This window comes from Ammospiza nelsoni, chromosome 4 (genome assembly GCF_027579445.1).
Source record: "Ammospiza nelsoni isolate bAmmNel1 chromosome 4, bAmmNel1.pri, whole genome shotgun sequence".
NCBI classification, from domain to species: Eukaryota; Metazoa; Chordata; class Aves; order Passeriformes; family Passerellidae; genus Ammospiza; species Ammospiza nelsoni.
The window spans coordinates 64,365,417-64,437,505 of record NC_080636.1 but is presented as its reverse complement, the minus strand read 5'-3'; the positions used below and the strand labels follow the sequence as shown (position 1 = coordinate 64,437,505).

The following is a 72,089-nucleotide window of genomic DNA, read 5'->3' as shown; positions in this document are numbered from 1 at the left end:
ATATGCTGCTGTATAAACATGTATTTTAGAACCATAAAATATCCTGAATTAGAAGGTACCATTGACTTCCTGGAAATCTGGTGTCAGCCCTAGTTGCAGCTCACTTTAGTAGGTTGCATTTAAAGTGCTTCCCTTGTACTTGTAAAGGTTGTCTGAGTCCCCAGCTCTGAAAAGACCCTGAAATATCTTGAGAAGTTCTTGATTCCTCAGCCAGGCAGCTGAAATTCAGGCATTTGTAAATGAGTTTCCTGTGTTGTGCCATCCCTCCAGTCCCTGCAGGCTGTGATCTGGGGAGCTGGCAGGGGAGTGCAGCTGGCCGAGCTCCTGCTCCCCGAGCATGGGAGCGAGCAAGGCACCCACTGTCAGCTTCAACACCTGCTAACTGGGAACAGAGCTCGCTGCAGTGATGCAATATCCATCCTATCACTTGCAAAAATACCCACATCTATATCTGTGGTAAAGCTGAAGTCTTGGGTTTCTTGTAGTCAGTTTTCTGGTGACAGCTAATGCTGCTTATCATCCCTGTACACCTCATGCCCCAAAAGTTCTCTGAACAGCAGTGGATATGAACTGCAAATTCTCTTTTGCAAATGTACTGGGAATAACTTGCTGAAGATTCTATTAAAGAATATTACCTGTGGTGAGAGAGGTACCAATTTGGAGAAATCTGCTTTGCTGTAATAGGTTCTCAGAGCAGCTTTAAAGCAGAGTCTAAGATTATTGCTTTCAAACATATAGAGTTTATATATTACCTGTTTTTTATTTATGCTTTTGGCATAGAAGTGCTAATGCACAAATTGCAAGAAATCCTATTTTTGCCAAAAAAGAGTCTGAGCAACAGTTAACACTTCTCAGCAAATAGGCCCATACACAACTCCTGACTATAAAAACAGAGAGGAGCAGCAAGCAGTTGGCCTTAGTTTATTCTTCAAGAGATTATATCTGGGAACAAATGGCTTTTCAAAAAGCAGGAGTTTCAGGAAGCTTAAAAGTCTTAAAGTAGGCTTTTCTATTTTCCATCTTAAACACAGTGCTGCATTCCTGCTCAAAAACTTGTTAGCACAGCTGAGAAAACATGCTTGATAAAAAGGCATAACCCATCAACTCTAAAGATGGGATCAGGTCTTAGCATATGGAACTGAATTAAGGAAAAAAAGCTTCCAAAAATATTTGTGGGAGACACTGACTTTCTGTTCCTAATCTTCTTTCAAGGCTTATCTTGAATCTCTTCTTTCTTGCTTATTTGCATGTCTTTCAGTAATTACCTCTTTCCACCATTCATTTTACTGCTAAGCTCCATATTATTTGATATAATTTCCCCCTATTATTCGACATAATTTCCCCTTATTATTCACCTAGTTTTTATTTTTTTATTTCCACTTTGTGCTTGCATTTTTAAATGTCCTTATGACACGTTTATTCTTCCAGGCTGCTTACACCCTGAAATGTTAGACCTGACAATTCAACGTGCCTGTGATCATCCTTCTCTAAGACAAGATGTCTTTCCTTATCCTCCCACCTTCCCCACAGCTGCAGAACATTGTGGGTCTTTTCTTATTCCCCTTCAGAGAAGAAGCAAAACAGGTTGCCTCTTTTATGAAAGAGAGAGCGCAAGCTAACAGGTACTGCTTGTGTTTCTTCAGACACCTCTGCTTCTCCTGAAGTGATGAGCATCCCAGCAGGACCCAAGCCTTTGCCATTTCTTTTGTAGTCTCTACTGCTGGTAAATCTTCCCTTGTTTCAGCACTGAAGGAAGAAGCACTTCTGTTCACAGATGGTCAGAGGGGAAAAAAACCAAACCACAGTAGGATTAAATCTACTGCTTCTTACTTAATTATTTTAAGATTTGAGCAGTTGGTGCTGCAAGAAATCAGCCACATGACCTCTTGCCTCTGAAAGAGCCTTTTGCTTCCAAAAGGGTTTCCGCTTGAGTGCTGAGCTCTCAACTTCATCTTAAAGCAGGAGTCTGACTTGCCAGATGTCATAGAGGAATAAAATACTTTAAAAGTCTCTTTTCTACCTCCTAGACTGTCAGGTAACATCATTTTGCAGAGGTAGGTGCAGAAGCAAGCAAAACAAGCAGACATTGAGTGGCTTTACACTGAGCTGTTGTGAAAGAACTAACAGTTTTTTTTGAACAGACTTCCTAATCTATTAGTCTCTCTCGCCACACACAGACACACATGAGAAATACCTGTAGGCTGCCATCACTCCTGGTAACACAAGGCCAATTTATGCTTGGACTGTTGGACATTGTGTTATGCAATGTGACACCACACACATGCCTGGGAGAAGAGTTTAGAGCAAGGAACATTTTGGTATTGAAACTTGTTTCAGTTGAAGTGGCAGAGCAGAGAGGTCAGCAGAACAAAGCAGTTGGATGTAGCTGCAGAGATTACTGGTGACCCCTGTGACTGGCCAGTGAGGCAAATTCCTGCAGCACTCAGTGAGGGACAGCCACCACATCCCATGCAATTCACAGCAGGAAGCATTTTGTTAGCAACAATGCAACTCTTCTGGTATAACTTTCTCCCTCTCTGCTTCCATCCCATACATCACTGGCTGCTTTTACATAGATATACATGTTCTCTTCCACCTTGCATTCTACTTAATTTCCCCACTAATATCAACCTGGAGACTTCTGATTCACATGCACTTAAATTCCAAGCCCAGAAGAAGTCTTAAAGCTAAAACTTTGTTATGTCCAATATTAAACCACTGAGATGAAAGTAGCCAGTGCAAAAGTCCTAAGCAGCATCTCAAACCAAACTTTCAAGTCAGTAGGCAACTTCAAAAGACCAAGAGTTGGAAATATTCTTGTGCCAGGAAAGGGCAGGAAAAGTTAAAAGTGGAAGAAGAGCTCAGGGCACAGGGCAGAAAACACATATTCCCATTTTAAAGCATTCCCATCTTAGGCATACTGAGATACACGTTACTAGATATAGTGTCATGCAGATGGATGCACACCTAACTCCTTCCAAACTCTTTGCATCCTGTTCCTAGGTGGTTACAAACAAAACACATAAGCAATATTTACAGTGCAATGCAGTCATGATCTATTAAGTGAGATAAGTAAGGTTCTGGGATGTTCTGCTGTCTTTGAAGTTGTCACAGTACTACTCCTGATGCTTCACTGTACCTTTCCTAATGTCACAATTGTCTAATTGCATTCAGACAGCACTGAGGAAAAGGATCCATGACTTTGTCTCACATCAGTTCTTTTCTATCTAGCATGGTGTAGGCCTTCTCTTACTTGAGAACTCCTGCTATTACTGGAGAAGATTGAACCAAAAATATTTATAATTCTAAAAATCTCCAGACTTCAGGGCTGGTTTTGCTGAGTTCACAACACTGGGGTTTAGGCAGCCCTAGCAGGGGAATGAAACCATCAGCATACTTACTGGAGAGTGTGTTTTACATCATCCCTGAAACTGAGGATTATGAAACTGACAGGAGAGGGAAATCCATGGTGTTAAAAATAGGATATTCATGTACATTTGAAAAGCCAAAAAATAGCTGAGCTCATGATTTCCCCTCTTGATCCGTAATTCCCACTGTTTATGGACTATTTCAATTAATTTTTTTAAATCTTGAAACCTTATGAACATAGCTGAATCTAAAGTCAGTCTTTGGAAACTTTACATTTAAATGCTTCTAAATCTCAAGAGACTTCAAGATAAAACAATTCATCCATGTGCCCATATTTTTATTTTCCTGAAAGTGGGGCTTATATTTTCTCCCCGTGATAGATACCAAAAATTGTCCTTGAGAGAAAGCTTGTTCAATGGTTAAAAGTGTGGCTCAGACTCTGGAAACCTGCATTTGCATTTGTATTTGTATTCTGCTCTACTACAGGTGAGCCTTATGATGTTGGGCAATGCATTTATTGTTGCTTGGCCCATTTTCCCTTCTCTAAACTGAAGAAAAGAATATTTGCATGCTTCATAGAAGAGTTATGAGCATAAATTAATTATTATTTATGAGGTACTAAAGGGATTCCGATGAGTACCATAAAAAGGCTGACTTATAAACAAAACCCTCTCTGTGTTCTGAGTTTCCCCTGATATAGCTGTTTCCCTTTACTTTTTAAAGCAAGGACTTTTCTTTCCAGAGTAATATCTTTTAGTTGTGACATTTCTTGATTTTACTTGGGAACAATAAGTACTTGTACATTGCAGTTCCAGCAATTATTTTTATGCATGATATGCTATATATGAAACTTTCGGTGTCCTTTGTAGCCAAACAGAACAGAATAGTTTCTTTTAAGATTTATTTTTAAAGGCTGTGAAAAAGCACCAGACTTGCAGCTGACAAGGCAGAAGCATAGCACCTTTACACATAAAGCAGAGGGAGGATGGGAATCAGAGAGAAGAGCATCATTTATGATTATCATTCAGTCCTCAGGAGGGCTGACTCATGGCTGAGACTGCAGAATCAAACCCAGTATGTATAAACTCTGCTTTCTTACTCCATCTGCACAACAGAGGTTTGCAAGGTGTCACTGAAGCTATTTTCAAGTTTAGGTGACAACCAAAAATAAACAAATCAGGCTGATGTCTCTCAAAAGAAAGCAAAGGAGCCTATTTTTCTCTTCTTGATAGGTTAAGCTTGAACCACTTTATTGGCATAAAAACTCAGGAAACCTTTAGCAGAATTTATCCCTGCTGAGAATTTTAACACTAGCTTTGCAAAGGAAATCATGTACACACAAGTTAAGTTTGTCTGTTGACTGAATGTACTTAATTCTCTAGGTAATTTATGATGACACCCAAACATTATGTAGAAATGAGCCACACAGTGCTGTTCTAAAATTCACATAGGAAATATAAGCTTTCAAAACAGAAAAGGAAAGAAATCTTTTGACTACTGTAAAAAGCAGCCTTAAAAGCTTGAGAAAAGAAAGGAATTCAAAATCTTTTCCTATGCTTGAGCAGTATTAGGAATAATAGGAAGCAGTGTGACACCATTCAGACAAGCAGACTGTATAAGTAAGCTCCTAGTCAGGGGAATTCAGTCAGCTCTCCAATTATCCTTCCCTCTGAAAGTCACTGAGCTGGATGATAAAGAGCCATAGAAGAGGGAAGCATTTTAAGCCACATACTGCCCCTTGCAGGTCAAACAGAGTCCATGACAGCTGCATAAAGCAAGGATATGAGCTCACAAATCACTTGCCGTGTAATACAGAGCTTCAGTGAGAGATTTGGTAGAGGCACTCTGGAAGAATTTATTTGACATCCTTGAGAGAGAGCAAGTTTGAACGAAGTTAGCTTTGCAAACAAGGAGAAAGTTCTTAGCAGCAGGCATATCTCTGAGAGTAACCAGGATTGCATGTTCAGCTGACTGGCAGCACAGCAGGATGTCCTGGTTTTCCCACCACAGACATAAAGGTACAGAAACATCAGAATGTTGAGTAAATGCTCTTGGATGACAGAAACAACCAAGGACACAGCATGTGGTCAGCTTGGGACTGTACCAGGGTGATTCCTGGCCATGGGGAAAGACTAGTGCACTTTAAAGCCATCTTAATCACTCCTCAGGGTTTCTCTGGCTCCTGATGCCAGTCCATGCTGCCCTGGGACAGGTCTACACTGCACTGACAGCAGCATTCCCTGTGGAGTGGCTCTGCTGGCAAGGAGTTGTGCCCTGTTCTTCCCCTTTGCTGAGGGAGAAGTGTAGATTTGATCATTTAGGTTTCTGTGGCCATGAGTTACTTTTCTGTAAGAAAAAGACCTCTGTGAGGTTACTCATGCCAAGAACTTGACTCCTCACCTGGAGAAAAACAAAAAAGCAGCTCAGGCTGCAGAATTCCCCAGACACCATGTACAAATCAAGAGAGAACCAACAGCCAGGAAGGGAAGGAGGGCAGCAGATCTGCCATTCCCTGCACACCATGGCTCCTGGAGCCTTGGAAGCAGGCAAATAGGCACAGTCAGGGTGACACCAGTTCAGTGTGTTCCACTTGGCACGCTCCCCAGGCTGTGGTCCAGCAGAATTCCACCTCAGGGGGCACTTTAAAGCTGCTCTCTGCATTTGAGCAGCACACACCTCCAGGGCTCTTGTGCTCTGCAAGTTTTGGAAAATGAAATACGGGAATGCTGGCCTCTGGGTCTACATCTCAATTTGTATTTGAAGGGAAGGGGATTCACAGACTTTCTGTTGAGCTTGGAGAAGGCAGGGAGTGGAGAAAAATGAGTCCAACACATATGTAAGAGGGGGCCCTCATCTCACAGCAGAGATACATTCCTGCTGACATTTAAAATTAATGATTTGTCAAGGGTGCTGGAATTATATCCTAAATATCATATTCTGGCACATCCCTATTGTGCCTGCATGATATCATCACAATAACTTCCTACCCACAACCTGGGCTGATATAAAAAGCAAAAGTAGTAAGAAGTGAGAGATTATGAAAATAGTAATCACTTTCCAGTCAGTAGGGTGATGGAGGAGCACTTCAGCAAGAGAAGATCACCTGGGATTTGTGCTCTGGCTCACACGCTGCTGGACTCTGACCCGCTCAGACAAGTGGGCAAGAGATATTTTTTGCCTTGTTGAAAAGGTGACTGAACCATCTTGGTTTTAGTTTTTAGGTGCAAGGTCAGTTTATTGAACTGTTTCCATGAAGCATTAGGAATAGATGGGAAGCTTCTCTGAGAAGGGAAGATTAAATAATGGTATTCACTAAATTAAGTGGAAGTAAAAAAAATGGTGTGGAATTAATGGAACATACTCCTTGATGGGAAATTTAATTCCTCTGTTTTACTAGCAAATTATAAAATGTTTCATTGACAGACAGATAATTATCATAAAACTTAAAGTAATTATTTATTATTTTCAGTTCTTTACATTTTTGCAATATTTGTAATTAAGTATTTTGTTTTAAGCATTCTATAGCAGTTACAAATATACATATCCTATATATTTCTATAGGATTCTCCATGAAAAGTTTGGTAGAAATTTACTAATTTATAACATGAGTTAAAATACTACTGAAAGGTCTGAGATTATTTTAAAAAAAGAAAATATGCAACAAGTATACACATACGACATTAACTTGGGGACTCAAAACATTGTGTATCTCCAGATTTATTTTGTTTGCTAGTTATGACTGGAGTACAGAATTTAAATGTCAAGTTTTGGCAAATCTTTATTAGAACAAGTACAGCAGCATTCTAGGAAAATTAAAAGCATACTAATATTCTGTATTTGGGTACTTCATAATTTTCTACCTTTAGACTTCCCAGAACAAATACAAACTTGATGTCTAATTGGAACAAATTCAACTATTCTTAAAATTCAACTATTTCTTAAAAAGTCTTGCAAGAGTAGAGGAAGAGGATATTTGAATTCAAAAATCTGTATTTTCAAGCTGAACTCACTTCTACTTCCAGGTCAGTCAGCTCCTCAAAGCTACAGACACCTGTCACTTGGGCAGTTAAGGAGAGATAAGCCACACCCTCAGCATTTCTCTTGAAGTGCTGAATGTAACACTCTGGTTAAGCGGGACCCAGGAAACATAAGCACCCCACAAAGTCCCACTAATGAGCTTCAACTGCTCTCAGATGGCTCAGACCATGTCTGGTTTGATGTCACAGGCATTGGAGAACTTTGTCTGATTTTGGTGACCAAAAGGTATGGGAAAATCACAACAGTTAATTAAACCAAACCTGTTCTGTAACCTGACCGTAAATTTGCTTTCTCAGAGAATGGCTGAACCATTTAATTCTCTAGAACCTACATTTGATGAAATAGCTTTTCACTTGCTTCATCTTAGAAGTTAGCTGCTTCACATAATCTTCTGGTTTAGGGTCTACGTATTTGGTGGCTTTAATACTGACCCTGGAAATGAACCAAAAGAAAATCTTTCCAAGTTTATAAAAAAAAGGAAAATCAAGGATTTTGACCCCTACAATAAAAAGCTATTGAGGAAATTTTAGGATAACTAGAAAAGCTCTAAACACCTGGAATTCTTCTCTCAGGCCCTTTGGTTGCTAATACAAATAAAAGCACAACTGAATCATAGGAGACTTCCTTCTGGTTTTGGACAGCAGTTACCACACCTTTTTGAAAAGGGTGCTGTAGGCATCTGAGAGAATGCCCTGTCCCACTTCATGCATGCTCAGGTCACACTCTCAGTTGCACACCTCCACAAGGAGTCCATTTTTGACCTTCATGGGCACATCAGGGCCCACTGTGCACAGCTCATCCTCACACTTTCTTCTCCTTTCATGCCTTTCATTCTTCATCTTAGCTTAGCAGGCTGCATTATGGATGTTATAATTCTGCTTCGGTGGCCCAAACGCCAGATGGCCAGAGAAGCCAGAGGTTCTTTTTGTGAGTTTTAAGTTTCACAGAATTTTTGTGCCATGAGGTGAGAGCCTGCTACTGACTAAAGAATCTGAAGTAAATGTCCTCGGCACAAAGTAATCTATTTATGTGACAGGTTTTGGCAGAAGCCTTTCCTGAAGTCCTAAGGCACACTGCTGCAAAAATAAGTTGAACCCCCAGAAATATTGGTATTTCTTCATTCATGTTCAAGTCACAGCTATCACATAGCCTTCTTTGGACATCTATAGAAATACTGATCTATCCCAGCTGCTCAAGATGCTTGTCTGGGACATGAAAGAGATGAAAACTTGGACCCAGGAATCCTCTGTATCAGGAAAAGGCTGGAATTTGAGACTGAGTAACCTGGTTCTACTGAAACGTTATCTGCCCTGGCAGGGGGCTTGGAACTATATGATCTTTAACATCCCTTACAACCCAGACCCTATGATTCTAATTTTTATGAATGATAAGGAATTTTATAGGCACCATTTAAAGATAAAAATATAGTGGTGTAGTGTGCAAGTGACAAGAGCACTTAAAAGCCCTATTAGCCAAGAGAAAAAGAATGAAATTTTAGGATTTTTCACAGGTAACAGAAAGAACTTTCGAGTATATATCATGTATATTATATACAACTATAATTAGTTCTATCATATAGAACTAATGCTTCACTTGGACTTGGCTGGAATGGCTAGCATGATGTTGCTGCATTTAGTAAAACATAAGAGTCATGAAAGGAAGGAACTTCTTAAGTGTCTGGGGCCAAGAAGTAGCTTCATCCTTCCATGTATTTATTACAAGGACATAATAGTTTAGTTATCTACTTCTTGGACATTTTGAGTAATTTTTTACTTTGAAGACCACTAAGGAAAATAAGTAAGTTGTAAGTTTAAATGTTAGGAGAGCTAAGGTGAAATAATCAAACATCTCAGTGGAGCATAACTCTTAAACAATAATGATTTCTGAAGTAGTTTAATACCAAACAAGTATTTCTGATTATATCACACCTTTTTTATTAACTGAGTAGGGAATTTTGATAACTATCTTTGATCCATCCAGTTAAAGGCATCATATAAACATTTAAAAGCAACCAGCAGAGCATGAAGTCTGGGACTATGCAGGGCTATCAGTTCAGAAGGATGTGGTGTTGGCTTTATTTCAAGTCTCATAGATACTGATGCATTACTTAGCACACCAGTTCCTGATAACAGGAATGTCAAGTTCAGTTGTATGACAAGGAAACCTCTAGCCTTCCTTGTTTAAGGGGTGAGTCTGGAATTCAAGTACACCTGGAAGTTTCCAAAGACAAAGAGAACCTAACATATCCCAAAATACCAGTCTTTTCTAAGCCAGACCCATGTTGGTTGCAACTTGAACCCTGATATTTGGACATTTGCCTCTTCAGGATAATTCTTGTAATTCAGTTTTGTTTTGTAATTACAGAACGGATCGTCTTCGTTCTGCATCCAGCGGGACCGGAGGACTCATTTGCAGCCAGTGTCCCACTGCTTCTCTCTTTGGACTGACAGGGAACCAAGTCCTCTGATTTCTTCTCCTGTGCAGTTAGCACAAGAGCACAAGCCAAAGGCTGAATCTCTCTGCTGACAGCTGGTATGCCAGCTCCAACCTAGTCATACCAAATCTATCTGGACTTTTTCAGACTTCTGAAGAGCCCTTTGGGTACAGTTCTACCATGCTCCTCCAGGTTTGAGATTATGGTCCCTCAAAGCCAGCTTTGCACCAATGCTGCTTCATTTGATCTCTGTTGAGGCTCAGCTAATATGCCTGACAGGACCTGAGCTGCTCTGAGCAGGTTTGCATCTCATTTTTCAGTCACGGGTTTAACAACTGCAATGCAGAGCTGAGTGTCCCGGTACTAAATTCAGTCAGGTACTCGGCACCTCCTCTCTCAAACACTTCTTTTGAGGCCCCAGATGTTTAGCTCTTTAAAGAACAGGACAGTGTCCCATTTATTTTGTTCCTCTAGTTTTAAATCCTGTATTAATGCTGTACTTGTTACTTGGCCAGCCAAATAAGACCATGACTATTATAAGTCTATGGCTTGGAAGCCTGAGGTTTAATACTTCATATAAATTCTGGCACCACTCAATTTTCTCAACAACATGTTCTCAGAGTTAACTGAAATTCCAAGGGGGAAAAAAGTGTTCCCATACATTAATGGGACATGGAAAATTCTGGTACTGCCTTTGACAAAGTTTTAACCAGAAGTATAATTCTTCTCATTAGCAAACTGAAGAGGTAGGCATTTTCTGTTACAGATGCAAATGTAACATTTGTACGGATCAGTAAATACTTTTCCACTGCAATGTAAATAGGCTTAACAGTTTGAATCTGCCACAAATTTCAGTAATAATTATGCAAATGTCATACAATGCCAAAAGGAAAACAGTTTATTGAAATATTCATGTGGGAATATTTGTTATTATAGGAGATACATAATATTCAAAGTGTACTGACCAAAAAATGGCTATGGCAGCTCTATTCTGCATTAACAGTAAGGAATGGTCAGTGCCATTCCACATACTTGTGGTCACAATAATTCTTACAAATCATTCTTGTTAGTCTGCCTCCAAGGGTATGGCTGTGTAGTCCACCCACAAGAGATCCAACATCTAAGTAGGCACTGCTATGTAGACTGCCAGAATGTGCCACCATGTCCAGACCGCTGTGTGCCACAGAGGTTGCTATAGGGACATGCTTGCTGTCATAACCTGAAGGAAGAGGCATTATCTGTGACAAAAGCATTTTTCTTTTACTGGGCATTTCAGAGTTCACAGGGCAATTCTCACCTCATTTATATGTCTGCAGATTAGCAGCAAGGGAATTCCATATATAAGTTTCACTATGGAAGCTGATGAAATCTGCTCAGTCCAGTGTTAGAATTGTAACATTTTTGCTATTGTAACAGTTGCCTTTAGCCTCAGTCTTTTAGAAGGTCATATCTTACGTGACCACCAGGTCTAGAATGGCATGGGCATGGCCTCTGCACTATTGGGAAACCCAGTGTCTTCAACTGACAATATCTGGGGATACACAAGAACTCTGCTCAGTCCTTTGTGACAAGGAACCCTTGGCAGAATGAAAGATTTCTGGCATTTTGACAATTTTTAAAATTGCACCATCAGCTGTTGGCTCCTCTTCAGAACGAAAACTTGGACTCAGGAATCCTCCATATCAGGAAAAGGCTGGAACTTGAGACTGAGTAACCTGGTTCTGTTGAAATGCTATTTGCCCATGGCAGGGGGCTTGGAACTATATGATCTTTAACATCCCTTACAACCCAGACCCCATGATTCTAATTTTTATGAATGATATGCAATTTTATAGGCACCATTTAAAGAATCTGGATCTCTCCTAACAAGGTCACAGTGCTGCCTATTTCAGGGAGATACCACTATGAGTCCATCTCGAATACCTACTGAAGATGTGGAAGCCTAGGAGGTGCTAATAACCCCTCTGAACATAAAAAGAATAATTTTCATTGAGGTCTGTGGAAACAAAAGCAAAATATACCTGGAGTTCCTTTTCAGACACTTTCATACCACTGTGATCAGGATATCAGGTTTTAGATTAACCCACGATTGATGGTAAAAAGGCTGGCCTCTACACCAGGCCATGACCACAAAGAAAGTGGCTATAAAATGAGTGATGTGAATGAAACTTATGCAAGCCCTTAGTCTGCAAAATCAGAGATTGAAAAGAAGAAAGTGGATTGACAAAGAAATAGACCCTTGCCTCAGAAAGTTTTCTGCAATCCTCTTTTATCTTAATTGTTTTTCACCAGGGGAAATTGGTCAAAGGTTCTCATACTAGGGGAAGAGCAATAAAATATCATATAAATCATATAATCTTTACTGCATTCATCCTGTTAATGATTATCTCCCTGGCAGCTGATGCCAGCAGCAAATTACACTACAGATGAAATCTCTAATTTCTGATCTGGTCTCACCATTCCCTCTTTATTTCATAGTGTTACAATAGTACAGACTATTCCTAAGATGAACTTCCTGCACTTCTGTTAAAGTTGTTATAACTGCATTTAAATTTTGTAAGACTAATCTGTATTACCAATAATAATGATCTTTAACACAAGAATATCGAAGAAACAGGACAGATGCTGACTGAATCAAACATCACTGCATCCTTTCAACCTAGAATACATCTTGGTTTAGACAGTACAGAAAAATTCACATGATGCCGTGAGTACATATCTAACCTCCTACCGTCCAGAAAATACCCTTCTGCATCTGCAAATATCTCTGAATTCATTGTGCTATAAGTGTCTAAAGAATCTAACAATAAGCTTTAGTATGGCAACAACTGTACAAATTCAAAGTTCTGGCTCCTGAAGATTTTCTTGCTACCCATTTGGATTCAGGGTTAACATTTCCCTCAGCTGGTCTAATGTAAGAGAAAGGGTAGTGTTCAAGAGGAACACAACATAGAGACAAGGGCAATGGGTTATTCTGATCTCTTGAGGGAGCCCCTGTTTTACCTTTTCCAAAGGAGCACATTCAGTGCTACTCCACAGCCGCACTAAATAATCAGTGGCTGAGTTTTGTTGGCAGGAAGCAAAAAGGCCCTGTACCTCTGTGGCACTCACCTCTGTTCAGAGATCATCCTGCCCTTTGGATAGTGACCTGCACCAGCAAAGAGTCTCCTCAGCCCCTTCTCAGCCACACAAACAAACTCAGCACTCATCTTCTACTGCTCAGATTTTCAGTGAATTCAACTCTTAGGTGGGCAGCCGAGGTCAAATAAATACCCTTAGGATCATGCAGGATCGGTTTTCCTCTTCTTCCCCCAGCTACTGCCTTTCGGTGTCAGAATCACAGCCCCCAGAGAGCTCCTTTGAAAGAAATGATCTGTGTAGTCCTTTCATTCTGCACATACCAAGAGCTGAAAAATTCCATCTTCTCCAAGTCATGTTGCTAATACAGTGTGTGCAATGCAGTTCCCCCAAAGGTGTCCCCCACACATAGAATTCAACAGGTCCTACTGCACCTGTGCAGCTTTTCTTCCTGTGGCCCTGAGGTCTTAGCATACCCTAGAGATTAAAATGGGTTTTCCTCCCCAGAACAGATGTCTCTAGTTATGTGGTGTACTCACAGAAGCTCTGCAGTAGCTGTGTCTTCCACATGCTTTCAACATCCTTGCAACTTCCAAGGCTCCCTGATGAGCAGCTATTCCTGTAAGCCAATCCAGCCACTGCGGCAGCCCAGTAGAAACTGTGCTGTGAACTCATATACTCTTTCAGCTTCACTGATAGGAAAAGCAGAGCTGGGTACCAAAGCTGAGGAGTCAGTTTCTCAGCTGCTGTACTTTTTGCAACTCTTTGTACTTTCCTACAGAATCAAAGCCAAAGCACACTTCATGGTGATTTCTAGATTTACAAAGATCGCAAGGCTACAAAGAAGGAATTCTGAATTCTTATTCTCACTCTGACACTCTCAATCCTGGCTGCATTTTTATGCCATGATCAAGTAGTTAATTTGAACGATATTAATGTTTTAATGAATTCTGTAATAATAATATTAATAATAATAAAAATAAATAATATACAGCAGTGGTTAACTAGTACAGCATATTAGGTAGGTGACTCTTTTTGGCACTAGCAAATTATATACAAACTCGAACAGGACAGGACACCTGAAATCAGCGTCTAGAGCTTTTATTTTTCTGGCATCTGTCTTATTACATTGTTATGACAATGGAGAGGAAAGATGCGAACAGCTCACTGATTAAACAGAATGCTAAGGAAACTTAACATTACAGCATAACATAAGACAGTCTCAGTCTAAGTTTCATCTAATCATACAGAGCAAAAGCATATTGACAGTAGTTCTATCTAATCACCTGAAATACATGTAGCTGTGGTTAAAACAATGGCAGTTTTTTCTCTAATACAATGCCTCGTTTATAAAAGACAAAGCACAGAGACGTATTCTTATTTAACCTTCTAAATTATACACTAAATAAACTTGTTGCAACTTAGAAGGCTCATCTACATAGCTCTTTTGTTCTATTTCCTATGTCTTCGCTACAGCTTAGAAAACTTTTCTGCTGCCTTAGCACTGTTCACTAGTCTGCTGTCTGAAGCCTGTCTTTTTTGCCACTTTCTTAAAACTTTCTGATTTTTATAGATTCCTACAGACTCTGACCATCATATTATTCAGAACTGGTTTGAGTATCCCTATGCAGCTGTGTCCAACTCACCGCAAGTTATCACTGAAGTGGGAGTGCTGATTCCCAAGTCACAGTATCGGTAAGGAGTTGAATTCTTTTGCTATGCTGTTCCATATATGCAATAACCATGCTATGACTATCATATATCTTTCAAACAGTTATCTAAGTAAGTTTCATATCATGTCTTTTACTATCCTTGCTTTTTCTTATCTTTGGTCCGTGTCTCATCTGTAATTTAGATCTTCACAAGTGCTTCCAGGCTAAAGGTACTTTGAGTTTCTTAAGGGAATCTCTTGCTAAGCACATTTCTATTTGCAACTTCACTTTTACTGTCCTTGTTTTGAAATCATTCCTGCCGATCATAGTAATCAGCATTTTAGCAAAGCTTCTCTTTTTATTGCTCCTCAGATACAGTCCTCGTTCAAGACCATTCAGCAATATTAGAAAAGTTGAATCTCACCTGCATTGCCATGCCATGCTATAACACACACTAGCCATTTCAATACTGTGCAAGAAACAACAGCCCTTTTGTCACCTCTGTGTCAGGCCTCAGTGTACTACCTGGCTTTGAGGCCCTGACCAGCCTCACCTCAGATTCCCATCCCCACCCCTACCTATTGGGGCCCTATTTAGGGTCATGTTGGGCTTTTCCCTTATTCCCTTCAAGCTCTGTCATAGCCTGTGCCTGGCAAGGACTCTCAAACTCTGGACAGACTTCCCAGCTAGACCTTATCCCTGCCTCAGCACTGTTAGCACCCAGGTGGTATTCTGGTGCTCCCTCAGAAATCTCCCTCTTAAGGGTGGGGACTTTCCTCAAGGGATGACAAGTTTTTTGGTCCTGTAGCCAGGAAGTCTATGCTTTTCCCTTTGAGGAATGACAGCTTCTTCCTTGATATCAAAACCAGCCTCCTCTGAAGTCCAAAACTGTAGCAAAGAAAATAATTAGGGTTTGAGGAAAAACTGCTAGTCCTGAAGTGTGCTAAATATCTGTTCTGTGGCTACACAAAGTTTTGCAAACTTTCCATTAGAGATGGAGTAGGGACTGAGATTTCAATCTTAAATCTAAGATGCTTCCTGGATGAAGAAATATTTTCAGGAATACTTATCATGTAGTCAAACTCCAAGGCTATGCTCTGTTTTATTGTACAATATAACATTTTAATGCTTTGTCTTCAGCTGACACTAAATAATTTGGAGTTTTCATTGGTTTGCTTGTTTTTATGTGCCTTGGATAGAAGTACCTTACCTCAGCACAAGCTTTCATATTCTGAGCTGTAAAATGCCAGTAATAATGTGGTATCTCATGATGCTGCCACATACATACCATGGAAAGACACAGTAATTCAAAAGTCACATCGCTGCACCAATTTTGCAAATGGCTCAAAGGAAGTGGAGTCCTCTGTTTATAATATTAATGGGAGCTCTCATACCCTTCTTTTTGACAGAGAATTATCCAGTGAGGGATATTGGGATGAGGTTAAATACTAATCCAGTAACTTTCTGGTCACGGAAAATGAAGACTTGTAACATCTGTCTTCCACCCATGCATAGTAATAACAGGAGAATATTTTATGGGAGCACTGGATTTAATTTGTGCCATAAAGAAGGAAAGAGTGCCATAAATAATGGCACTCTTTCCTTCTGCTCATTGCTCAGGCTACACTCGCATTCAGAATCCTATTAGCTGGTCAGTTTGAACATGAATCTTGATTTGAAATCCTTCTTCTTCCAGTAGAAAATTAATCTACTTACAATATTTCTGATTTGCTAACCCAGAGGAACAGCATGCTTTGCCAGTTTGGAACCCAGCATTTCATGACAGGGCTGTACTACCTTATGTGTTGTCTGATAAAAAAAGTCTGCAGGCTCTTTCTATTAATGGCTCCCTAATGAATGAGAGTTTAATCATTGTACTGCCCACCAGTCAGAAACCACCACTAAAGACAATACTTTAGCTCTGGACATGGACAAATGCTTCTAAGCATCTCCACTAACAACTCGCTTCTGAAAGCTCATGCAAGAAGCATTAACACAGCCTGCTGGAAAACACACAAAATAAGACAAAATTAAGGTTTTGATAATAAGTACTGTAAAGGTGTATTGTTGACCAGGACTCAGAGATTGAACAAAGGCAGTCATGGCATAACAGAATTGAGGAAAACAGATGATGTAAGAAAGGAACTGCATAAGTGCATTTCTCACTGCAGTGAGAACAACGAGCAGAGTCAGCAAAGTGTGAAATGGAACCTCACAGTCCTGTGCTGGATAGTGCAGCACTTCTCTTAGATAGCACCAGAATAAGTACTGAGGCCCTGAACAGCTAAATTTGAGTGCCTATTTATAGTCTTGTAAATGATCCCTGTGTGCATGAGGTTTTTGACAATAATAGACTAAGGTCCTTTTTCATTACAGAGAAGTAACTTAGAGGTATCAGGCACAAAAAGTGGCACAGACCAAGTTATGTAGTAATGAAATGTTGGAGTCTGGCTCTAAAAACAGCTAGGTAAAAAGACGTACCATAGATCAATTAATACAAAAGTACATTTGGGAACCAGAAAGACTGAGTGCACCTCAAGTATTAGCACCCTTAAACACCTAAATTCAGAACGGGATGCCAGGGAAACATTATGATTGTGCTGTTCATATGAGAACACAAGTTACAGGAAAGGTCACATAGATGCATTAAGAGCCTGTCCTTTTAGCCTGTTGGGTTTTTTTTTTTAAAGAAAAAAAACACCACTGAAGGATGTACCTAAAACCACAGGAGTTATAAGGCACGTGCTGGGAAATGTCCCAAACAAAATAGCATTTGAAACTTGGGGCCTCATTCCTACAGCTTCCAGGTTATTTAGCTGAAAGCCACTTTTCAAAATCTTTTTGTGGCAATAAGCATTTATATCAGTCTATTTTTATAGTAGCTCCCTTTTCCATATGTGAGAACACTAATGTTCTTTCTGTGCAATTTAACAACCATTAAAGGCACTCCTGATGAAAGAATAAAGTCCAGCTAGATGTAATATGATAAAACCATTTCTAACATTTCAAAATGTACTGCTGAATCCTGAGTAAACTATTAACCTGTTTATCTGGAAGACTAATTGCAATATCATCGTACAGAAGCCCCCTGAAAATGAATACACAGTTTCCATTTAAGCAATGTCCTGTACTTAGAGCCAGCAAAATACTGCAAATCTATCAGTCCAAGTCTAAAACAGGACAGTACCTTGACATAATTTGCATAACCAGACACAATGATTAAGGTCCCCTCACTGCCACCTTCATACAGCTGCAAACTCATTTGTTCCATACTTCTGAGCAGAAGAAGAGAAAAGGAGAGTTAAATCCAGTGGTCCTCAGGACAGTATGGATGGGAGGAGCACAGCCTGGCTTTTCCACTCCAGTCTGAGTGACTGACCAACAGTGGAACAGATTATCTTCACAGTGAAGCTAGTGTGAAGAAAGAGAAATTATACTAAATCAAGAGGAAATAATTTTGTTCTCCACACCTGTTCTTCATTGGCATGAAAGTGAAACATCTGTTCCTATTTATAAATGAGTAGTGAAGCTGCCACAGAGTAAGACAATGGAAGCTTGTCCTCATGAGAATAGCAAAAGTACCTTTACAAGATAGGCAGCTCACAAAAGCAGCATGGAATTCCACATTCTGGAACAGGAAGGTAAATCATAATCTGATATAAAAATCCCTCAGAGCCATATTTCCAACACTGCTGGAGTTACTTGACTCACAACTTTTGGAATTCCATTATATAAGGTGTAGAAATAATCACACAGCTCTGGGGACAGGCACAAACACAGGTCTGGTCCTGGCTGCTCTTACATTGATGGGAGATGGACACAAGAGGCTGCATGTGGAAGAGGAATTTGAATCAGAAGTGTTACACATCTGTAATTGAGTCATGCAGGTGCCAAAAATAAACTAACCAAAACCAACCAGATCTCTTCATTAAATGCCCAACCAGGGAAATATTTTTACATATATCCACCCTCCACTGCATATATATAGAAATCTTAGTGATCAGAGATCACCTTAGAAAGCAAGTTCTTTTAGCCATCACCTCCTTTGACCACTCTCTTCCCAGCACTTTTATTCAGAGCAGTTGAGGCCATTTCCTCTGCTCCCTGGTCATTGCCTCACTTCACCTCTTTCTTTCTCTAAATCCTAGCAGATCAAGGGATTTAGAACTGTATTTAAGAGACTAGTTCATGCTGTTCCCAGGCAGAAGGGGGCTTTAGTGATTTGCAGAATAAAAGCACTTTCTTTCCCTTGCTACAGTGATTTCTGACACTATTAAAGCTGTGAACCTGTGCAGGAAAAAACCTGAGAGGGTGAATTTTATAAATTTTTCCCTAATAAAAGGCACTGATGTGTGAGGGGCTTTACTGACCACGAAACAGGAATGCGAATGCTTCAAGAAGACATTATATTTAGTGTTGCAGAAACAAATCACAGATAGTAGAAACAATGGTCTGTCTGAATTGAGCTAGCACTTGATTAGCAAAGAGTATGACCAGATAGGATACCTTACTGGGACAGACAGTATCCCACTTGGTTAATCAGAAGGCCTGAGATATAGGGCTGAATGTGGGATCAGCACTGCTTGGAAGAACTGCTCTAATCCCTGCTACACTGGATGATTTTGCGCTGGCTGAGGCTGTGGGATTAGTGCTAAATATTATTTTCTAGAGGAATGATGGAGCCCTGTATTCACAGTCAACAGATAAAAGGCACATGTGCATAGAGAGAGTTTGTTTGGACGCCACTGCTGGTCACATGAATGACCTGAAGCAAAATAACAACTCCCCTTTTCTTCAGGACATTTTCAGTATATCTCAGGAGACAAAAAGTCCTGAGCCTTACTATACTGCAGGAAAGGGCTGGCACAAGGTGAATGCAGGCACCTAGGTAAATGTGGCAATGGCAGTAATCCAAATCCTCAGAGAAGCATAACCAGAATATTTCTGTTAAAATGAGGCTGCAAGCCTGCAAAACTAGATCTAGTCAAGGGAGAAACACTGTGTTTCATAGGATATATACAGGCTTTCAGGATAACCCTGAAATGTATGTACTGAAATCAGCATGTACTGATTTTTCTTTCTACTACTTACATTTTCTTGTAAATTAAATTACAATTTCATTGTTTTGGTGGTTTGAGATTTTGGTTGGGTTTTTTTTTTTTGTTTTGCTTGGGGTTTTTTGTTTGTTTGTTGGGGGTTATTTTTTATTATTATTATTTTCTGGAGATTCAGTGCTGAATTGGATGCTTGAGTTCACTAGGAAACACTTGAAAACCAGGGCTGCTTGTTAAAATGGTTCCTGTGAATCTGGGAGTCTCAGATGAGTGTGTGCCAAAATAGTGCCACAGGACAATAGGGAACAGCTTGTGCAGCATATTAAACTCCCGTGAGTCTGCCTGAAGTCAAGGCTCTGAACTCTGCTTTCTCTGCCATACTAAATGTGCAGCTGTCTGTGAAAGAAAGATAAGAAAACCAAACTCCATCTTAGCAAAGCAGAAAAAGGCCTTTCTATTTCTCCATCTAGAACATTGAGACGTTTTTACCTGGTATAGATAAAACAGCACTATTAAAAGGTTCCACATAGTCAAAATCATTCCTTTGCAATCTAGGTGAAATATTCCCAGGATACCAGCAATTCAGATGCAATGGGACAATGGAAGATAGGAAAATTAAGAAGGAAGGACTAGAGAATGGAAATAAACTTCACTGTTCTTTTACATTAACACCTTTGTTACAAAGGCTAATTACAAAGTTGTAATTAGCTTTAGTTTCTTCTCCTATTTTTCTCTCCTATGGTCTATGTGTGAAGATTTGAACATCTTTGTCAGTAACAGATATTACAGACCAAAACACATGAAAGAAAGAGGGTGGCATAGCTTTAGGAAGAAAACAGTGGACTCTCCAGCTGGAGTAGAGAGACTCAGATCTTTTACAGAGATACCCTGATAGTACTGATTTGTACTTGATGTACAAATTTTTAAAAACAATTAAGAAAATCGTTCATTAAGTTTTGTCTCTGAGATAGGTTTTTGTTGACGTGTACCACTGTAGTAGTGTATCTTCCTCAAAAAACTGATTTCGATTCTAAAAGTCATGTTGAACTTACAGGTGTGAGAAAGATTTCAATAGATTGCACTTTGCTTTATTGTTATCCTAAGTAAATGCTTCAGAAACAATCTTCTAATCTTGGAAAAGTAAGATATGGTCATTGTAAAACTATGCTGAACAGTTTGTCCTTTGACTTTTTAATCTTTAGACTGATTCTTCAATATTGAAAAACATGGGTGACTGCATACATATGAGTTCTGATAATTCAGTTGGTGATTGCTTTGTCTGAGAGTCCAAGAAGTGCTCTTCTCAGCAGACATTTTAATGGAATTATTTAATTTAAAAGAACTTCATTTGAAGTTGTGTCATTATGAGGAGGAAGCCAACAGAATGACAGCCTATCAAGTAATATGAATTATGTGTAATCTAAATTACATTTATTGGATTACAAATAATCACAATGAATAGCACATGCCTACCTGCCCACATGGCTATGCTGGCATTAGTGACCTTACATTTCACTTCATACTCCCCCTTTCATTTTTTAGCACCCTACTTTTCTCTTGTATCTAAAACCAGCAGATACAGTCTCTGGGCAAGGACCAAGCCTCTGCTCTGTCTAAAACCACTAGGCTGCTCTTGAATGTATGTACATAAATAGAAATAAGTTCTCTGAGGAAGAAGCATCATATATTATATGTCTAAATGTTGCCCTTAGATCTAGTAATAAATGGAGGCCTGCAATTCTCTGCTCCACTTCTTGGTCTCTCTCCAGTGAATAGAAATGATATTATCAACTTCAGAAAGAACCAGAAACAGCCTAAAAACAGCATATACATACTGTGTTGTGTGTTTGTAAAAGACATTAGGACAGAGGCTGAAAATATGGTGTTTTTATTCATATATATCTGGATCTAAATTATGGACATGTATCCATAATTTCTACGATTTTGATGCATCATTTCTGTTTCTTGGTATTTTTTGTGGTTTGTATTGCCAGAAGATCTTGGAAGGAAGTAAAGTTAGGTTCCTGTTAAAGTCTATCTTTAGCATTTGAGGAAAAGGAAAATAAAAACATGAACTATAGTAAGAAAGGAAAGAAGGTTCTGCCAGAAATAACTGGCTGTACATCCTGTAATTTATCCTGTAAAACACCAGTATTTAAACTTCCCCATGGGCAGTAGAGGCAGCAATCCTACAAAATTAAGAGTGAATTGGTGCATATGATCCAATCTCATTTGGCATCTGATTATCAGTGGAGAAGAAGTTAAGAACAAGAAGTTGTAGAAGAAGTTAAAACCTCAAGTAGAATCCAGATAGCCCAAGACACTAACACGTTATTTCCTCTATGGTAAGCCTCCTTTGTTTCATTTGGTTTTGGATATAAAGGATGCAACTCCTTATTTGGTTTTAGAAAGAAGACTAAATATTCATCATCTGCAAGATCTCACATTGCTGTGTTTCTTTGATTTTGCTTGTGCCTCTTTCTTGAGTGCACTCTTTATCAAATGCTAAAGTTTGCTGGTCTGTTTATTTATGTCCTTGGCAACATTTTCTGCTGCACACAAGCTCAAAGTAATCAGTTATATACTGAAAAGTAAAGGTGTCCTTATCTTTGTGTGGGAACATCTATTATTTTGAATGCTGCTGGTCATAATAAAAATTAATTTAAATATGAGGACTTACTGTTGGCCAAAAAAATGTACTCCCAGATGAGCTTGGGTTTGCTAAAACAGAAAAGAATAATATTCTTTTTGTGTGAAAGCATTTGGCTGATTCTTCCTCTGAAGAACTGCTTTTTCTTTTAAAAGCAGGAGCAAGTTCAGGGGCAAAAAAATGAAAATGAAGAATTAGTCAGCCCAGTTGTGGTATCTGCTCAGTCTGCAGTGAAGGACATGACTTCCAAATGACATCAAATAAATATTCACTTCAGAGCCCTCTTCCTTATATGACACCTCTTTCAGGCAAACGTGCTCTCTGTCATTCCCAGTGTGTGCACCTCACCACCCCTCACATACACCCCTGTTTGTGAAAGTGTGTGTGAGGAGCGATTTAGGAACTTGCCTGGGAATCAGTCCACTGATCTCTATCTCCTGCTTTACCCAAGCACTGCAGCACCTGCTGCTGGTGGGTGTGGGGAGGTAAAGACTGATGAAAATAGAGCTAGTCCGAGACAGGGAGACATATCGTATGCAGGGCAAAACAGATGGAGCAAATGTGGTGGAAGTCCCAAGGACATAACTTGCTCTATTTCCATTTTGCATTCAAAGTTATGCAATTGGGAGGGAGGAAGGGAGGAGAGCCATATCTCTAACTGCCGACTTTCTTTAATCCTCCAATCTCTTAATTCAGTTTGAAATGCCTTAGTACAATGACAATCCTGTTTGAAAAGGGGCAAAAAAGAGGATTTTTTTAATATCATAGTAAATGAAGCAGTTTATGTAACTGCAATTGTTTTCTTTTTCATCAGCTTCATCTCCCTGGCCAAGAAAATGAAACAGGTAACAGACTTGGAAGTAACCTAAATACATGTCGGCAGGCAATTGCCCTGAGATTACATCTCCAAACAAGCAAAAATGTTACTGTTGTATCTTCTTTCAATAACTTGGTTTCATTTAAGAGACTTTCTTAGTGCTGGAAATCACATGAGCAATTATTTATCTGCAACGTAGAATCATTTCTGGTTACTTGGCCAGCCAAGGATCACATTAATTTATACAGCAAAAGAGATCAGAAATCTTCTCAGTCTGCTGTTCTGCTTCTCAGTGACTGGCATAAGATGCTTCGTAACAGCATCTACAGCCCTTCATTATGAATGCTACCATGAATGAGATATATATGAGATTAACATGAAAGGTTTCCTTCTAATTTGTGCCAAATTTGCTGCCTTTGAAAGTTCTATAAATTTCCTTGCTATTATATGATGGTAGAGTCAAGCTATCTTAACCTTAGCTACACATTATTTTTATACTGTTATCATATACTATTGCTCTTTTTCAGATTCTCAAATAGTTTGCTATTGACTGTTATGGAATTGTCCCCAGTGCAAACAGTTGTAAGAGTGCAAGTTTCAGTCTCTTAATCTCTTTTAATGATTAAAAGTATGATTGATTTTTCCATTCTGCCTTGCCAGTTAGTTTGATGATTTATTTTATTTCCACTGTATCTTTCCTAGTAAGATGAGAAACCCACAATTTACTGTAAGTGAAAACATGCGTCCAACTGAAACCACTGTTTTCCACAGCAATCTCCATTACCTGCTCAATGAAGCCAGTATCATACTTGAATTTAGCACTGACTGTTCCATGCTGAGCAGACACCACTACTGGGCTGACTGATGATTCATTTTCATTCCTCTGGCCTCTGAACTTCCCCTGACTTTCAAAGGAGAAAGCAAGTACAAATAAGCTTGCCCTGAAGGTTAACAGTTTCAGGCTGGGGCCAGTTGAGCTAGGAAGGAAATCTTACACGTCTCCTCCATCAAAATGCTTTCCTTCTTCTGCTCTGCTTTCCTGACACAGAAATGGATCAATACCAGTGCATACTGAGTGACTCTGCCATGCTTGAAGGCAGAGGTGGCACCTCAGGGAACTGCAGCTCATATCAGGTAGATTAAAAGTAGTGTCTTGAATTGCAAGTGGAGAGAGAAGGTCTTGTAAGACATCACCCTCCCTCACAAAACAAAGTGAAGAGAGTGGAAAGCAGGTTTTTCATTCTAGAGGATAAAATGCCACCAAAAGTTCATCAAGGAATTTCACACGGAATTTCTAAAATTCAGTGTTTAATTTTCCTCTGGATCTCCGGGTATGCCAACGTATCCTGGAAATTATGCCATAATAGCTTATTTCTCACTTTTGTTTAGGAATTTGTTAAACAAGATACATGTTGAGTGATTTGGAAAAAATGTCTGTATGAGTTAAATCATATTTTTTTGATACAGTCTCCTCAGAAATGTTTTAAAGACATTAGAAGGTGAAGAGTGCATAGCCATAACCTGCAACTGTTCTAATGGCCAATGTTGAGAGGAAAAAGGGTAAAAATTTGTAAAAATAATAAAATATGGTAGAATTGGAAAGTTGGAACTGTATTCACCACATCCAGACTATTCTGGTTTTGTATTAAAGGCTCCATTAGAATGGAGAACAAGGAATCTCATCTTGATAGCAATGCAGTGGAAGATGAAGTTATATGATAGACTATGATAAGATATCACATCAAACCATATCATCATGATTAAGTTGCAGAGGAACTTCTTAAAGGGCATGTAGGGATAGGATAAGAGGTAATGGCTTTAAACTGGCAGGGTAGGTTGAGATTATATATTAGGAATGCTTCACTGTGAGGTTGGTGAGACACACCCTGTCCCCAGGAGTGTTCAAGGCCAGGTTGGATGGGCCTTTGAGCAGCCTGATGTAGGGAAAATGTCCCTGGTCATGGCAAGAGGGTTGGGACTAATCCTTAAGGTCTCTTCTAACCCAAGCCATCCTATGATTTTATGGTAAGTGCTTATTTGGTAAGATACATGATATAATATATTATCATGAACATGATATGATAGAGCAAACCAAATGAATGCAGTTTGACTTGATCTATTTATGTAAATAGTATAAGACATGGCATTCACATTTCAAGGCACAGAATCTACATCCAGGAACTTGAAACATTAAAAAAATAGAGGAAGAAAACAAAGCCTCTGCTAATGATAACTTACAGTACTTCACTGAGAACAGGCTTTGAGGTAACTCCCCCAGCCTCAACCCTAGTGATAAATACTTCTAGCACTGACCTGCTGGGGGAATACTGCAGAACCCAGAAAAAGTTGTGGGGCTGCACTGCACTTCAGCTGGTGTGTTACAGTCAGAATTTGTCAGTCTGCAGTGGGAAATAATGCAGTCCTCCCAGGGCACTGCATCTAACAGCATCCCACAAACTGTGTCCAGATTTTAAAGATCTGGATGGGAAAACAATTATGGCTAAACAGATCCTGACTTTCTCAAGTCAGTTCAAAACATTTGCACTTTGAAACAACAGCAAACCAAAATAACTTGCTTTGGAGTTAAAAACTGTCATAGAAAAGATTGTGAGTGGAACAAGTATCACTGCAAGCCAGTAATTACAAAGACTTGTGAACTCTAGGGGATTAATGATTGCTAGAGGATTCAAAGCCAAAAGATAGAGACAAAATCAGTCATTACAGACACAGGAAAACACTGGACAAGAGAATAATTTCTGACAATATTTGTTTCTGACCTGGTGGAACAACACTCTAACCAGTTTCATATTTCTGAAATTAATTTCCTAAAGATTTTTTTGGTGGGGGGCCACAGGGGAGAAATCTACAAATGCAGCTGTGCCAGAAAGCAGTCACAACAGCAGATTGCTTCATGTCTTCTTATTTTGCAATGAAAAATCGAAGGAGTGTTATTTTAGCATAAAGAGAGACAAATTCCTCCTGCTGGAGGCAGAAAGGATCCATTTATTATTCCAAAATCTTGCAGTAAGGGCACCTCAGAGAGCAGATGGGAATCAGAGGTCCTTAGACTCTGCTGCCCTCCTGTTGCCTTTAAGTCCCTAGACACAGGGAGAAAAAGAGCTCCTTGGCATTGGCCCACTAAGTGTTTGATATTATTCCAAGGATGACTTGGCTCAGAGGAGTTTCATTTGTTGTGAGTTGCAGCGGAGTTTTTCCCTTTTTTTTTTTTTTAATATATTTCATTTATTTTCATGTCTTTGATGCTTTCCAGAACAGCTCTTTTCTCATTGTCAGCTTCAATTAAGGATATCCTGGGAGTGTCTGACATCTCCCTGAGGGCCTGGAGCAGCCCTTTCCTAGTGTTGATCCTGGCTGTCACTTGCAGCAATTTTGTTCTATTTTCCACACTTAAAATTGGAAATTGCATTGGAAATGAATGGCTGACAATTTGTGGATAAAAATTAGGATTCATTACATTCCTGGTAGTTGTCTGAAAAGTTATCTGGGTATTGTTCCTACAAGAATCTACATGTTCACACAGCAATGTCATGGCAGAGCATTGTGATTCTGTACCCCCTACATTTTAGATATCCAAAGGGGCAGCATTAAGCTAGTTGTGGTAATTCTGGTATAAACTGGGAACTAAATCCTAGCTTGAAGTGAAATTGATTGGATAAAAAAATCAAGACCAAACAAATTATAACAGGTGTTAGCACTGCTCAGGTGGCTGCAAAGATTGTTTAAATCTCATTTCTAGAAGTTAAACTAAAGCAATCTAAGCAATCCAGGCTTGGCCAACACGTGTCTAGAGTCGTGCTTGTAGCTTGTGTTGGAGCAGTTTGGAGGAAGCCTTCCTTGACTTTTCAGATGGATATCCACCATTTTATGCAGGTGGGGAGAGGGTAAACAAAGTATGTAACCTTGTCCATGATGGCCACTGTGATCTCCTCTTTGGGGAGGTAGATCCTGTTCCCTTCCCCCTTCGGCCTGGAGACAGCCAAACAGGGGGAATGCTTAGCAGCGCTTTTGGGAGCCCTGCCCTCCTGCATTGGAGGAGGAGGAATTCCTCCACTGTGCAGAGGAATTAACACTTTGGGCCCTGTTTGTCCTTGGCCATGTGTATTGGGTCACTGGCAGCAGGGAGCTTGTAGCACTGCTGGCTGGCTGCAGGAGCATCAGTAACACAGCACATTTCGGATGTGGGAGGAGTTAGCCTGCTCATAGCCACCCATCCCAGAAATATATCTAGTTTTGGCTGCAACCAGGTTGGAATCTCAGTTATTACAATGAGAAGATCAATGCTACAACTTGTGTATAACTACACTACTGCTCCTGACTGACAGCTTGTAATGAACTTTAGTACTAGTGTTATCTTCAAGGCTTAGGATAAGAAATACATATATAGTTGCTGTTTTGGACTATCTCATCCACATTTGCTTTCTAGCTCTTCCTGAAAGAGGTAATTGTTACCAGTGAAGAAATCTTCAAGTGTCTTCAAAACTACAGTAAATAACTTGTTCTGCAGTCTGTAAGCTCGAACAGCATTTTTCATCTTCAGGTTAAAAATGTAACAGGAAAGCTCATGACTTAGGAAAATAAAAACGGGAGTGATGTAAAAGCCATGCTGAAATTATGACAATTTGTTTTCTTATCTCATATGGCCTGCTCTGTCTAAAGATGTCTTCTTTAAAATCTGTTGTAACTCTTTTTCCTTGCCCTGCCCAATCAGAACAAAAGAAAAGATGAAATGGTTTTAAATGTTAAGACTATGATCTTCAGTGCTGGCCCTGCTGCTAAAAGCTGAATTCTTACTCAATCCATTAAAGGGCATTGGTTTCCCATGTCATATCTAGTTTTGATCACAGCAAAGAAATGGGAAACAATAAAAACAGGCATAATGTGAAACAGATTTTAGCTTTCTGCTTCATTTTTTTTTGCATCAGTCTCTCACTTTTGAAAATACATAAGAGTTAATGTGATGATCTGAAAAAAACCCCAAAAAAACAAAAAAACCCAACCAAACAAAAAAACCCCCAAACCATTTTATTCCTCTGCTTCTGTAGGAAACCCTTGCCTTTAAAACAAGATGATATATAAATAGCAGTGTGCTGATGCAAAGTGGGGGGCTAAAGTTCCCTGTGGTGATGGTCAGTATTTAGAAGTGTGGCTTATGAACAGATCAATTTCTGAACAGACTGGGTGAAATTCCCCAGCTTAGTGCACCTCACTTGAAGCATGTGTTAACTGATTCTAAAACCTAAGTCAATCCAGTCAGGTGGAAATCCATCTGGAAAAAAAAGGGAAGGGAAGGGAAGGGAAGGGAAGGGAAGGGAAGGGAAGGGAAGGGAAGGGAAGGGAAGGGAAGGGAAGGGAAGGGAAGGGAAGGGAAGGGAAGGGAAGGGAAGGGAAGGGAAGGGAAGGGAAGGGAAGGGAAGGGAAGGGAAGGGAAGGGAAGGGAAGGGAAGGGAAGGGAAGTCTAAGTAGTCAGAGAGTTGTAACTGATGTAAAAAGTGATAATAATCCTAATATTAATAAAATCATATTAGAATAATCCTAATATTAATAAAAGAATCCTAATATTAATAAAAATTATAATAATCCTAATATTATGTCTCCTAATAAACTAAATCAGGAGGCATAAAGCCAAACTGATGTGCCTGATTAAAAAATCTACTCAACTGGACTACATAAGTGGAGAAATAGGGCTAAGAGATGCAGAGACTGGCATTTTTATTCTACACTATTTTCCTTTAGTCCAGTTTTAAACAAGGTCAAGACTACCACTGTGCTCAGTTTCATACTGCATTAGCAACATCTTGCTTACAGGCTTACCCAGGCCTTACAAAAAGTTCCCTCAAGCAGAATCAGGCTCTATTCAATTAATTTGCTTCAATGAAGTGTCACATTGTGATGACAAGCAATAAATGGTAAATTAGATCTTTAGTGCATAAATCATGCTTAGAAGTGTCCCTCACAGCAAGGGTTCACAGGCAGCACTGTAATTGTACTGACTGACAAAGCAATGCTGTCCCAGGCTACCAGCTTGCATGCATGGTTATGGTCAATCTCCTGGAAAAGTGGCCCTGTGAGGGGGAGAGGAGTTAGACAACTTTTAAAGTTTGATGCAGTGATCAAAATTTATTGTTCCACTGTGCCTGTGGAACTATAAATTCATCTGTCTGTGACTGCCTTGAGTTACTCGGCAAAGGTAAATGAGCCCAGAAAAGAGGGGAAACAGCTGAAAGATATATGTGATTTTTGCAAGTTTTGAGATGTCATTTCACAAACTATAGGGTGGAAATTCAAGGAAATCTTTGTTAGTAAGAGGAAGAAAAATAAGCCAGCCCAAACCTCAAAAACCTAAACAAGACACAGCAGAGGAAAAAAAGGAAGAGGTAGTGGTGAAGGTTGAGGGTTTGCCTCCATCTGCAAACTCTTTCTGAAAGCTGCTGACAGAGCTTTGGCATCTGATCATCTCCTGACTGCTGATTAACATAGCACTGTTTTATATTTAACTCAGGCCAGAACAGGAGGGGCTGGGGGTGGGGTTGCACTGCTCATAAGGGGAGCACGGCAGAAACAGTGTTCTTCTGTGTCAGTTCCCTCCATGTCCCAGCCCAGCTGCGCTTTGATCATTCACTTTTCCTCCAAATGCATGTTGTCTTTAATTAATTGAGTGTCTTGCGGAGAGCGAGGTGAGGGAGACAGGCAGAGAACAGCTATAGCTACACAATTAAAATACGAACCAAGACTGCTGAGTTTACTGAATGCTGAAGTGACTAATAAGCTTTTTTGTGGTTAATATTTTGCTCTGAGAACAGATCTAGGAGCAGAGATGGAGGGCATGGATTTTGAGGATGAGAAGTCCAAGAGGTACTGCATGAAGAAAAAGCATGTGGCTATCATCTGTGGAGTCGTGGTTGTTGTAGGACTTGCTGTGGGGCTTGGTGTGGGATTGAGCAGACCTAAAGCTTCACAGGCAACAGAGCAACAACCAACACCAGATCAGACGACAACAACAACAACAACAACGACAACAACGGCAACTACAACAACTACAACAACGGAACAGCCTCCTCCCCCAGTGGATTTGGGTCCCTGTCCTTCCAAGAATGATGACACTGGAGACTGGAGAGAGTTTAGGCTGCCCACTTATGTCAAGCCTGTCCACTATGATCTGGAAATCAAGCCTGAAATGGAGCAAGACACTTACAGTGGGACAGTCAGTATATCTATATTTTTGGAAAAACCAACCAGCTCCCTGTGGCTTCACCTGCGAGATACCAAGGTTACAGAAATACCCACACTCCGGAAATCCTCAGGACAGCAGATTGCTCTGAATGACTGCTTTGAGTACAAGCCACAAGAATACATTGTGATGAAGGCAGCAGCAGAGCTCCCTGTCACTGGTGAAAATGATCCCTATGTGCTCACCCTGAAGTTTCAAGGCTGGCTGAATGGTTCGCTGGTTGGGTTTTATAGGACCACCTATACTGAGAATGGACAGATCAAGTAAAGCAGTTTTATTTATTAAGCTTTCTTCTCTATTTTTACTGGCTCAGGCCTGCTGTATTCCTGTTTCAGCTTTTCAGTCTTGTCTCTCACCAACTTACTGACATTTCTGGATTGTTCTTTAGTTTTCTCATTCCCCTAAGGAGGATGCTGTATTCAAAGCCCTTTGGCTTCTGACTAGTGAATGTGGGCTGGAGAGATGAGAGGTTTGTTATAATTAATATTCTGAAAAACCTTTTCAAACTCTACTGGTCCAAGCTTACCTTTGAACTGAATGGCTCCCTCAAGGAGCTGGAGGGATCAAGGCCTGTTTTTATCTCCCTAGTACAATAAATAGCATACAACTATCACCACTCTCTCCTGTTATCCCCAAGGTAACAGTTTTGGTATAAAATGTTCTTCTGATAGTTTTCCTGATAGCATATCTCCTTGATGCTGTAAGCCTGAGGAATATTCAAACCCGAACTTCCCTGTCTCTCTTGCAGCTGGTTTAAATTATACGTAGGAAAGCCTAAACAATTAGGATCACCTTTTACTGGTTTTTTTGTGCTCCATCTCTTTCTTGTGAATATATCAACAGTTATTGAATGACTACAAAGTCTCTACCAGTTCAGCTAACCCATTCCACTTACCAGGTTTGTACTGCTTCAACGCAGAAGCTTGAAAAAGCCATTGCCCTCTGCTCAAAGGCTGCTCTTCACAGTTAATGTATGGAGAGGACAGTCACCCATTTTCTGATATTTACATTTCTGAAGTGATTTATCCCAGCCTTTACAGCTGGTAGATAAACTTGGCTAGACATTTACGAGGCCCTGTAGCAGGAACATGGAGACAAACACTGATGTGTTCATGGCATTTCTTTGCCCTCCTGGGACAATGGTGTCGTGAGTGAGAGTCTCGTCAGCTCCATTCAGCCACTGACAGGAGTACCAGCAGTGACAGGCACCAGCAGCAGCGGATCCAAGAGGCAGAGAATAAAGCAAGCATTGATTTTTCCTGTGGAGAAGTCATGCAGGGAACAGCTTGAACACCAGACAGCTCTTTTCCTCCATATATGACCTTAGCATTGCTCTGACTTAAAAGGTGCTTTGGTTTCATACTTTGAGCATCTGACATCTCCACAGCAGTTTTAAAGTGCAAAGTCCTAGAATCCTTCTACGTTGAGGTGTGTTACTTTTCTCTGGTGAAGTATATCTAGATATTAAATGTATAGCCCCAGGTCTGTCACAACCCCAGAACAGGAGGATCAGAACACAGGTCTTCTGAGTTGCAGAGCAGGAGAGGTGAGTGCCTGTCCCTCAAATCCAGACAGTACAGGTAGACAAGGGCCAAGCATCTGATACCAGGAAGAAAGGAGAACTCTAAAACTAAAGAAAGTATAAAATGTGAGCTCACTTTGACTGTTCCTACTTCTTGAATTGAATGCTGGAAACTACAATTGCAAGGATGATCCTAGCCAGCAGTCTGAAAACTCAATGCAGAAAGGAGCTTGTGGTTGTGAGTGTGTTAGGTTTGAGAAGGGCTTTAGTAAGAACAAGTGAAAAGTAAATTCTGAAATATTTTTCATGTGACAGACTTTGGGCAGATTGCAGAGGTGATGTACGTGATAGTGGTAAGTACAGCTTTGAAAGTAAGGCAACCAACAGCCAAGTTGTTGCTATGCAGCAGAGGGTAGGGGATAGGATGGGGTAAGGAAGGACAGCGAGGGAAGGGTTTTATTACTTATTAAAAATGCATTTTCCCCCAGCTTTCTACTTAAAAACAATGCTGACTGGAATGAGCATTTTTATTTTGCCTTTGCCTGAGGTACATACCACTCTTGGAAAATTTCAACCCAAGTAGTTCTGTTGTTGTCATGTTGCAAGTAAATACAAATCAGATCAGGTAACAGCAATGATCAAACAAGTCTGTTAATAGTGGATGTTAAAGAGAAGAGGGCTGAGGCAAGAAGGAGATCCAATATATAATTAACCAACTCTATTATCCCTTCTGTGCAGTGTTAGAAGCAGCAGCACCTTTTGAGAGACTTAATAACACTGAAAGTAAGCTTCTAGGGCAGACCTGCTCCCCAGATGTTTATCTGTGAATGCAAAGGTTTGCCAAAGCATTGCTATAAGGCCTTTGGTTTACAAACTGGGCACATGTCCAGGCTCTGCTGTTGCTTAGATTCAAATACCCAAATAGATTCAATAATCTATGTTGCTTAGATTCCTTGAGAGGCTTAGGGAGAAGAGCACCTCATTTGGGGATCCTGTTCAGACAGATCATACAATCCCCATCAGGAAAAAGGTGCTTTTGGATATGCCCTGAAGCAGATTGTGAGATACCTTGGAATTGTGACTATTTAAATTGATGTGCACCTGCAGGTAGGGAACAGGAAAGCAGAAACTTTGGAAATGTAGATTTTGGACATAGACTTGCCTAGATGCTTCTGTGGGTTCCCAAATCTAGCTGTAAGCACTAAAGTCCTTTGGTAAAACTGTTCCTCTGTCTGCTCATTTAATTTCCCCATTAATGCAAAAGGAATAGCAGTCCTCCCCACTTTGCATGATGCACTAAGTATAACTACAACACTTGTGCAGTTTTCAGGTCTTATGGAGAGGAGCAAAAGAAGAGTCCTTGGCTGGTGTACTGGGTTTTTCAGGTCATTAGCTTCTCTCAATGAATGTGCTAAAGCCCCCTTGTATTTTTTCCTTAGTATTAAAAATAATACAATTATGTCACATCAGCTGGCTTTGGTTTTGCACTACTATTAGAGACAAGGTATGGCTTCCTGTTTTTAGGAATTCCCTCGCTTGTCTGTGAGAGAACAAGAGGCTCGCCCCTGTCTAACAGGGATGTATTTAGGATTTTATTGAATAGACAAGGAAAGAATTTTCTTCTGTTTACAAAAGTAACACTTCTGATTTTCTTCCTGAAGCAGAAAGTTTTCTCAGAAGCAGGAATGAGTTGGAATTTTAAGGAAGACTAGGAGAAAGATGCTTTAATTAGTTCAGGGAGGAAGGAAGTTGTTTGACACTAATGACTTGTACTTCGGAGGGAGGGGAAGGAAAACTCCTCATGGTTCTAAATGCATCACTGTTTTATTTTGAGAACAGCTGGATGCAGTCTCAGCCAGATCTTCACTTCTTATTATTATGATGTTTACAACTGTCGACTCTAGTTCATATTTAAAGGTCTGGACATCAAGAGCAGAAGCCACCAAGCAGTGAAGAAAATCTTATCTAAAAACTACATTATGTTGTTTGAAAGTGAATTACAACATTTCATGTTTCTATTGCCACTTCTGTGCATGCCATAGTCAGGTGTTCTCATCATCTAGCCTTTAGGAAGGGTAGTGCTGAAGTTTTTCAGTCCTAATGTCTGTCTGCCTCTGCAAACATGAGGATAGATGGATTATCACCTTATAAATCAACAGATGTATCACAGTGTTATCAGTCTGTAGGAACAAGACATAAATATGTCAAAATATATAGCCAAGTTTTTAACCAATAGCTGTGAAGCATCGCCCTGGAGGCTTGGAGTTAACTTAATTGTGAAATAGCTCTCAAATCCTATGAAAAGTAGAGAGTGACAGCAAAGAATGCACCAAGCAAAAGAAACTCTGTTGAGTCTGAAATGATGTTAAAGTGAATGTTCATTATGCTTTCTGCCCATGAACCTTTGAGCTACTATTCCAAGGAACATGAATGGAGAGAGCCCAGACATATCACCTCTGTCAGGTTTGTAAATGACCCTTGCTGCTACAAGTTCCTAATGACCAGTTTAGTATTTAACCATCACAGGGAAATGCCAAGGGCAACAGAAACCTTGAAAAATTGGTTGTCAAGTGAGCTTGTAGGATTGCTGCAATCTGTAATTTATGATGTACACTTTTAATTACTTTTTGGAAAGAAAAACTACCTTAATATAGTTGGAGCAGCTGTAGAAGTGCTGTCAGAAAATGCTCAACATTCCAGATTAATTGAAGGAGCATCTGTGATCCCTTTCACCATCAATCACTGGAGAATATGCTCTGCCACTGGTGTGGGTCATTAATGGGGGAGCCCAATGTCACTGGGAGAAGCAAGCACAATATGAACGCTCACAACTTTCACCTTATGTTTTTACATGACCCCAATTGTCTAGCTCCTCCAGCTGGTTTTGTATAACTGAGATGACTTTCTGACCCCCCCAAAACAGCTTGCATAGCATCAGTTATGTACTAGGATGTTCACCTGAACTTTCCATGCTTTCTCCAGCAGTTTCACTAATGGAGTCAGGGGAGCATAGGAGCAGAGGAGGAAACTGTATGTGGTAAATGCAGAAAAAGAAACACACAAACAGGATGAGATTTATTGGCATTTGCACAGTTTCAAGGTGTCGCTTCAGGAGACGTTCAAGGCCCTAATCCCAAGATATGCTGTAGTGGGTAAACAAGTCTTGGAGTGACTTATTCCTTTTAGGTGATATCATCAGTTCTTTATTTTAGGTGATAAATCAATGGTAAAGCTCAGCAGGAGGGAGAGCAAAGTTTTCACTATGCATGAGAGGTCATGCCTCTCTTATTGCCTGGCTCCTAAAAATATTTGATGATAAGCAATTTGCATTAGCTTTTGCTCTGAAACCTTGAAGATGTTGATGACAGACAGATGTGGATGTCAGCTCCTGCATTTTTGATGTCACCTGCTTTTATGAATGGATAAATATGCACAAATATTTGTAATTGGATTTCATTTGTGAAATCATTAAAAAAAATGCCTAGAAATTGCAGACAAGATTTCAAAGCCATATAATGAAGCCTTGCCAATGTGTTGTTTGTTTCAGGAGCATTGCAGCTACTGATCATGAGCCAACAGATGCGCGGAAATCATTTCCCTGCTTTGACGAGCCAAACAAAAAGGCAACTTACACCATATCCATCATCCATCCAGATGTGTACCAAGCACTTTCAAACATGCCAGTACAGGTAAGTATTTCCCAATAGCTGCCTAAGTGCAGCAGTTCTGTAGAGACACTGAAAGGTAACGTGGGTCGCCAGGTTCTGGCATGTTCACAGACTCTACCACTCAGGCACTGGAAAACTCACGCTTAATAGACATTCCATGAACAGAACTGGTTGGCTGGTTAGGACTCAAAGTGGTCCATCAGCACACAACATGGCAGCACAGAGTCAAATCCAAAGCAAAAATGGAACACCTATTCTGTTGTTATCCAGCTGACCCTCAGCTGGATATTCTAGGTGAGCATCCCCTGCTGACTATAAGTAGATATTGGCAGGTTCTTCAGTCAGACTGGGTAGGCTCAGAGAATGAGTACTCTGCAAGACAGCTGCTTCCCACATGGAAAGTCTAAAATAATCACTAAAACTGCATAATGGTCCAGAACAAGGGTCTGCTGATCACAATATAATGGCAAAGAATCCTGCTAGCCAGAAAGACTAGGATTATTCTTTTTAATAATGAGGATCTGAAACTGCATCTGTCAGCTCACGGGTGTGGATATTTGTCATTCCACCATGTCTATAATTTCCTAAATAATCCATTTCTAGACCTACTGTCAAATTCCAAATTTTGCATGAAATTCAATGGCATCAATTATCTACCTCTGGGCCTTCTGGAAGAAGGCTGAATGGCTTTCAGATGAGAGGGTTTCTACTGAATAGTCAAGTGAATGTGTAGTCTATTTTATAATTTCTACTAATAAGTTCTGAAGTGGGATATAAAGTACCAAGTTAAAAAAAAAAAAAAAAGAAAAGAGCTTCCAGCCTCCAGGCTGTTGGCATTTGCATTTTTTCCAATCACTCCCCCACCCAGAAAACAAAGGTCTGCTTTTATTTAGAGTGCCCCAAACTTATTCTCTTAGCAATGCAGCTGAGATATCTATTACCAGGCTCATACAGATGCATCCATACCCTTTGCACATTTAAAGCTCTGACCCATTGTTATTAAAAATATTTCTATCATACCTAGAAGACCACCAGGCACTTTGATGAACAACACATGAAAGGAGATTGCTGTGCCTTTCCTCAGATAAGTGAGAATATGAGCAAGGAAGTAAGGGGATAACACCATATGTTATCAAGATTTATTGTGTTTTGAGATTTACTTTACACCTTGACATGTGGACCTTGTCTCTGTTATGGATCTACAATAATAAGTGTGCAAAGGGCTAACTACTGCTTCTTAATTGATTTGCTAAAAAAAAAAAAAACTGATAAGAAAATGTAGATTATGCTGAATTCATACTGAGGTTTGACTAAGGGATTATAGCAGGGCACTTTTTTCATCTGGTCAAGGTCAGTACCTCTGGTCTTAGTAGTGGAAGAACTTTGGGAAAGATCTTTTCCACAGATGGAACTGTAAGAGTTTGTAAAGGCAAGGCACGTTGTATGTTACATGTCCTGTAATTTTGGGGGTGTGGAGCTTTATAACCAGCATGGCAAAATCAGATCAGCAAAATCAGAATCTTGCACATTTCATTTGCATTTTTCACTATAATTTCTTCAATTTTTTCCCACTAAAGTCCTGACTTTGTTGAAATCACAGAAGATATCAAAATATAGTCAAAATGGATAAAATAATGGAAAATTAGATTGTGAATACCTTTTCGAAAAGGGGCTATGAATATGTCTGTGAATATGTGGTTTTGTTCATGGAGTCATATTACCTGTAATATTAATTGTCTGTGCTTTATTTATATTGTGTTTATAACAAACAAATCTCATGAACCACTGTATCTCTAGAAGGCTAACATCTTTTATATGTTTTTGGCTTTTGTTCTATTATATAGTCATCCAGTCAGAAGCACAAAAATTTTCAGACTATAGCAGAAAAAGAATAAAAGAAATATATGTTTAGAATAGAATCATAGAATAAGCTGAGTTGAAAGGGATCCATCAAGATCATCAAGTCCAACTCCTGGCCCTGTACAGGACACCCCAAGAGTTTCACCATGTCCCTAAGAGCATTGATCAAATGCTTCTGGAACTTTGTCAGGTTTGATGTTGTGACAACTTTCCTGGGGACCCTGTTCCAGTTTTCACCCTCTGAGTGAAAAACCTTTTCCTAAAATCAAACCTAAACCTCCCCTGACTCAACTTCATGCCATTTCCTTGAGTTCTGTCACTGGTCATGGGAAAGAAGAGATCAGTGTCTATCCCTTCCTATTGAGTATTTTCAGCAAACTTAGAGGAAATACCATCTAAGAAAATCAGAAAATTTTAAAATTGATTTGATAAATAAAAACTATGATCAGCATTAAATTATATGTGTATTTAGGCAACCCACCTAATAACCTAACCCACCATTCATTTGTATTCGAATTACTTCAGGATGGATTCATTAGACTGGTCTATATCCCAGGTAGCATCCCTGCATCATAACTTAAAAATGTGATGCATATATTAAGAGAGGGGAGAATTCAGTCTCTTCCCTTCTCTGACCAAAGTGATGTTATTGTATGCAACTATTGCAAGAACAAAACACAGCATACACCAGAAAACTCCTGTTGGCAAAATTTCTGCTCATGTGAATGACTTCAAATCCCTGATGAAAATTAAAGCAAAGTAAACCTCTTTAGTGCCAAAAAAGCAAAGTACCATTTCATGTATTGCAGAAGAAAAATACTTTGTCTATTCTCATGCCTTCAGCAATGAAATGCCAGAAGAGGTGGACCTGGAGAGGTGATTTGTTGCTCCTATCCAGTTGCAGTCTTCATACAAATGTACTCTTATGCATGTGTTTGCAATTTCAAAAATCAATTTCATTATTTTTGCAGCAAACTGTACAGGTTGGTGATGGCTGGAATCGAACAACTTTTGAGAAGTCAGTCCCCATGAGTACTTACTTGGTATGCTTTGCAGTGCACCAGTTTACCTGGGTAGAGAGAACATCTGCAAGTGGAAAACCTGTAAGTACTTCTGCAGCCTGAATGTGGTTCAGGTGACAGATGTGCCTTCATTTGCATTTTTTCTTTAAAATCTCTTTTTATACAAACAAGGACATGTTTTTCCTTTTCCTGTAGTTTATTTTATGCAGCCTATTTTATCAGATTATGTGTTCACAGTGGTCCCTCTGACCTGGACTACATACAGTGTTTTGCAGTCCTTCTCTGTCTCCCATCTTTGTGAGATCCCAGTTACTACCTCCCATATGAGCACACAGGTGAGGAAGGAACACTCTCTCCAAACTCATCCCTGACTTGAACCCCAGCGCCTGAAGGAATGTACAAGTTAGGGGGTACAGGAGAGTCCCAGGCCATGAATACAAATACTTTATAATTTTCTGTGAGTTAAAATTGCATTTGATATTATTACAGCTGTTGAGACATAGGACTACAGTGCTATGTGCCATTATGTACTGGCTCACTTTATTGTACCACAGTGGCAACAGGCAATGTGCCACAGTGCCACAGTGGCAATTGGGCAATGTAAGTTCTGTAAAAATAAGTATAGAAGTAATAGTGTCTGCCTAAACAGGTGGATATTTGGTTGATCCCCTAATGAAGCAAATAGGTTTGAATCTGAACCTATTAAATTAAAATAGCTCCTTCATTTAGATGCAGTAGGCAGGCCAATCCATTTCTTACTTAGAATCAAATCTCTTGAAGGTGTAGCTGATCAGGCATAAAGAGATCACATGACATTGCATTGAATCACAAACTGAAATCCAAAATACAACTTGCCCCTCAGCAGAAACTCCTCATTTAGCCTAAACCCAGTTTGGGATACTCAACCTGCTGTTAATTGTTTATTGGCTTAGACCTTTTTCTCATCTGATACAGAGAGTGATCTCTAGAGCTGTATGCCCCTGCTTCTTCCCCTTCCTTTTCTGTTACGTAACAGAGGGTCTTGTCATTCACGTGACCTGGCAGTGGTTTCCTCAGTTTCTGGAGAAAATGTCACAAATGGACAGGGAATCTAGAATAAAACCCCAGTCATTCTACTGTTCCATTAGCAAGTTAGCTCTTCCTTAGTTGCTTTAACCAAAAAAGATCATCAAATCATTCCCTACTGAAAGCTGTTCACTGATGTTAAAATCTGTTTCGTAGAAATCTCCAAAGTTCTGATTCAGCTCTGAGCTCTTAGCTCCGAAAGACTTCCTGTCACAGGACTGTGCTGAGACCTCCCTCTGTGCCCTGCTAGCGTCATGCTGTATGCTTATATTCTTACTTGACAAATAACTAAAGCTAAATTACACTTAGACCAGCAAATGGAGCCTGGTTTGAGATACAGACAAAATATTCTTAGTTCTCTGCTGTTTGGCTAAGTTATTCACAGGAGCACATTTTAGGCCACCCAGTCACACAATTTTGTTAACCAACTGCTCTTCAGCATAGCTGGTCCGCTCATTATCAGGGACAGCACCTTGACTACTTGGTCTCACTAGATATACTATATAGCTCTGTTCCTTTAAAAATAAAAATTTTTCTAGATTTTTGTGCAGAATATAGTGCAGTTGGGAAAAAATGTACTGAAGAAGTGTGTAACACTGTTTTCTACATGCAGAAGTTAAACATTTACTATTGTCCATGCCATGCTCCAGAGTATGGCCCTGAGGTCACTTCTTTTTTTTTCCCCAAGCAAAACAGTACAGCCCACAATGTTTCTGACTGGTTGTAGCTTTTCTAAATGGAAGGGAGTGTTCACTGAAACAGGGTAATTAAAGTGCATGTGTGTAGATGCAAGGGTATTCGTGTCAGTACAGGGGTTGCCTGAAGAAACATCTTCTAATTTAGGCCTATGTTACTACATATTTTATTAATGTCATTCACTAAACAATGTCTGAGGACGTGCCTGCACTAGAAAACTTGGGGTTTAAGTGAGGTTAAAATAATAATTTTCTTTTCTCTTAACATGGACATAGTTTTACAAATATAAAATACATGCAGAAGATCAATCACTAAAAATTATCTTTTCCCCAGGAAAACCAGACTATCTTTAGGGTTTCTAATCCTATATATAGAAAGTTATTCTTATAACCTTTCCAAGGCTTCCTGTCCAAGAACTTTGAAGCCCAGCTGAACAAAGGTATTTAGATTCACCAGCCCCTGAAAAGAACATTCCATAGTGTGCTGTGTAAATTTCTAACAATAAATCTCTCATTCAACAGAAAGTATCAACATGATCCATAAATTACTTTCATAAACAACAGCAAGAGCATACAGCTCACATGACACAGTAAATTATTTAAAAACTCTGCCGTTCACTCTGAAAGCCCTAATGAAGACATTAATGAAATGAGTGGTGGGAAATGTGCCCACAGCTGGAAACAATTCTCCTGAACTGATTACCTGTCAGGTACTAAATGTCTGGTTTGGAAAAATCACAGAGGAGATTATACAAATGAAACCCAAAGTTCTAGTGCAGGCTGAAGGTTTTGGAAACCATTAATATGGATCAGCTAGGGGACTGAAGACTGCTAAATTGGGTAAAGAGCTTACAAAAGTGGAAATTGCAGATAGTAATTGCAAACTGACCCAGGGGGAAATCCCCTGGCTGGAATGTATTCCTGATTGAATTTCATAAGCTTTTTGTTTTGTTTTGTTTTAGTTTTGTTTGGGGTTTTTTTCTATTTTTGGGGGGGGTTTTATGTTTTCTTTTGTTTTTGTTCCAGCTTTATTTCTGAACACTTTCCCATCCTCCCCTCTCATTGGAGGAAGTGTAATTTATAGTATTGAAATCAATGTGTTTTCAGGCTCCAGAAGAGTCCCTGGAATAGACCAGCTCCTTTGCTCAGCTTGGCCCCTAAACCCCTGGCTGTAAGACAGCGCTGAAGGAGTAAACAAGCCACACCAATGCAGCAGATGAATGTGTCCCATTCATAAGAGTCATGGAGCTGGCAAAATGAGATAGATCAGTTTTCCTAAAACCAGAAACTTCACTGCATATAGAAATATCTCATCCACACTGGAGATCTTCAGGGGTGGGGAAGAGAACAGACTACATACAGCTCCAACAGGCTTTGGGACATAGAGATTGAGGGAAAGATCCCCAAAAGGCTCCTGTGATTCTGAACTCAAACTTTGCCTTCACAATGTGAAGATAACTTCTCAAAAGGTTTTTTCCAGTTACAAGCCTCCTCATAATGGGCATGGGTGCCATAAAGATTCTAGTTCTCCAGAGCTTGTTTCCTACTCCTTGACAGCCATAGCCAAAGGGGTACCAGGCACCAGGTTTCAGGGATAGAAAGTTCAATATTCAACACATCCTTTTTTGCATTCATGTATACAGGAGGAGCACAGAAATGGTCACTCATCACAACAAACATGCCAGGGCTACCAAACATGCCAGTTTTCCCAGACTCCCTGGTCATAAAAGAGAGAACTGATTTTTGTTTGTGGTTTCCTGGGGTGCAGCAGCCCAGAAGGCACCAAAGCTGTGGTTGTGTGGCCCAATGTCCTTCTCAAACAGCCACTCAACCTGCATGGGACAGCATGTCTGGTCACAGATCTAGTAAATGCATGGTTGTCAGTGGGTTGAGGTCTTCAGATATGCAAGGACAAGAGGAAACCATGATGACAGTACATAGGAAAGGTACAAAGAAGGTGAATAAAATAAGGTGCTACAGGCTTCTGACACATTTCAATAGAGATGTGCTCCTGAAGATTGATCTGATGGGATCAGTCAAGATCAGTGAACTGCTCAGAACAAGTGGATCCCCTTTGACTGTGCTTGCCCAGGTTTCCTCCTTGGAACACCAGGCTGTGGAGAAGTAGGAGCTGGTATGTAACCAGGCCCTGCTTGAAGCTTGGCCACTGTGAGCTTCTGGACATGGGTCTTGCCAGTTTTAAAATTCAGACAGACAGTGGAAAATGTGCACATGTTGGCTTGGTACACACTTGAAAACTTTGTTGAATAAATGTGATAGGGAACAGAATTCAATGTTCAGACCAGTCTCAGAGAAAACCTGCAGTGTTTTTGATATGTATGCTCAATGCCTTTTCAGTGTTAGACACCTGATTCCTCTTAACTGAAAACTTTTCTAATTGTCTCTCTGTATTTTACAGCTGAGAGTTTACGCCCAGCCACAGCAAATACACACGGCAGAATATGCAGCAAATGTAACAAAAACTGTATTCGACTTCTTTGAAGAGTACTTTAATTTGAGCTACTCTCTTCCAAAACTGGGTAACTATGAACATTTATATTTTTTATTTCATTAGTTCAGTGTCATGATTATGTTGCTCCTACAGATCTCTGTGCTTTGGTAGAAAACAGCATGAAAGCATTTGGTTGCTAACTGCTGATATTTTGTCAGGATCTTTTAAAACTGTACCAATGTAGTTCAAGATGTTTCTAAATGTCATGATGGATGAGTTGGCCTCAGTCACTGTTTTATTGCCAGTTCTCACAGTTCAGTTTACCGAACTGAAAACTGGTGCTGGCATGTTTATTTTAAAGCATCTTGTGGAAAATCAAGGCAAGCATTGGTGTCATCAGCAAAGGACAATCATGAGTTAAAACAGAGACAGAAGTTTCAGAAAAATATGTACCACTTCCATATGAACTTCTGGACAAAAGTCAGCAGTGAGATAAGTGAAGATGTAAACTGCCAGAGAGTATGTCATATTATTTATTAACCTAAGTGCAAAGTGGGTGTGTATCCATGTCTTAGAAAGATGAATGTAGTCCAGCATCTAATTTGTAGTTTCTACTGCTGGGCTAAATAAAGATCTGGGGCTAAATAAGAGCAGGCATGCTCTCAAATTTTGCCCATGGTTACAAAATAAGCAAAGAGAAGTTAGTGAGCATCCTTTAGCTTGAGATATTTGGAGTCTGCATCTGATTCACGCAGTTTAACATGCACAATAATCAAGCTAGGAATGCAATCAGTGTTTCGGAAATTCTTCCTCCTAAGACCTTCAAAGATGTAATTCAGTTAGTTCATGAACTTAAAAGGATGGAAAAATACTAGCTCCAAACAAGTCAAGACAATATGGAGGGGGAGTCCCCAAAACTTTGAAGACAATTAATAATGCTGTGCAAACCTTTTGTTGGCTATTTGTACCTGTACCTATCATGTTAACCTATGTTACTTTAACAAAAGACATTTACCTCCTCCTTTCAAAACAGCACCTGAGTTTACTGTCAATATGTTTTCATTTCAATGACAACTGAATTAGGGAAACCAGTACAATATGTTGTTCTTTCACATAACTGGTCCTCAGTAATAATAGGTACTATATCTCACCTGTGCTTTATATTCAAACTTTCACTGTCATGAAAGTCTGATGACTTTGCCATGGCAGCATCTGGACAAAGGCCTTTTGGTGTGACAGGATGGACTGGTATCTTCTGGTTAGCAGTGTCACAGGATAGATACTTTCATAGATTCTATTTTTTTTTCCCAGAATGTCTATTTGTTGGATTCCTAACCTTGACTTGCCATGTTGTTCCTTCATTATTATAAGTTATCCAGTTCAAACCTGATGAATCAGATATGTTTCTGCATAATGATTTATTTAAATATTGTATTTCACATTGATTTATGGCTTCTGTCATTATCTTTCTCCTTGTATCGTCCTTTTGACTGTCATTGAAGTCCTTGCCAAACTGTCAGCTTGATTCTGTAATCAAGTTGTTTAATTTAAAATAAGTAATTCCTATCTTCTGTTGGAGTGGGGTGAGGGGTTTTCATTCTATTCAGTTTTAAATCCATCATGTACTTTTTCACTAACCCACATAGAAAGCCTGTGGTCATTATTTGAAGAAGAAAATGCTAGTTCAGTTGAGTCTGCAATTCTCATTTAAACCAGTATTGATTACTGACCATAAATGAGTGACCCCCACAAATTGCCAGGCGTAGAAGCAGATGTTGTTCACTGCATGGGGGATTTACTTCAGTTAACGTGTCAAATATTTTTAATACAACAGTGTGACAAACAATGTCATGCCTCATTATTCTACAAATAGTTTCAGGAGGTTTACTGCCTACAGCACATCCCCAGACAGTAGTATTAATTTCTAGAGCCAAAACTAAGTAATGTATGATATGCACATTCCCAGGAGATGCCATAGCATCACCTTCCAGGACAGATCCTCAGCAACTGCAACTGATCTTACCTCTTAATCTCAGTAGATCCAGGGCACTTGCTTTAGGCCAGTTCTCTTCTTGAACACAGATCATAGCCTGCAGTCCACAGTAGTAAGCCAGAATCACAAATGGTAAGCAAAACAGGCTGTAAATACACACAGAGAGGAAAAGCTAATTGATTCAAAGGATAGAGTGGTAATTGTTTTCTCTTTCTTTTAATACAGATAAAATAGCTATTCCAGATTTTGGGACGGGTGCTATGGAGAACTGGGGGCTGATCACATACCGAGAAACAAACCTGCTGTATGATCCTGCGGAGTCAGCCACATCCAACAAGCAGAGAGTAGCTGCTGTGATAGCCCATGAGCTCGTTCATCAGGTATATTTTAGGACATGAGTCACTTTTACAGTGTTTCAAATATATAGTCACAACATTTTAATCTTGAAAATACTGTCATTAACTTCATCTCAGGTTCTTCTACATGTGCTCAAAATCTGATTGCAAAATATCATGTTATAACAGATCCCTGTTAGAGCTTTAAAATACCATGACTACTGCCTTGGAATTTTTCTCAGGAAGTTAGATGCTTGAGCCCAGACTGTCAGCCAGTTTTTGAAAATCTGTCTAAAATGTCTTAGAGAAACTAATTTACCTGTGCAGATGTCTCTTTTGGACAGGCAAACAAGAACAGTTATACACTGTGGAGGCTGTCTGAAAACATATCCTTAAAAGCAGAAATCATCAAATCAAGAGGAAGAAACTAAAAATATTTTCAGTGGCACATGAATCATTAGCACTCTCCCGAGTAATATGTAATTTTATAATAAAAGTGATGTTTTAACACAAGGCAAGGCCTTCATTCCTATTCAAACCCCAGAATTATGATAGTTTTCATCTGGTAGCAGGAATAAAAGTAAGCAAATAAATGTTCTGTATGCAGTTGGAGATACTGAAATGTACATGTACTATTTATCTAAACCTACATCTTTATGTTTATAATTTTAGTGGTTTGGAAATATTGTGACCATGGACTGGTGGGATGACTTGTGGCTAAATGAAGGATTTGCCAGTTATTTTGAGTTCCTGGGAGTAAATGCAACAGAACCAGATTGGAAAATGGTAATTATTTCTGCCTTGTAGAGGGTTGGCGGGGCTGGGAGGAACATTTTGGAAGGGAGTAAAAGTTAGACAAGGATGATGAAGACTTAAAGTATATTTATGGAAAACTAACATAGTGTGGTGCAACATGAAGAAAAAGTTGGTCTACGTTTTTCACCTACCTATGTTATGATCTGAAGCTAGTCAAAGTACACTTTGTGAAGCTTCAGTCTGCAGGGAAGAGTCATTCTTTTTTAACCAGTGAGTCAATTCGGTTCAGTTATTATGGCAAATAACACCTAGGTGGGTTCTGGACAGGGCCTTAACAGTTTTGCAGGGCTGCTTAAAGGTCTAACTCTGAAAGATGGAGATTTTCCTGGCTGTACTCTCTTCATGGGACTTAGGATTGCTACGTGATCTGGTAAGGGTTGGGAACCTGGGCCTGTCTCCACAGCTTGAGCTATTATCAAGGAAAATAACAGACTCCCATTCAGCTCCTGCCAGCATTTTAAGTGTCCTTTCAAATGCTCCAACTCAGACAATCTCTGTTCTGTACAGTGCAAAAATAGGCAGTGACAGTGGATAGCCAATATGCTAACTGTGTCAGCTCCAGACACTTTAAGGGTGTTGCAAAGTTGACCTTAAATAGGCATTATAGTCTGTGAATAAAGGGAGTTTTCTTGCTCCTTTCTTCCTCCCTCCCAAACAGATGTGATGGCACAGAACACACATATTTTCCCCAGCTGTCGAGGTGTAATGAGGTTCTGTGTGCCAAGACATACACAACATGCCAGTGGAAGGGAGCAGAGTAGGTTTTGCATAGGTTGAACCTGTTAAAATCTACTATCTCCTGAGCCTAGTGACTTTAGAAGCAGGCAGTGCCTACTTGCTGCTTTACCTGCCTTTCTCCCTGCAGAGAGGCTAAGAACAAAATCATTCCCTGGGTCATTTTTACACTTTAAAGTAGAAGATCTATGGTCCTAACTATGTAAGAAAAGATCTAATTACTGAATTTAAAATAAAAAGTCTTTTTTTTATCTAGATATTATGTTAATCTAAAACATTTCAATACTATCCTAGTGAGTATTAGAAGAGGAAATCTAAATTGAATTTTAGTCTTTTTTTGGTCGATATTGATTAGGAAATAAGGGGATTTTAACTGCTGGCAACTTAATCTTTTTTAAAAAATTCAAATAAATCTAAAAAACATTTAAGCCTTGGGATGGGGAACCCTGCCTCCTTCTTCCCTCCCTCCCTTCCTACCCAGCTCCTCTTTTGCAAGAGGAGACCATAATTCTTTGTAAATATTGTCACACTTCTGAAATTGGCAACACAGGCTACTCTTTTTGCCCTACTGGGGGCAAGGGAGGTGTCTGGGTGTGTCTGTGTTATGATACACACAGGAAAACAGAATCTGAAAAAGGCAATTTCTCTTAGTTAAGGAGAAATTGTATCCCTCCCCTCTCAGATATAAAGCAAGAGTTTGCAAGTCCTTCTTTAGAGGCATGAAATTTCATTCTATTTTAAATTGCCTAGAGAAGTTGAAATTCAAACTACTTATTTGAGAAGTAGGGATATGCTCCTGCCTTTGTTTCCATTCTAATGTCTTCTTTTTCTCAGCCTGAACAGGTTTTAATTGACGATGTGCTTCCTGTACTGATGGATGACTCTTTGCTCTCTTCGCACCCAATTGTAGCCAATGTGTCATCTCCAGCTGAAATCACCTCTGTGTTTGATGGGATATCCTACAGTAAGGTAGGCCATCCTTCTGTTGTGACTTTGGATGCAAAGGGGCAAAGGAGAGGAGATAAAAGTCAGGCTCATAATCAGGACTCACAAGTCACTTGAGCTGTGTCTGTGCAGATCTTTGTTCTGGGACGTTCCCAACTGCAGTCAGTGACGATGCAGTTAAAGGCAGCTGTGAGAGGAGCAGAGCAGCAGAGCCTGGTCAGCCACTGTGCACCATGCAGGCCTGCTCACAGCATGCAGTGATGCAGGCAAAGCATGGTGTCACCGGCCTCTGCCACTAGAGTGCTGGGTTTAAAATTAAACTAAACAAGGTACTAATCACACCCCTCTCCCATCTCCTCGTGCTGATGCAGCCCAGTTATGTCAAGGCTCATGCGGGTAGAGGAGGCAAGGGCAGATGTCCAAGGCCAGATGTATCCTTTCTGTCGCTTCTCCATCACACCTGCAGGCCCTCATAACTTCTGTTTTGAGGAAGCAAGGCAGGGAACCAAGCAGTGAAAACAGGAAAGTGACTTTTTAATCTCAAGTTGCTTACAGTATCCCAGCCACCCAAAAAGATGGGCTACATCAGCCTCTACTGGCATGGGCTTAAATTGGGAGATAAGTCAGCTCCACATTTCACTGAAAGTTGTGGAGCTCAGGAGCGCACTGGAGTACAATAGTCCAGTAGCCCAGGAAGTGGTAGAGATACTCCATTTAGTATTTGATAAGATTTTTGCTCATCCCATCCCAGCGTGTGGCAGTGAGGACCTGTGCCCATAAAGACTCCCTAAGGAGCTAGCTGGAAGGATACCTCTGCCTGAGCAGAGACACTGGAATGCTGGAGTCATCCAACCACTGTTGTTACCAGGGTACACAGAGGTTTTTGGGAGCCCAAGGTCTCTGGTAGTACTTGCTGTGTAGGGCGGCAGGCTGGAGATCCGTGCTGTGAAGTCCAGAGCTTGAGGGACACCAGCAGCCATGCTGAGGATCATCACTTTGAAGACCCAGCTTAGGGGGCTGAGGCCATCTTCTTTCTCTCCATATCTGATGTAGCCAAAGCCAATTAGTCCTTAGACAAGGCTTAAATTTGGAACAAAGCAGGTGCCCCCCCATATCTAACCAGGCAAGTCTCGACTCAAGGGCCCCAACAACACTGTTCCCTCCAGTTGTTTTCTGCAGGGCAGCAAGAGACAAGCCCAAAGAAAACACTCCTGTCACTCTTCTCCTCAACCGGCCATCTCCCATGCTGCTTCTGAACCTGATACACCATATTTTATTGGCAGTTTCTTATATGACCCTGTCAGTGTTCCCTCTCTGATGCTGTAACACACTTCCACAGAACACACAAAATCCAACATTATTAAACACTGCTTGTTGCTTTCCCTCCAAGCTCCCATTATCAGCTAAGCATACAGTATATATTGCATTGACTTTAGCTTCAGCTGTGCTACAGTCTGTAACTATAGATACTACTTTTATTAGCTAGACTTGATCCATCCATTTCCATCAGTTTTCTGTTTTCAATTGTTAAATCCCCTATCCAACAATACAACCAATATTTATTGCATCATAAATGCCTCACAGTCAAACCATAAACCATGTAAAAACCTGCATTGTGTAACAGTTTTTAAATCAAACTAACAAAAGTCACGAAATATACAAAGCTAAATCATATACTCTGGATCAAAATCTATTTTAGTGGTGAGCTAAGTAAGATACATACTTTTGCAGGGTCTGTAAAAACAATGGAGAAAAAAAAATCGTAGCTTTTACTCATCTCTTTGTGCCTAGATAATTACAACACGAACTCATTTTTTTTTAAGCAAAAACACTTGAGGACTTGTGCATTGTTTGGGAACAGTTTGCTTGGGATATAATTTGGCTTGGGTTATAATTTGGCTTGAAAGAGAAAGTCTTTGCGTAGATTTAGCTCAAATTACTGTTGGCATTTATATATAAATGCGTGACAAAATTAGCTTGTTTCTTTTTGGCTTTGTTTTGGCTTCTCTTTTGTATTTGTATAAAAACCATCTTCTCATGATAATATTCATCGCTAAACAAATAAAGCATAATTTGAAATGCTCTCTGTTAGTCTTACCAGAACAACCAGAGAGCTTATCCAATCCTAAAACCCTAATGAATTGCCTAAGGGTCTATGGAGTCATTGCAGTGTATTCTGTATGAGATCCTCTAACAGCTGTGGGATTGATAGGGCATTATATGCCTAGGAAAGCTCTACTAGAGTAGAGCTGGTGAGTAAACAATTAATGTACATAATTGTTTTAATCTGCTTTTTAAAAGTATTTGCATCTCATCTCTTTCCCAGTTTAATCCTCTCTCTCATTTTGAAAGGTTTTATTAAAGTATCAGTGATCTTTTTGTCTTAAATAAGTTCTGCTAGAAATTTGCTCTTGGACCCTCGTATTTTTGGAACTCCCCAGCTACAGAAGTTTAGGATTAATCTTCCACATTTCTGCCACAAACAAATCTTGCCACGTACTTGGCAATTACTATGAAATTATGTGGGTGTTGATAAAAGACTCCCCCCCTGTACCACCCATCAGAGAATGTCAGCTAGTTAAATTAAGGTCACTTGCTGAGCCTCCCCAAATAGTTGTAAGAAAGGGAAGTTATTAAAATGCTGGTGTTCCTATAATCAGTGATTTTTGTTAGGATGAGTTTTTCTCAAACACTTCACCATGGACTACAGAGGAATGACAAGAGTGGGAAAGAGACTGAAAAATAATAGTAGAAGGTGCAAGTGACTTACATTACATTTTAAATACAATACTTTACATTTTAAAGCAAAAGAAGTCTCCACTGTTATCAAATCATGTATAAGTGTGTATTTGTACTTTGGTTTTTAATATAAATGGGAGGGGATGGTTTCTGAGTGGTGATATCAAATAAGAAGTGGCTGAGAGACAAAGCTGAGGAACTGAGGTTCCCTAGTGCATACTCGTGGCCTTATGATCACCATTGATCATTAAGCAGCTTTAGGATTATCACTAATGGATATCTGTTCTAAATGTTACTGAATTGGAATATTTTGAGCATATTCCATGGCAAACACATCAGATTTCTGTATCAGAAAACAGTCATCTGCTGATCACCTTGACTCTCCAACAATAGCCTGGAAAGCAGTTTGAGGCATATCTGTTCAAACAGTCCCTCTACCATGACTCATCTAGTTATTATTCTCAGACACATAAATAGAGGAAACAGGTTTTACCAAGAATTCAGATAATACTATTATTTTCATGGGACAACTGGATTTTTAAACTATTCATAGCATTCGGCTCTCAACTGGCCCTTCATTTAGCTCAGAAAATGAAAACATGCTAATCCTAAAATTGTTTTTTGCATCTTAGATGGAATTTGCACTCCTTTTTTTTTCTTCATCATCTTGTGTGCACTCTGTTCTTTGTTCCACATGGCTCTTCTACTTCTCTCTCCTGTCTTCCTTTTGTTTCTTTTTTCTTTCAAGGTCCTAATTGTTTGGGTTATTTTCTGTGACGGTGACGCCCAATTAGTAACTCCTCTGATTCCAATTCTACCCTGCTTCAGAGGCCAGAGCTTTTACACTAGTCCTCAGCAAATTTCATTCCTTATCTTCAGATGGCATACTCACACCTGTAAAGAATTTTTAGAGTTCCCTTCCTGTTTTGTGTTCATCTGAAGTCACTGCCTCTCTCAGGCTGTTCCCCTGACAGGGGGAGTCCCCAGCTGCCCTCACCCCTGAACTGTTCTACACAAAACAGGGAGCCCTGCTCACACAAACTGGTAGAGAGGCAGGATAGTAAGCTGCAGCAGCAGGGCTCGGGAGCTGAACATAGGAACAAGTGTCTGATCACAACAAAAGACTGATTCTCACATCCAGATTTAAGCTCCACCAGGTAGGCATGCTATCAAACAAAGGAAGTAGAAAAACCACTTCCTTACTCTGATGGATGATTTCTATTTTTGCCTTGCAAAATACTCATTCACATGTTGCCTTTTAGATGAATGAAAATCATGTTAGAGCAGTGTGGATTGACCTTCTCCCCTTTCCCTTTGTCCTCAGGGTGCATCAATCCTCAGAATGATTCAAGACTGGATTACACCAGAGCTCTTCCAGAAAGGCTGTCAGGTAAAGGTGGCAGCAAAACCTGCCGGAAACACAGCCCATCTTTACGTGACAGTAGCAAAGCCATTATTCAAAACATGAATATCAGAGATCCTGGTATTGGTAGCAAAAGTACATAGTGGATTTCAATCCTGAGTGGACAACATAGAGGGGAAGAAGTTCCATGCTCCCACAGAAGCAGGAATGTGAACTGCATAAAGATTTGATAGCCAGACAGTTAGGATCTAAATTCCTGACAGCTTTAAGTGGAAAAACCTCCTCTACCCCACAGCTATCCTGTTGTCAACTGGGATCCCCTCATTCTGCTGTAGAGTGTGTCTGTGGCTTCCTATGGCCAGGATCCTCCAACCCACACAAGGCTGACGTGTAGGGACACTCTTAGAGGTATCAGCTCATCTGTGCCCTGATGCAGGGAGACCCAGCCCTAAAAAGTGAAGGTAATAGGGAGAAGAAAAGAGATACATTGCACAATTCATAGTCCTTTCTTGTGGAGGAAAAGCGTGGTGCTACAAAATAACAAAATGGCAGAAAGGAGCCGCCCCAGAAGGAGAAAGCTTGTCTGTCCTTTATTCTGAACAGACATTGGTAACAAGCGTTACCAGTGCAGGCTTACCACATTTGTTCTTACTTCCCTGTCTCATGAAGAGCACGTTTATGGGCTGCTACAAGATTGTTGTATTTTCCTGTATTCCCCCTTTCACTTACTCAATCAGAACAGTTACCCAAGATGGGAAAATACAGCTGCCTTGTCTCCAAGAGCCTAACCCTTTCCTTCTGCTCAGAGCCTTCAGGAACCCTAAGGTAGGCAGCTGTGGCCAACAGCGAAACAAACAGCACCATCTACTGACTGAACACCACCGGGAGCAGGTGGCAGGGTAGGAAAACACCCGCCGAGCAGCCAGGGAAGACACAGGATGGGAATAAGGTTTAGGCATTGCAAACTCTTTGCTGAACACCATTACTCCGTGTAAAAATCGTTTTGATCAAAACGTGGAGGTGACTAGAGTTTCCTGCTTCCACTCTGAGTCCACAGGTAGTGAAATCTCATTAAATATCTTCCTCCTGCTAAACAGCCTCTTATATTAGTCAGAAATTTGCAGCAGGGTATAGTGGTGTTCATTTAAACAAAACCCAAAAAAATATTCAAATACAAATTTATTTCCTACTAACAAGTCACTCTGGAAAATGCTGACTTTTGGTGTTATGGGATGCACTGGACAGCAAAGGAATTTCATCAGCTGAATACTGATCCATTTGATCTCCCACTGACAGTACTACCACCCATGTGTGGATACTCTGTGCAACTGAGAGGTACACTCTGTATCCCTGTACAACTGAATATGTGTATTGTTTTCATAGGCAAACAAGAAACACTGGTAGTATTTTCATGGTCTTCCATCTCTCTCTAGGCATATTTGAAGAAATACCCTTTCCAGAATGCCAAGACAGAACAATTCTGGGAAGCTCTGGAAGAGGTGTGTTTTGCATCCACCCAAACCCTTGCTGATAAATGTTTCGTATCTTATCCACTGATTTCAGTTTCTCAAAGTTTTAATATTCTGTAGCTCTTCTGTCAATGAGATCATACGCTAGGCAGCTTCCCCCTTCCTTCCTTCCTTCCTTCCTTCCTTCCTTCCTTCCTTCCTTCCTTCCTTCCTTCCTTCCTTCCTTCCTTCCTTCCTTCCTTCCTTCCTTCCTTCCTTCCTTCCTTCCTTCCTTCCTTCCTTCCTTCCTTCCTTCCTTCCTTCCTTCCTTCCTTCCTTCCTTCCTTCCTTCCTTCCTTCCTTCCTTCCCCTTTCCTTCCCTTTTCCTTCCCCTTTCCTTCCTCCTTTTTCCTTTCCTTTCCTTTCCTTTCCTTTCCTTTCCTTTCCTTTCCTTTCCTTTCCTTTCCTTTCCTTTCCTTTCCTTTCCTTTCCTTTCCTTTCCTTTCCTTTCCTTTCCTTTCCTTTCCTTTCCTTTCCTTTCCTTTCCTTTCCTTTCCTTTCCTTTCCTTTCCTTTCCTTTTCTTTCTTTAACATAAGGCTGTGGGAGTGGAGTAAGAACCCAGAAAGGAGGCCTTGCTAACAAACACTCTGCTGCTGAAATATTCCCCCTGCAACTTAAACTCATTTCATGTGTGAAACAGCTCTCATCCACCATCATGCACCCCATACTGTCTCTTTTCTCTCTCCAGATTCAGGTGTTGGAAAGCTATCAGTAGCATCAATTCACAAGTAATTTTGGTGCTTATATCCCTCTCTAGCTTGTGAGTCCCAGCTGGGTCATCATCTGTGCCACCATTTTCTGATCTTTCCTGTTCCTTGAGGCTGGACTATTTTTTCCATCTATCTCATTAGCCCCCATTACACTGGCATACTGCCAGGTTCTTCCCTGGTACTTTTTCCTTTTCTTCCAAACCTGTGGACATGCACACAGACTAAATTGTGCTTTTCTTTTTAGTTCCAGTCTTCTCCTTGGTCCCAGACTTCTTCCTACTCAGCAGAACTTCCTGCTTTCTCTCTCTAGTGCTTTGCATCTTCACATCATCTTCCTCATCTGGAGAAAGTCACTAGAAGTGAGTCTAGCTCACTTCTCTCACAGGTGGCATCCTCAGGAGGTAGTGACAGCTTTCTTCAGCTCCAGTTCCCAGGACAGATGTTCAAATTTTACATTGATGCAGCTGCTGGTGGTTAATACTGGCTCTTTCTTCACACTCTAAGCAGGACACACTGCAAGGAGGCTTCTGCCTTTAAAAATCCCACTGTGTCCTTTCTGTCTTGTTCAGTTTTTCTGTCAGAAAAAAATTGAGAGATCTTGGAGAATGCAAGGGGCCTCAAATGTTCCTCAGTATTTCTTATCCATGCTACTGGCCAGTCTCCTGCCTACACATTTCTCATTTCTTCTGTGGGTGTTCAAGTTTCCAAATAATTTCTTTCTTCAGTGACAGGCACCATAAAAGGATTTAATTGAGGATTTTTTTTGTCCTGAACATGCTCTTTCCTCTGCCCCTTTCTGCTTTTCTTTTTCTTAATACCAGAGATACTTTCTTTCCTCTTAGGACTGAATTCCCATTTTCACTACAACCTTCTTCCATCATTCACAGGCAAGTAATAAACCTGTGAAGGAAGTCATGGACACCTGGACTAGGCAGATGGGCTACCCTGTTTTGGAGATGGGAGATAATTCAGTATTCACACAGAAACGTTTTCTTTTGGATCCCAGTGCAAATGCTTCTCATCCTCCTTCTGATCTTGGGTAAGTTCCTACTGCACATGTTGATTCATACCAGGTAGAAACTAAGTAAAATATACCTCATTAAATGCATTTACAAAAATAAGTTTAAAAAACCAAAACAAAAAATCCCAAATGAACAAAAAATAAACAACAACAAAAAAAAACCAATGACAACAACAACAAAAAACCACGCACAAATAAACAAACAGAACCCCAAAAACCTATATGGGTTTTCTCTTGGGAAACACAACACCTGTCTAAATTCCATCATAGTAAGCTCCATAAAAGAATAAGTAAAATCAGAAGTGTATAAATCTGTTAAGATATTTTGTTTAGAAGACAAAAAATATTAAATCTTTCTTCCTGGAGGTAGGAGGAGATACCATAACCTTAATTTTTTTTATTTTCTGGAAGTTAGTGACCATTTACTTAACCTAGAGTTATAAAGATTACATATATTTCCCATAGCATTTGTCACCAAGGAGAAATCTCTCTGGGATAAAGTATAATATACTAATATGGAAGAGCAGCTGACTGCTCAAAAGAGCTTGATCATTTTAGCAGCCCTACGCAGGTGGCTGACATTACACTTGCAGCATGCTCTGCTGTCCCACATCCCTGATTGCCTGGTCACAGTCTTGGTCAGGCTGTGCTGTGGCTCCATTCCTGCCCAAATTTCTTATCTTTGTCCTGGGCATGCCCTGGAGTGAGGAAACTGCACCTACCCAATAAAGATATACAAGGAGCTGAGGAGCAAGAGGTAAGTGCTTTTTAATGAAGGAATTAGGATTGTCTTGGAGAAGAAAAATAGGCTGGAAAAGGCAAGAAGCCCTGTTAACTGTATCACAGTAGATGCTTAAACTCTTTCCTTTTTTCCATCTGCAAAAAAACTTCTGTAATACTTAACCATTTATTTCAAGTCAGCATTGCAAAGATTAACTAGTGTCTGCGCAAAGCCCTAGACACATCAACATCAACCTTGACACCAGTTATTAACATAAAATCATCTTTTACTAAACCAATCACTTTGTATCCTGCTAGAATATTGCCTGACATTATTTAGTATGTATATGTTCATAAGCACAAGTCAGCTTCAAAAACAAGATGTAAGCATTAAACAAAGAAACAAAGACATATTGGAGGGGCTTTTTTTACTATTTGGCTTCAAATGTAATTTGACTTTCTTTCCCATTAAATAATTTCAGTTACAAATGGAATATACCAGTCAAATTTAAGCGTGGTGATACATCAAATTATACTTTCTACAATGCATCAGATTCTACAGGTAAATGTATTCTCTTTTAAGGATAATGAATGGATGAAAGTTTTCCATATAATTTATAAGAAACAGAGTACAGAATGAACTTTCATACTTTGCAGTTTTCAGGTCCAGGAGGTAGCACACAGCTTGGTTATTCCAGTCACTAGTAATTTCAGTGATAAGATTACTATTTCCCCTGTACAAACATGATGTCAGTTTAGACTCAGTTTCAGTATAGTGCTTAACCATCTTAAATACAGTCCTATTCAAGGAAACATCTATGCATACTCTTAATTATAATGCACTAAAATCAATTTGGCTTAGATATGGCCATTGTCCAGTCCAAGAAAAGAGGAGAAGTGGGAGGCTGATGAATGCTTTCATGCCATGGTAAACTGGCAACTTGAGTTCAATTAAAGAAAAATAACTACAAATGATTAATCACCTTTTCTTATGCTGATTTCCGAACTGAGAAAATTCCTACGTGGTTCATTTTGATCATTGTTCTAGTATTCAGTCAAATTTGAATTTCTTCTACTACACCTCCAGTGGACAAAATTGTGGGGAAAAATTACTTTTTTCAGATTTTTTCACATTTTAAATTACATCCCATTGAATGTCAAAAATATTACAATTGGCTTATCTTTTCTTGTGCTTGTTTGTTACTTTCTTAAAATGTGATTCGTCTTTTGTTCTGGGGTGGCGGTTTTTTTAAATGGTTGCTTTTAGTACCCATGCAAAAACAAACAAAAAATATCTTACGTTATGATACAAGTCAGAAGTTAAAACAAAGACATTTTCTTTCTCTGATTTCCACATGATCTGAGGGCTGCAAGGGGCTATTAACTTCACAAATCATGCAAAGTCTTGATTAGGTGCTTACTTCTACTTTCACAAAATTTCTGTCTTGCAGGGCAAACAGCAACTGTAGGGAAAAATCTTTTTAGAAATACTTTGTATGTAACATCCAAACAGAAACATGCTTTTAACTACAGACACCCTCAAAACAGAGATTCAAGACCATTGTTTTCAATATGAAATAGAAAAATTTGCATAAGTAGCATTATCAACTGGACCAGGCCAAGCTTCTGAGAAAGAAAAATTTTCAAGTATTCATTTTAAATGGGAAAATCCCTAAACATGAAGTGCTTGCATGAAGTCTCAGCCTATTTTGTAAATCTTTTATCAACAGTTACAAAAATAGAATCAAAGAAGAGTAAGGAAAGAAAAGTTAAATTCAGTTGAAACAAACTGGAAAATGAAACTAATGAAGGATAAAATATGAGAACTTTAATAGTGCACACAAGGATGAAAAATGTTGAAAAATATATATTTGCAAGAACTGCTTCTTTGCAATTTTTTACTTCTTACAATGACACTAAATCTCACCATCCTCATCCTACTCAGAATGACCTCCATTTCAAATTTAACAAAGTAGCTACCCCAAATAATTACTGCAATTCATTTGTGTAAGACAAGTGCTGGCATTCATCAAAATCTGTAATAGCTCATCTTTACTGAGAGCCATTTAGAAGTAAATAAAGAAATAAATTAAATTAAGGGTTGGACCTTATTTTGATATCCATTAAAACCAAATAAAATGTTTGGAGTCAAGGAATCTCCAGAGAGATCTGCATCATATAAGGTGCACAAACTGATTCCTGTTTATTTTGTAGGAATTCAAATACCATCTTCTACTGATACTTTTGTGAATGTTAATCCAGACCACATTGGATTCTTCCGGGTGAATTATGATAGTCAAAACTGGGCCAGCTTAAGCAATCTTCTGCTCCAAAACCACATAGTGAGTGTTGTAATGTCTAACTTGTCTGGTGGGTCTCTTATAAGAGGTCTGTAAGGCTGGGGTTTTTCTGCAAACAGTCTGTATATTCTTGATCCCTCTTTTCCTCTTTTCATACAGATGTTTTCACCTGCTGATCGCGCAGGGATTTTGGATGACGCTTTTTCTTTAGCGAGGTAAACTAATTCTCTGCAGAGATTTCAACACAAATGTTTCACTTTCTGTTGCCTAATAATTTGGATTCAGGCAACCCAGGTGGTTGAAAGAAATTTTCTGACTTTGGTATGAGCTTTAATTCTTTGTTGCTTTATCTTGTGGGTGCAAGGGGGTGCATTTAAGTATGAATTACAACTTGCATTACCGTTGCAATCACAAGAAATGCTCCCTTTCAGTACCATGGCAAGAAAAAAAGCAGGCTTCAGTTGCACAGGTCTTAGAAAGGGGAGTTTTCTCCATATAATTAACAATAATGGAAGCACTCCAGAAGAGGTTAGGTATCCAGAAAAGCAGAGATGTGCCTACAATGCATGCAAGGCATTGAGTAGCTACCACCTCAGCTAGTAGTTTGCTTAGAAACTTGATTGGAAACTTCTAGATCTTGAACCCAACCATGCTGACACAGATAAATTTTAAGCAATCTGTAACAGGCTCTAAGTCTCCTCAGCCTTTCAGGATGTCACCAACCAGCAATTCCTTTCTTTTTTTTGTTATATTAATGTCAGTCAGTTAAAGGCTGCCTACTTCTAGGCACACTGGGCTGCTGCACAATGCTAGCAGTCTTCTCACAATGGCACAACTCCTACAATTAAGCATTGATCAACAGTGATCCTTGGTTATCTCTTTGGAAAACACCTTCCAAGTTACATTCCAGACAACTTTCTCCCTCACAAACTTTACTATTTCAGGCCTTCTAAAGTAAATAGTAAATCTAATATCTTTGGAGAAGCAAGATCTTCAAATTCATTAAAATAACAGAAGTTATGTTTTCTCCTTCCACAGACCTGGACTTGTGAGTTACACTGTTCCCCTGGAACTCACAAAATACCTAGGAAAGGAAACAGATTATTTGCCTTGGAATAGAGCTATATCAGCTGTAACTTACCTTGCAAACATGCTCGAAGATGATCAAACTCTCTATCCCCTGTTTCAGGTGATGAAGCAAATAAAAGCCAACCCAGCTTGGGACCACTGAATCTGATAATTCAGAATCTCTCACAAGAATAATACTGAAGTTCAAGTGATTTTCACTGTTGCTGAACTATTACATTTACTTTTCATTATTGTTCTCTTAAAAAAAACCCTCTAAACACTGCTTCATAGTGGTATCTGAATTACCTGGACTCTGCATTCAGGACCATGCACTTGGAGAAAAGACATTATGCCTAATTATTCTTATAATCTGTCACCATAAGGCATGTTACAGGTATTTATTTGTCAAGGCTGTCCTGCATTCAATAAAGAAGTATATATAAGGCAGCAAAATCTCAAACACCTGTCCTCAGCACAAAGGGTGGCTATATCTCTATGTGGCAGTGAGTAGGTTTGTTAGTTGACCTAAAATACTGAACATGATTTAGTGATCACTAAAGTAGGTATGTCCTGAACTATCATCTCTGGAAAGCAGTTGTGGCAGTGTGTCCTTGCTGTACCCCAGACTTCATCTGGGAACACAGACAAGGCTAGAGAGCAGCAGGTTGGCTTTGTCCTGTCTGCACATCAGTATTGCAAGCATTCAGACTTGGCATGCTGTGGGGATCTGGAAAGATTGTGTGTGTGCCTGTTCATGTTACTTTTTATTCAAGAGATGATAGTTCTGAAAAAAGATGAAGGAGAACAAACTATGAAATTAAATATATTATAATTTAAAGTAATCTACACATGTAACCAACACTCTTTTTCTACTTCAGCAATATTTTCGCAATCTGGTAAAACCAACTGTGGAAGTACTGGGCTGGGAGGATTCTGGAGAGCATTTGCAGAGGTGGGACAATCTTTATTTTTTCCTTCTTATGTTATTGATGCATTAGTTAGCAGTAGGAAAATAACTCTCTCTCACTCTCTCTCTCTCTCTCTCTTTCCAAGGCTTCTTCGTGCATCTGTTCTAGACTTCGCCTGCAGTATGAATGACTCAGAATCTTTGAACAACGCTTCTCAGCTTTTCAATAGGTGGTTACAAGGAGAAACGTGAGTGCTCACATCTTTTGTGGTTTGTGAAGAACACAGCATGTGACTGGGTACCACTGGGTACTACTGATCTCAAGTAGGAGAGGGGGAAGAATATTTAAGTACTGTTTCTTTATTTTAGTATTCCTGCAAATCTCCGACTTATAGTATATCGCTATGGGATGCAGAACTCAGGCAATGAGACATCATGGAATTACATGTTCGACAAATACCAAGAAACTTCATTAGCCCAAGAAAAAGAAAAGTTGCTATATGGCCTGGCATCAGTGAGGAACATCACCCTTTTGGACAGGTGATTTAAATGCACACAGATTTCTCTTTGCTTACAGAAGCAACTGTTCGCTGTTTGTTCTTTCCCCTCTTCCTCTCTTCTGTGCTGTCATTTTGGTCAGATTACAGCATGAGGAATGCAATACATTTTCAAGACCAGTTATCTAACATGCCCCTCTGAGATTGTACTATGGCAGGGAAAAAGCCTTGTTCTTTTAGTGGAAAGATATTGAAGACATGGTAGTTGCTGCACACAATCAACAACCTTCAGCTCTTCCAACAGTGTGTGCAACTTTAGTTGCTTAATAGTTAATTACCGGGAGTAAATTAGTCATCCATTTCCTCTTTAATCAGTGAAGAGAGGCCAGACCTACAAAGCACTGCTTATCCCAGACCAGGAAAGGAGCTTAAAATCAATGGAAAGAATTGCTTTTGGGTGTTGTCAGTCACCCTCCATTAGCTCCAGTTTGCTTAGCCTAGATGTCTACTTTCTAACTAGCTAAAATTAGGCAAACAGCCTTGAGCAATTGTTATTAACAGTGCTATGAAGGCATCCACCTGAACTTGCAATGCACCCTGAGGTGCTGCGCAAAAGTGCTCAAGCTAGAACCAAACATGTTGAATTCATGCTGCCATGGCAATGATGAGGAGTCTGGATACTGCCCCAGAATCGTCCAGCAGACTGTCTGACTTGGCAAGAATCTCACCAGGCTGTCGCCCTGCATAGGCACATTGGCTACTTTAGGCTTATCTGATAATTTTGCATGTTGCTGTATCACGCAGCATAGCACTCATGCAAGCAAACATCTACACCAGGGCCATTCACCACTGTATCAGAGCCCTACCTAAATACCATAACATGGAGCAGCCACTGCTTGAAAGAGTCCCAAGTTTAAAGGAGGTGAAACACAGAAGTATAGGAGATTCAAAAAGATTCAGAAAGAGTAAATAAAAGATTTAGAGTAATTGAAATAACAGTAGGAAGCAGCTGCATTTCTAAATTCTTGTGACCGCAACAGCCTTAATCTAAAGCCATTAAATAGCTAATGGCTGACATGATTAAAACATGAATTAATTAGCTAGATCAGACTATATTTGCAGAAAATAAAAAATCCCTCCTAAAACAGGGAAAGCTTGTCTCTCAATTTACTATTAAAATAGCAAACAAGGAGGGAAGAGCAAATAGATTGAATAAAATGTCCATTACATATAGGGAAAAAGAAGACAGTCCTTAATCCCAACACACAACAGCTTGAAAGGGTGTTCTTCTGCAGCTGCTGCTGTGAATCCATGACCATGCTACTCATCTCGCTGCAAACATGTGTGCTTCACCCCGTCAGTCAAAACCATCTGTGCCATAACTCGAAGTATAGCTGCAGCACTTGCAGGCATGCTCAGCCCAAATGAATTTTAATTCTGTATGGAAAAAAAATTCCAAACAAACAGCACAGATGTCAATGTGAGCAAGTCACCTGTGCATGTATTCATGGTCCCTATAAAATCTTTAAAGTCTGGACTACTACTTTTTTTGGTGCTTGGCTTAACAGGCTGAAGTACTAACTGATCCAGTCTTGTTTTCTCTACTGCATTAAAATATAGGAATAATAATGGGGTTTGGCTATTTTCAAATAGAGACATAAACTCTACCTACTTTGCTAAAGATTCCTAACTAAGATTTCTTTCAATACAATTATCTCTTGACACAAGTTACATTTTAGATCTGTATACTTTACCTTTAAAATGCTGTAGGAAAAAAAATAATATTCCTGTTTGGAAATGGTTCTCATTGATTCCTATGGCATTTCCTGTAGATATCTGAAGTATATTTACAACACCAGCCTCATCAAAAGCCAAGATGTGTTCACGGTCCTGAGATACATCTCATATAACACCTATGGGAAAACAATGGCCTGGGACTGGATACGACTGAACTGGCAGTACTTAGTTGACAGGTACTCTAACGAACTCATGGGAAACTACATCCACCTGTAAATCTTGTTACATGCCATATTTTTCTGTGTTTTCATTGTACAGTTATAATCACTGACCTTTGCAAAATGAAAACTGAAAGCTTATTCAACACAGTTATATCCATTTGCTGTGGAGAAATTATTTTGTCACTAACTTGAAAACCATTCTTTCCCTAAATGATTGCTACCAGTAAATGGTCATCAAAGAGAGAAAGTTTTACCAAGGCCACAGAAATCTGGTTATTGCATGGAAACTAGTGAATCAAGTCTCCACTCTTGCGACTGATTTCATACTAAGAACACAGAGTATAAAATGGGGGGTATAAAATTCTAATGGTAACAGCAAGCAGCAGACATACAGATGAGCAGTGGAAGTAATCACAAACCTTTTCACTTTTCTCCTCAATATTTGAGTGACTTATCTCTCTTTCCGTCTCCTAAGTGCTTGGTGAGGGCACAGAAGGAAAGCACGCCTGCAAGCCTAGAGCTGATGATCTGGACAGTTTTGTATTGCTGAGTAGCAATATTCCTAACTTTCAGCCTGAGACAAGCAGTAGTTACTTTAAAAAAAATTATTCCACCATAAGAGATTACTCCTTTAGTAAACATATTTAAGAACAGCTCAGATATTATGTAGAAGTGCTATTTTTCAACTATTTTAAAAAATGCTGAAATTTGAGTGTACCTGCTTTATTGTAATACAATTAGACGTTTACGCTTCAGATAATTATGGTTTTGCATCAAACATCTTTTATTAAATTGTTTTTCTAGATTCACTATAAATGACAGATATCTTGGTCGAATAGTAACTATTGCCCAAACCTTCAACACTGAGCTCCAGCTTTGGCAGGTATGATGACATCAATTCTCTTGAATTTAAGTCAATATATTTCACTAACTTCTGGACAGGAAACTTATATTTTTGTCCTCTAAGTGCTTAAAGCAGCAGGAGTAAACTGTAAAACTATTCCAGTGCTACTAGCATGAGCTTACAGATCTCTCCCCGTCAGAATTACCCCTGACTGTGTCTTTGTAAAAAGCTGCTTGCCCAACAGCAGCATTATTTACTTCACATCAATTCTTTTCTCTTTTCCAGGTGGAAAATTTCTTTGAAAAATATCCTAATGCTGGGGCAGGAGAAATGCCCAGGAGTCAGACACTGGAGCAAGTGAAGAGCAACATCGAATGGCTGAAAGAAAATAAGGAGGAAATACAATCATGGCTGAAAAGCACAGTAGGGCTTCAAAGTCTTACTTTGTGAAAAAGATCAGGCACTCAGATCTTCAAAGATGTTTACCAATGTGGATTTCTCACCTAGGTACCTTACTAAGACCTAATATTTTTTTCTACAAACACTCAGGAGACCACTGCCAGAGCAATGTTGGTGTAGTTGCTTAGCAAGAATAGCTTGAGATCTGAATTTGCCTGAACAAACAGGACAAAGGTTTAAAGTCATTCAAAGCAGAAGTGATGGCACAACTGGTGTCCTTGCTGATCACTCTGGACTCACTCCTTAGGCACGCCACTCTGCAAAGCTACTTCTTGGTTTGCACAGAAGTATGTCTAGTATACTCAGGGATTCCTTTCCAAGTTCACCTCATAGAAGCTTTCTCCTGAAGGAAAGGGAATTAAATGGTAGTTTTGACATTGTCTGAAAATCATCTCCTATATTCATAGCTGTAAAAATTCTATGTCTGGGATTTGGGTTTGCTTTCTGATACTACAGAAAGACCAGTTAAGCTTTCCTCTCAATTGATTTTTGAAGTTTAACTACTAGTACACAAGGGATCAATATTATCAACTTCTTTTTCAATTATTAGTAGGGATTCTGTAGCTTAGGGGAAGGGTTGTCATGGTTACTTTTGTCTTATTTCTAAATCTTTAAAAAAATTAACTTGTGGCAGCCAATACTGCAAACAAGACATGCTTTACTTACTGCTTCTTTTCTTATAGAAAAATTTAAAATTTAAAAATCTACATGAAGTCTCAGTCTCATTCTAATGAAATTATGAAACTTTATGGGTTATAGAAGAACAGCTGTTACATAGCTCAGCTGTGCTGTACGTAATAGCTTCAGTGACTTCTGAGGGGGAAGAAACCTATTAACTCCTCTGAGAAAACACAGAAAAAATGGGAAATGCACCCAGAGAGGTCAGATGAGTCCCATTGCTGCAGCTGAGTCTATTGTAGGACTACAGACAGCAAAGAAAGAATTCTCAGTCCCAAGTCCCTCCGCCCTTGTGATGCTGGAGAAGGCTACTCTGTCTCTCCCAAGCTGGAAGCTGGGGGGTTTTGGAGTTCCCAGGTTTCCATGTGCTGTGTCCTGACACTGGACAAGCAGCAAATGTGAGCATCTCCTTGTCTTCTCCCTGGTCTCCTGAACAGAGGCCACAACCAGCTAGAGCCATTGTCTGTCCATGTGTCCTGGGAGCAGGATCACAGAGCACCCCATAGCAGGTAGCCCAGAGAGATTTCATGCACAGCTGTCAGGAAACTCTGCAGTTGGATCAGAAGACAGGAGCACGGAAAAGCCTTTGCTTACCTTCATTCTGCAATGCTATTCAAAGGGAAGAGGAGATGACTGTAAGGTACAGTAGTTTTGGTACAGGCTATGTGCTTGCCTCTGGGCCTTGGTACAGAGGACTCCAGAACAACTTATACAGTCCCAGATGGAAACACTTTCCTCCACTTCCACATTTCACTCAAGGCTGGTACTGTTTTGTGCCTCTCTCTAGACACTCAAATAGCTGTGACAAGCCCAGACAAATGTGGTGACAAAGTCAGTTGTCCTGTTGTGCTGGTTTTGGCTGAGATAGAGTTAATTTTCTTCACAGTAGTTGGTGTGGACTATGTTTTTCATTTGTACTGGAAACAGTGTTGATAAAACAGAGATGTTTTCATCACTGCTGAGCAGTGCTTACAGTGTCAGGGCCTTTTCTGCCTCTCACACCAACTCACCAACAAGGAGACTGAATGCGCATGAAGTGGGAGGGGACAGAGCTGAGACAGCTGATCCCAACTCACCCACAGGATATTCCATCCCATAGTGCATCATGCTCAGCATACAGAGATGGAGGGGAGAACAAGGAAGGGACAGACATTCAGAGTGATGGCGTTTGTGCTCCCAAGTAGCCATTATGTGCGATGGAGCTCTTCTTTCACAGAGATGGCTGAACACCTGCTAGCTCATGGGAAGTGGTGAAGGAATTCCTTGCTTTCCTTTACTTGCATCCATAGCTTTTGCTTTTATTAGCTTTTTAATTATTAAACTATCTTCATCTCAACCCATGAGTTTTCTTGTTTTTACGTGCTCAATTCTCTCCCCCGTCTCACCAAGAAGGAGTGAGCGAGCGGCTGTGTGAGGCTGAGATGCCAGCTGGGGTTAAAACACAAGATCCTTCAAAGGAAAATGTCAGTCATTTGCCTCCTGCAAACAAAACATGGCAGGATTTTCACTAACAGTGGTTACAACTTGCTACAGACACCAGCTGCTCTTCAAGGTGAGGAGGTGGCAAAGGGCCAAGCAATTTCTTCCAGTTTTTCTTGCTGCTCAGATTCACACACAGAGAGCAGTGAAAGTGAAGCAGCTGCACACACCCAAAACTACCAGCAGCAGACAGGGAGCAGATTGTCCTTGGGCAGCTGCCAGTTCAGTGCAACATACAACAACTCACCTTCACTATTTTATGCTTTTGATGAACTGAAGGAGTGGAAGCCAAACAAAAACACTGCTGGTTTCAAGGTCACAAACAGGTTTGGTAGCATCACACAGTAATGCCATTGCATTGTATCACTGTGACTAGCAACAGTACAATCATCTCTGAAATTTTTTCTGTGTACAGTATGTTTTGACTGAAGGTTTTTAATTTCTGCTGGCCGTGATGCGGAACACTGCAAAACCAATATAAAGATATCCAAGCACACAGCTCAGTCATTTTCCCTTTCAGAGATGATTTAACAAAATTTTGGCAAAAAACCCTGATTTTATTATTCATACATTTCTGCCACAAGCTGCTGTAGAAAGAGAAGTATGACTATTATGGTAGTGGTACAAGATTAAGAAGTTACTTTAAGATATTTTTATCCCTTGTTACATGTAGCCTCTACTACCACCAAGTGGGACCAGGCTGGCCAACTTTGTCAGTTACAGCAGTCGGCTTTCATCAAGGAAAACATGGGAAGTAATGAAGATTTTCTGTGATGCTGGAAAGCTACAGCGAAAGCAGCCTTCATCCAAGTCACACAGACAATACCACTGTTTCAGACAAGACACATATTGTGCATCACTGTAGTAGAAAGAATAAAAAAGGTCAGAGGGAGAGAACAGAAACATATCACTGAAGCACAGAGAGAAAGAGAAGCCAAGGACAAGCCTGAACAACTACTGAGCTCATGGTCCTGCATAAATGCGGGAGAGAATGAGATTTAAAGAGTGAACCAAGCAATTGCCACCTGTCAGTTGACTCTCATTCTGTTTGGGAAGCTGCGACCAATTGCAGCTTTTGTGCCTGAGCCACGCTGGATCAGAGAGAGTTTTAACTAGTGCTTGGATACTTTTGATGTTACAGAAAGGTTAGCTGGATTTCTACACTGATCTTAAGTGGGTCAAGGAACACAGAAGAAAATCCAAAAGCCCAGAAGGCAGCTGGTTTTATGATAGGGTAAAGATTCTGTCAATTTTAAATAATGTTTTCTAGATTATGCAGCACTCTTGCTACCTTTAAATGGCTTATGGAGAATGTACTGTATGGCATGTGCCTCTTTCAGACTGTTTGTCCGAGATGGATAACAAATCTGGTACATGCTAAATCTTTCAGTCAGGAACTGGTGCATTTATAAATGGTCTGTGATAAGCTTAAGAATGGCAATTTGAAACTGAATCCAAAGAAATGTGAACTGTTTTAAAAAGAGATAATTTTCCCTTGGTCATTCGATCAGCAAGGAAGGAATTTCTACTGATAAAGCCGAGTGAGGGAGTGCAGAACCAGCTGGCCCCTTAGATCCACACAGCTTTTTGAGACTCTGCTGTTCCTATTGTACCACACCAAACGCTATTGCAAGCAGTGAGGCAGAGAAACATCTTGAGTAATCGAAGTGCAATGTGGTGGAGTTAAAGAGGGGCCACTTACCACTTCTGCAGTGTTGCCTTACACCAGCTCTACAAATCTGTCTCACATCAGCTACAGCTGTGTGTCCTATAGAGCCTGAGCCCATGGGCCCCAGGAGGCTGTAAGCCTGATAGGAGCACGAAAATGCTTTATCTTGATAATTCAGGTAAAGAAACAACTGAAGACATTGTATTACTGCACAGAGCAAAAAAATGAATAGCACCAATGGGAACACCGAGGCGTCTACAACTCCCCGACTCAGCCAGTTTCTAAACCAGCAGCTAAGATCACTATGAGTATGCAGACATAAAAAAAAAAAAAAAGACCCCCACCTTAAACATATGGTATGTCTCTTGAAAGAGAACATGACTGCGAAGTAACCCTCCAGTCTTCCCACAATAACCTGTACCATTTCTTGGCAATTTGTGTGATGGCATCTTCCAGCAGCTTTTGGGACTCAAGATGAGAGGGAAAAAGCTAGCCTGTGCTGGGTCCGAAGGATAGGAACTTATTCTGTTGCTAGCAACAACAATACCATACTGCCAGATTAAAGCTTTCTCTTGTGTTATATGTATCCAGTTACGAAAATTAGTTAAATAAGGTTGAGTTTGTTTTCCCAAGTGTTTACACAGAATCCAGTATTCCATTAGAAGTCAGTTGTCCTGGAGGTATTTCAACTTCACATCCACACCTATGGCAGCTGAATGTATGCCTGTATGTGGAAAACTGGCAAGAAAGATATAGGTATATGACACTAAGGAAATATTCTCTAGCTCACGGGGACTACAATGGTTCACAAGGCTGCCCAGGTACTTGAATTTTTCCAATATGTGTTTTGGAAAAAAAAGAAAAAAACTACAGATATATTTATAAAGCGTCTGAAACTTATATGGTTCAGGTAAGTCTGAGAGTTTCTGGTTTCCCAGTGTACATTCCAAAGAGTCATCACGAAAGAGCAAATTCTGAAAAATATGACCACAATATAGTGTGAAGAAAATGACACAATTTCTGTTGCTGCAGAAATGTCTGCTGTGCTTTTAACAACACCTAAAAATCTAAAAAGTACCATTAGAAAGTAGCACCCACTAGTTTCAGTAATCCATCACTTGCAGAAAGCCCTTCCACATCAACCCTCTATTCTTCACAAACTGATATCCAGAGACTGCTACCAAGCTGACACCTGCTTGATAATGGTTTAATGATGCTGAAACAATACATATGAATGGTCTTAAGAACCAGGTACCCAGGGAAAGGAAGATATCCAGGTATGAGAGAGGACTGGAGTCTACCTCTTCAAAAGGAAGGCTGGAGGAACATGCTCAATATTTTAGTAAAAAGCAAAAGTTAATCTGAAATAGATGTTGCAGTTATAAATGTTATATCCACCACACAATCTTCACCCAGGTTAAACCATCAAGGTTAATTTTCCTTTGGAGATGGATGGCATGGCCAGCTGACTTCTAAATATCCTTACCAATATTTTCTTTAACTGTTTGCAGTGAACAGAGGGACTGGTCACTGATATGACTTCTTCCAAGGAGTGCAAGGCCAGACAGGGGTGATGAGGTTCTGCCATTCCAGAGCTCCCATTCTGTTTTGCCTACTGTCAAATGCATTTGTGCACCACTGGTCAGCAAGGAAGCCTCTCCAACCAGGAACTGCAAACTCTTGAGCTACAGAGCTCATATCTGTAGCAGCTCTGCAACTGAGGGCTTGTTTTTATGTCTTTCTCAAAGAGGAATCCTGAAACCAAAAAACTGCAGGATGCATTTAGGAGGGTTGCTAACACAGCTATTAGCCAGAGCAAAAGTTGAGGTGCCTCATGCCAAAAAAGGCGTTAAACTGTCGGTCAAGTTCCATAAGCCAAAGGAGTTACTCTGGCAACCTAAGAGGAAGATTTTCCAGGTTTCTGGTGGGCAGCCAAAAACTGATTGGATTCATTTATTTTAGCAAATAGTCACTTTCAGCAAACTGAAATTATGGCCCACCCAGGTTCCTTAAGCAAATTCAGCTGGAGAAAACACCACAGACCCGAAGTTACATAAACCCTGCTGAAAAGTCATCACCCCGGCTTTTTCTTGGGCTGGAGCACTTGCAAAGAAAGCAAACAGATCAAGACTCAGTTCTGCCTCCTCAAAGAAGTGCACATGAACTCTTCCACACAACTCTACTGGGCCTGGTCTTTCCAATTTTCCCATGGCACTTAAATAATAGTCAGAATCAAAAGTAATTAGTAACTGCCTAGTTTGTTGCTTCACATGAGCACCTGAGAACACAGGTATTTTTATTAGTATTTTATTGCAGAGTATTTTTATCATTACTTTAAATAAAGATGGATACCTTCAACAGAGGCTGCTAATAAGCTCAGATCTGTATCAGTAGGCCCTAAGTAATTGGAAATGTAGAGGAGCACTGTTCTGTAGTACAGCGGTGTGAGTAATAGCCTGAAGGGGCAGGCATGGGGTTTAAACTTCTCTCCAGCAGAAACAATATTTCATGAAGTCCACTTCCCACACAAGATCTCCAACCACTGCATGTAAGAGGCATTCCTCTCCTCCAATGCTCTTGCTTATTTTACCCTACCACCTCAAGGGCTCCAAAATGCTCAGCCCTGTGCAAAGGAAAATTTCTATGTCAGGTGAGACAAGACTTCAGGTTTCCACTTCTTCAGCAGAAAACAAAGCTTCAAGCTGCATAGAAATGTGCTACTTCTCCTTAGTTCAGAAGAAAAACAAACAAAAATGTGCTCCTCCATTAAATGCCCAAAATAACATAACTGTTGGCTTCACAGACAGCTTGTTCAGCTCCCTGGCCCAACTGCAACAGAGGAAAGACAAGCTCCAGGCATGAAAGATAGCCAGTGCAAACCAGGAGGTGAACCAGAGCAAACTACCCCCTCAGGTATCACCTTAGCCACAAAACAGAAGCACACAATTGAGCAATTTGAGAAGGGCTGATGCAAGCTGGGGCTGGTTTTAATGAACATCGAGCCAGTCACAAAAAAGAACAGCCAGCAGCAGAGCCAACACATACTTAACACTGAAATGTCACAAGCAAGGGCAAGGTCAGCCATGGCTAAAATCAGGTTGTAGGAGGGGTAAATCAGGTACAACACTAAAGGGCACATCTTAGCTGGCACTGGCATTGCCCAGCCAGAACGTCAGGGCTAGGCCAAAGGATGGTATTCATGCAGGCAAGGTGCTCCCATAACACACCAATCTGGCACATTCTGTGCTGCACCCCGTGCAGACCCCACCTCGTGTCCCCTGCTCATGCTGCAGACGCACAGCTAGGAGAAAACTGCGCACAGCAAGAAAGGTTTGGCCATCTTTGCAGTTTGAATGAATGGAGAACAACTCATTTAACCAAAACTGCTCATTCTGCTCTAATGGATGGGTGGGTTTACTCAGGAAAAGGACATTTTTGGGGTGCCTGCCAGGCTGATGAGGTGAACATGGAAACAGTGTGCAGGACAGGGAAGCAGAGAGGCAGTTAAGTTATTAAAGCAAGTTGACACCCGTGTCCTAGTGACACACACACAGCTTGTGTTTTGTTTATTTAAACACTCTTGGCTTAGGGGCTAACAGTTCTGCAGAAAATATTTAAGAGTTCTTTGCAAAATATTGAAGGTATTTTTATTCTTTAATTGTGACTCCTTGTGCAGGAAATTAATGCAATATGTCCAAGACAAATCAGATAGGGAAGATTAGGGACAGGAGAAAAAGCAAGCATCAGAAAACATATTAGTGAAGTAACATCAAGTTTTTACTACGGGAAATATATTACCCCAAAAACATATGTTAAAGCAAAACATAAATTTCTGACTGTAATTTTAGGAGATATTGCTCAAATATTTCTTAAAATGCAATACAAAAAAATATGATCGATTTTCTGTGTTCACTAGAAAAACAATGAGAATAGGTGGTCTGGGAAATATGGTTTGTTCTTGCATTGGATTGTAATAGCTAGAGTGATTTTATGGTTAGCAAATCTTTAGCAGTGGAAATAAATAGGATAATCATGAAGATGCATCATGGTGATAAACTTCTTTTCCTCTTGTTAAAGAAAGAAAAAAAAACTACTTTATGGGAGATAGAGGACATGCAGTGAATTTTTCCCTATTTTTATTTCTTCACAGTGTGTTAAGAGCAGCCTCTAGTGGCAGTTGGCAACCATTACATTTAATTATACTGGCTTTAACACAACTGCAAGCACCTCCTCAACTATTTATAATACATCTTCAAAAAATAAACAAAACAGCCCCAACCTGGTTTTAGAGACCAGTCACTAGGCACACAGGGGCTTCTAAGTAACATTGCATAAAACTACTTAACCTAGAAGAAATGGTAATCATAAAGGCTAAAATTTATAGGTATAAAAAAATAACAACCAACCCATATAATTATCTTATATGTAACTTTTTAGTTTTATTTAATTCTATGTCACATTTTAATCATAACATGGACTGGGTTGGAAGGGGCCTTAAGTATCATCTCATTCAACCTGCTTGCTGCTGGCAGAGACCTTCCACTAGACCAGGTTGTTCAAAGGTCCTTGAACACTTGCAGGGATGGGGCACTCACAGCTTCTCTGGGCAGCCTGTGCCAGTGCCTCATCACCCTTGCAATAAATAATTTCTTCCTAACATCCAATTTAAACCTACCCTCCTTCTGCTTGAAGCCATCCCCCTGTTGTGCTATCCCTACG

The 72,089-nt window shown here is 39.9% G+C and overlaps 1 protein-coding gene across 2 annotated transcripts; it reads left to right on the top strand.

The window, feature by feature from the left end:
• Positions 1–29,902: 29,902 nt before the first annotated feature.
• Positions 29,903–65,393, top strand: ENPEP (glutamyl aminopeptidase). 2 transcript variants are annotated; one of them, XM_059470645.1, is made up of 20 exons: positions 29,903–30,604; positions 35,411–35,552; positions 38,363–38,494; positions 42,593–42,713; positions 44,844–44,998; positions 45,626–45,739; positions 47,339–47,473; positions 51,513–51,578; positions 52,985–53,050; positions 54,658–54,809; positions 55,994–56,073; positions 57,726–57,853; positions 57,971–58,026; positions 58,850–59,000; positions 59,758–59,831; positions 59,933–60,034; positions 60,156–60,326; positions 62,116–62,256; positions 63,046–63,124; positions 63,371–65,393. In XM_059470645.1, the coding sequence occupies exons 1-20, from the start codon at positions 29,928–29,930 to the stop codon at positions 63,533–63,535; spliced, it is 2,907 nt and encodes a 968-aa protein (XP_059326628.1). In that variant the 5' UTR covers positions 29,903–29,927; the 3' UTR covers positions 63,536–65,393. The 2 variants fall into 2 exon arrangements, with proteins under 2 accessions (XP_059326628.1, XP_059326629.1); XM_059470646.1 differs by lacking the exons at positions 58,850–59,000; positions 59,758–59,831.
• Positions 65,394–72,089: the final 6,696 nt, after the last annotated feature.

Coding starts and splice junctions, on each gene's coding strand:
- ENPEP (XM_059470645.1), top strand. CDS start 29,928: ATGGAGGGCATGGATTTTGAGGATGAGAAGTCCAAGAGGTACTGCATG. Junction 44,999..45,625: donor CCCATGAGCTCGTTCATCAG/GTATATTTTAGG, acceptor TTATAATTTTAG/TGGTTTGGAAATATTGTGAC. Junction 51,579..52,984: donor TCTTCCAGAAAGGCTGTCAG/GTAAAGGTGGCA, acceptor ATCTCTCTCTAG/GCATATTTGAAGAAATACCC.